Genomic DNA, 69,266 nt, shown 5'->3' with positions numbered 1-69,266 from the left:
CCCTAGAGGTTTTAAACAAAAGGGAAAAAAAAGTCAAATGACTTAAGTTTTTCCAAAGCACATTTCCTATCACAGGTAACTGTAAATGACTATACATTGGAGACTTAAAGCCTTCAAGCCGGGTCATGGTGGTGGTTGTGGTGGTGGTGGTGCAAACCTTTAATCCCAGCACTTGGGAGCAGGGGTAGATGGGTGGATCTCTGAGTTTGAGACCAGCTTGGTTTACAGAATGAGTTCTAGGGCAGCCAGGGCTACACAGAAGAATCCTATCTTGAAAAACCAACCAAACAAGTACTTCCACACATTATTTTTTTTCATTTACTGAGTACCTATAGACTACAAACATTATAGCATTATATAACATGTAATTTAGCATCTGGCCTGGTATCAAAAGCCCATAATCCCAGCTACTCTGGAAGCTGAGGCAGAAGGATCACAAGTTCAAGGCTGGTGTGGGCAATTCAGTGAGATCATGTGTCAACATGGATAAACACTGAAAGGATCCAGGTGTGATGGCTCAGTCCTGTAATCCCAGAACTTAGAAGGCTGTTGCAGGATTGATACGAATTTGAGGCCATCCTGTGCTACATAGTATGAGGATAGCCAGGACTATATAATGAAACCCTGTTCCAAAGAAACAACAGAAAAGGAAAAGCTAAACTGAAAAAAGGTAGTTTACCAGCATGCACAAGGTCTTAGGTTCATTACCTAGTACCCCAAAACAATAACAAAAGATATAAAAAGTAAAAGGCTGGAGAGATGGCTTAGCAGTTAAGAGTGAGTAGTGCTCCTGCAGAGGACCTGAGTTCAGTTCCCAGCACCCATATGCGGCATCTCAGAACTACCTATCACTCTCAGATCCTGGGGCATCCAAGGTCTCTGGACATTTCCAGCACCTGCATTCAAGTGCATGTACCCGTACAGATACACAGATACACACACATACACACACACACACACACTAAAAATAAAATGAAGAAAAATTTAAGTGTATTTTAGTAAAAAAAATAATCCAAAGGCTTAATAATAAAACTATTTTAGATGATGCCACAAAAGCCTATAAAATGGCAAAAAACAAAAAAAAAACAAAAAAAAACCCTATCACTTGTCCAGAAAAAAATAGCAAAATATTGTTTACCTATCTAAAAATACTATATCAAGTTTAAACATTTCAGAATCAAGCATTAGACGCCTCCAGTTAGGTACCAATATTTATCCCCAAAACTAGTTGGGCAAGCCTGCAGACTCCAATCTGGTCTTTTTGAATATCCAAGGATGTCTTCTTCTCTCTCACCCCAAGATGGTGCCCTTTTGATTTAGACAGCATCGGGCCTGCATTAGCTTCGATGTAGCCTCACAGTAAGCAGCTACTCTGGACAAATTTTTCACATCTCCCGGACACTGGGTGCATATCTGCAGAAGAAAAAAAGAAACATTATTAAGACACGAGAAAGAAAAAAGAGAAACGAACAAAGATCAAGAGCGCCGGTGTGCTATCCAGAATTCCTATAATACAGAGCGGAAAGGTGGCTTTTATAAATAGAACCCAGTTCTTCCCTTACAACCGGGCATCGAATCAGCGCCCTGTACAAGTCCTTGCCGAGCGAAGGGCCTCATCTTTGCGAATCATTACTTGACTACAGCATACCATCTACAGAGACTCCTCCGCCTGACAGGAGTGTTCGGAAAGTGTTAAAGGGCTGCAGGTACACCACGAACCCAAGCGTCACAAAATACATTGCCATTGCACCACACACAGCATTCGTCCAATGACGGAAGAACGAAGAGACTCAGTAGTGGAAGAACACTTAGTTATTCAAAAGCAAGGTCAAATTTCAAAGGTCTCTGAATGTGGGCAGGGCTAAGGTGCCAGTGGCCAGCGCTACGTGAGTGAGTACTCAGGAGCAGGGACAGGGCTAGGGGAAGCTCCAGGGACCAACTCTGAGCTTCGGGCTGGCCGAGGGGACAACCACCGGCGGGCGAGCTCGACACAAGGCTGACGACCAGCGACCGTGTTCATCCAGATCTCAAACTTTCTTCTGTACCTCAGGTAGAGCCACGGCCCTTTCCGTGCCCAGAGCCAGGAGCAGGGCAGCAGCCCAAACTATCGGGCGCACAGAACCGCCCGGCTCCCGGGACGCCATTTTCCACTTCGAGCAACCTTGACAGCTCGCGAGAGCAGAGCGCGAGGCTCCGCCCCCAGCGCGTCCCGCCTCCGCCTTGAGGCGTGGCCCAGCCTTTGGAAGCCCGTCACTCTGGGGCGTGGCCTAATCGGCCGCCCGCAGGCGCGCGGGGCGGGGCGTAATTTGCCAGAGCCCCGGGGCGGCTGGCGGACTGGTGGGCTCGTGTCCTCGCTCGCCTTTCCCTGTTCGCGGTGGGCAGACCCACCACCTCTCCATTCTTCATGGAGCGCAGGCCTCTCCAGGCGGCGCTTTAGTTGCCTTGAGCCTACTGCAAGTTCCCTCTTCCCGGTGCCGATGCCCGGGCCGGTCCATCCGCCCTCAGTAAACATGGCGGCGCGACGACCTGGGCGGGCTGGGGGCGGGGTCCCGCTGTCAGCAAGCCGGCCGCTGCCGGCCGGACCTGCCGGCGGGCCAGCAACCCACGTGTGGCCATCTCGCAGGTGGGCCGGGAGGGGCGGGGACTGGGCAGGGGCCGAGAGGCTGGGTTTCGGCCAGCTCGGGCGGCAGAGGCGGAGCTGGGAGGGGCGGGGCGGGGTGAGGCTCGGCGTGGGTCTCGGGGACGGTCTCAAATACTAGCGCAAAGTGGTGGGTCCGCCACGTGTGGAAAGAAGAGGAAAACTGAGGCGAAAGAGGGTAAGGGTGCTGGAGGAGCGAGGATGGAGGGCGAAGGGCGAACGCCTGCAAGGAGGACACGAGCCTGGGAACCCTTCACCTTGATGTTGCGCAGCGTTCCGGGCACCGAGGTGAAGCGGGAACGACGCTTCCCTGACTCATTTTCTCTGCCTTCCCAGGAATAGAACAATGCTGGTTTCGGAAAGAACGGAGGAACTTTGGTAGTCCTGGCCGAACCGCCGACGCAAGGCAACGTAGCTCTCCCGCAGTGTCGGGAGCCCTGACTGGAAGGGGAGACCCATCACACCTAAGGGTGAGGATCCCTCAAAAACCCTCCAAAGACAAGTTGAGCTCATCACAGGTATCCTGCCTGTTTCCTTTTCACATGCTTCAGGTGTCTGCCTGGAAATCCTGAATTTACATTTTTTAATACATTTTAGTGAGAACGGCCATTCAGATCTTGAGGAATTTTAAACCCTAGACCTCGGTGGCAGTTGGCCCTGCAGGTGTTCCCTTACATTTCAAAGGGGAAGGGGGTGAGGATTTGGCCCTTCACCTAGTGTTTTCCTAGCTCATTTGGTCCCCAGTACTACAAGAAACAAGCCCACAAACCCTCAGTACTTTTTGCCCGCAGTTAAATCCAGTACAGTGTGTGACTACAGTGAGACTTTTTAAAAAGTCTCTTTTATTCGTGAAATAACTTGGCTTTCTTTTGGCTACCACTCAGAGATAGACATGTTCGTTGGTGTGAACCAGTGGAGTTTTTAGAAAGCCACTGTTCTTTTCCTAGAATTGGATCATGTGAAATGAAGGCTGCGTTACTGGATTGGCATTTTCCTGGCTGCTTAGCTCTTCTTCCTCCATCCTAGATGATTCTTGGTGCCTCACGCAGATTACTTATCAGGAAACTCCATAAGTAGAGGGACCCAGTCAGTACAGGGACCTACTGTCCCCCACCCCTTGGTGTTTTTATTTTGAGATAGGTACTCACTGTGAAGCTCTGGCTGCCTTGGAACTCATAGCCACCTGCCTCTGCCCCTTGGGTGCTAGGATTATAGGATTAGTTTATAGAGTTGTTTTTTTTTGGGGGGGGGGGTGGTTTTTGTTGTTGTTTGGTTTGGTTTTGGGGTGATGGTGCATGCCTTTACTCCCAGCACAGAAGCAGGTGGAACTCTCTGTGTAACAGCCCTGGCTGTCCTGGAACTCACTTTATAGACCATGCTAGCCTGGAACCCAGAGATCTGGCTGCCTCTGCCTCCTAGTGCTGGGGTTAAAGGTGTGTGCTGGCACCACCACCACCACCCTTCTATTCTATAGTTTTCATCATCTCATAGCAGTGACAGATTGCCAAAGTGTTGCAATATACCAAGACCTGGGGCATCTTTAGGTTAAACCAGAGTGCTCTGTTGGGATTCTTGATCTGAAGACCAGCATTTGTGACAGTAGGACATGTGACCCAGGCTTAGACCCTGTCTTTGTCCTGTGAGGTTTATAGTTCAGGTTTATTTAGTCTGTGGGAACTGCACATTGCCGGCCAGGCAATATGTGCCCGAGTGTGTCTGAATGCAGTGCAGGAGGAGATGCTCTGGTCTGGTGGGCAGGATGTGTTAATCTGTCCCTGGGTTACTTGAAATCTACACTGTTCCATGAACGACTGACTATAGTTTGCACTCTGCTCCTTTCCTAGTCTTGGGAATAGTGAGGTTGGATCACTAGTGAATTACCTCTGAAAAATCCTTTTTTACTGTTTTGCACTGTGTGTTTGTCCATGTGGGTTCTGGGATGACCAGGAGTGACAGAGCTGGAGTTACAAGTGGTTTCAAGCTAACTGATGTGGGTGCTTGGAACCAAACCTGAGCCTTCCACAGAGCAGTTAGAACTCTTTGAACCTTTGGGTCATCTCTCCAGCCCCTATAATAGATATTTTTTCTAGGTGTGGTGGTATAAGCCTTTAATCTCAGTACCTGAGTTCAAAGCCAGCATAATCTATAGTGTGAGTTCTGGGCTAGCCAAGGCTACATGGTGAGATCCTATCTAAAAAAAACAAAACAGAAAGACTCTCCACAGATTCTGTAGAGAGATGCTCTGAGACAGACTTCAACTGGAGCATCCTGTACTCTCCATGCAGGAGGTTGGGAAGGAAGATTCTACAGCAACCAACACACAAGAAAAGGAAGTTGCTTGTGTTTATACAAATTAAAGGGAGGGTGTTTGGATTTAGAAGGGCGGGGTCTCAAAGTGTAGTGACCTTTACTAGGGTAAGAACTGTAATCTATTTTGTAAGAGTCTGTTGTGCCACCCTACCTAAACTGCTATAAGCAGGGAATTTAGCACCTAGGGAAGGTAGTAGATAGGATCTAAGATGTGGCTGATTCCTCTGAAGGCAAAAATCTGAACTAGTGACAATGAGGCACTTTAGTTACTGCTCACATAGCAGGTATTCAGAGAATTTTTGTTTGGTAGTTTTTGTTGTTGGGTTTTGGGAGGGGTTTGTTTTGGGGGGGGGGGTTGTTTTTCCAAGACAGCTTTCACTGTAGCCTTGGTTGTCCTATAGACCAGGCTGTCCTGGAACTCAAAGTGATCCGATTGCCTCTGCCTCCCTCAGTGCTGGGATTATAGGGGTGTGCCATCACGCCTGGGTGTGTTCAGAGAATGTTAACTGTCATGAGTTGGCTGTTTAAATGTGTAGCATTCTCTAGTGTCTCCAGTGAGTACCTCTAGGGGATTGCTTTTGAAGACAGCTGACACACCTGGAGATTAAGATGAGGAATCCCTAGGTGTGGGTTCTAATGCTGCCTCTGACAGTTAGTTAATTAGTTAGTTGTGCTTTTAGAAGGGTTAATTGAAAGGCCAAGGAGGTAGCTCAGTAGATCAAGGGCTTGCCACCTAAGTATGAAGACCAACATTGTAGTTGCCGTAGATCTCTGTAAGCTGGCCTGGGAAACCCTTCCTGGAAAATGACTGAAGAAGATACCTGATAGCAGCCCGTAGCTTTCTCATGTTCATCTATGAATCTGCTTACAGACATACCCATAGGGAAAACAAGTAAACTTGAATGATCTGGGCCTTTGTATGCATTTGTGTAAAATGACGAGGCTGGAAGAGTGGTTTACTTTGAATAGCGTGAGCCCATCTTTGTTCTTTAAAGGGCTGTGGCATAGTCTTAGAATTATTACTTTCGTGTACATAGAGTTAGAAAAGTAACTTTCCAGTCTTCTCTTGGCAACTCCTTTCTAACTCTGTCTAGCACACAGAGTGCCAAGAACAGTTTAGGCTAGAGTCTAATCCGTCTAAGAATGCTGTTGAATGTGAGCTCTCTGCTCTCCATTCTGGAGCTTTTAGAATTTAGTCTGGGGACATAGGGTGATAAGGGCCATTTGGACACAGTTTGGTTCCCTGAGGAGCCCAAAACAAAGAGCATCTATGCTTTTCTGTGACTTCACTTTTTGCTCTCTCCTCAGCTACTTACAGAATTGGAGCCTCTACCTCTGTCCTGCTCCAGGCAGCTCTGCCTCAGTAGAGGGATTGCTTCTCCAGGTATGTCTGTTCTCAGCAGGATAAATGGGATCACTCACTCTCTGCTTGCTGTTCAACTTGTAGTTCTGACTGTCTTTTCCAGAGGTCCTGTAATCCTAACTTTGAATCTTTTGGCTGTTTTGCAGTGTCCTGTCACCTTGTCTGTCTTGCTGTTTTTAAGAATTGTTTATATATATGGGTGTTTTGCCTGCATGTATGTACCACGTTTGTACCTGATGCCACAAATGGCCTAAGAGGGCATCAGATCCCCTGGAGCTGGAGTTACAGGTGATTGGGCAACACCATGTGGATACTGGGAACAGAACCTGGGTCCTTTATAAGAGCGAGTACTCTTAACCACTGAGCACCTCTCCAGATCCTGCCTCACTTTTCAATCCTACCTCTCTGAGCAGGTCCGCTATTGACTGGTGTGTCTAACAGGAGCTGAGATACAGTGGTAGGGTTTCTCTAGTGATATTGGGGATATTAAAAAGGAGTACACCTGGGTAGTGGTGGCACATGCCTTTAACCCCAAAAGAAGAAGAATGGTTGGCCTGCTGATGTTTTGAATGGGGCTTGAGACTGTCGGGAGATGAGCTCACTAGTCAGTGAGGGGATAACACCTAAAAGAGGTGGAACTGAGGCCAAGGAGAACAGGGAAAACCCTGCTATCATTAGTCTCCATTTCTTCTCTGCTGGGCTGTGGCGCCAGGCTGGGCTCTGCTGGCTAAGTACATTGTAGTGACTGGGTCTGTGCCTGCAAATAGAAGCAGGGGATTGTATGAAGAAAATTGGCCTAGAGTTGACTTTTTATTTTATTACTTGGGTGGAGACCCAAGAAAGGTCCTGAGTTTCATAACTGCACACCCAAAGGTCCTGGCCAAGTTACTGTCTCCTTTCTGTCTCAGCTCTGCTGCTTCCTCCCTCCCTAACATCTAACAAACCTACCCCATGCCTTCTAGGCATTCACCACTGTGTTGGCTGGCTAGTCTGGCCATGACATGTCTAAAGCCTGTGGTGGGCAGCCATGATGGCAGGGTAGGCTTGACTGAGAGATGAATTCTTACAGCTCCCCCTGAACCATGTCACTGGGTGGAAGAAGCATGCTGTGGGACTGAGTCAGGAACCAGCTTGGAACCGTTTGCCTGTACCTGCTCAGTCAAGTGACAGCTCGGAGCCCAGGAGTACCAAGTCGCTGCAAAACACAGGCACAGTGAGGATGAGTGCAGGGGAGAGCACTGCAGCTCCCTTCCACACAACCTCAGACACCAACATGAGTGTTGCTACCTTTTCTGTTGTGGACTATGTGGTATTTGGCCTGTTGCTGCTTCTCTCCCTTGTCATCGGTCTCTATCATGCTTGCCGTGGCTGGGGCCGCCATACTGTCGGTGAGCTGCTGTTGGCAGACCGCAAAATGGGCTGCCTTCCTGTGGCACTGTCCCTACTGGCCACCTTCCAGTCAGCTGTGGCTATCCTGGGGGCACCAGCTGAGATCTACAGATTTGGAACCCAGTATTGGTTCTTGGGGTGCTCCTACTTCCTGGGACTACTGATCCCTGCTCACGTCTTCATCCCTGTCTTCTACCGCCTGCATCTTACCAGCGCCTATGAGGTAAGCAGGAGAGGGTGACTTCCAGACCCAGGGATGGAGAAGGGGAGAAAGTACCCAAGAGGGCTGTGACCCTGGACACTTCCACCTAAAGAGTAACTGCTTCCCGGTTATTCTCAGTTCTTCCCAGGAGGAGTTAAGGTGGGGAAGGGACAGGGGAGTGCCATGCCTAGGAGGTCTAGAATATATGCTTTGGATATTCATCTCCTTGTGTTAGTAGGCCTCTTGAGGAAAGAGGTTATATATTATTAGGGTTGGAGTCCAGAAATACCATGCCATAAAGGATATATAAATTCTTTGTGCTTCTCTCTAGTACCTGGAGCTCCGGTTTAATAAAGCAGTGCGGATCTGTGGGACTGTGACCTTCATCTTTCAGATGGTAAGTGTAAGTGGAATGTTATGGAAACAGCCTGGGACATGGGAGGGGGAGCTGAACTCAGGCCTTCAGAAGCTGTTGGAGTTTTCCCTGCTCTCCAAGTGACAGAGTTAAAATCCCTATGAGTGACAATGTGGCCAAGTCCCTGATGGCATTCTCTCCAGTGCCACTGCAGATTTAACAGTGGTATCAAGCTAGGTTTTGGGAGAAATGAAGGGAAGCCTTGGGGATACTGTCTTTCCACCTGCATGTCTTCTCCCTCACATCCTCTCCCATATCCTACAGGTGATCTACATGGGAGTTGCTCTCTATGCACCATCCTTGGCCCTCAATGCAGGTGAGGGGTCCTAGTCCTTGACTTCTGGCCTTTGCAGACTGGGAAGATGCTTTAGGAGGGGCAGAGAGGGTAGAGTACTACAAACAATGTGACCTTGAGAGAGCTGACCCATTGACTGGGCTCTTGGCTTGGTCTTTCCAGAGGTCAAAGTAGACCTGTTTAACTTCAGTTGAAAGCTGGTCAAACATTACCATGCCACACCTCAACGGGTTAGTCAGCATTTTGGTGGAGCTCTGAAAATGTTTTAGTTCATCTTTAATGACTAATTGCTTCATTTTTATGGTGGGTTTTTGTTTGTTTTTTTGAGACGAGGTCTCTGTGTAGCCCTGGCTGTCTTGGTACTTTGCTATAAACACCAGACTAAACTCCCAGAGATCGACCTGTCTCTGCCTCCCAGAATGCTGGGATTAAAGGTGTGTGGGACCACAGCCAGCTTGTCTCCATGATTTGAGCAGCTACACTTACCCTGGATGACGTTCCAAAGAGAGGAGTGTGTGACTTTTATCTGTTTACAGTGACTGGATTTGATCTATGGCTGTCAGTGCTGGCTCTAGGAATTGTCTGCAACATCTACACTGCACTGGTAATTTCAGTAATTCCTAGGGCAATGGCAGGAAGACAGGGAAAGGAAAAGAAGGGATAGCATAAAAAGAGACAAGAAATGGGTGAACTAGGGTGGGGCAGGTTGGAACAAGATAAGTGTCTGCTATGAAAAGCAGAAAGTGGGATACTCCAACAGTTTGAGGGATTGTGCAGGGGCTTTGTTAGTGGTGTAGTGTCCACCCTCTCTGGTTGATCTGACATTTTTAACACGTTTTTCCCTATAGGGTGGACTGAAGGCTGTCATCTGGACAGATGTGTTTCAAACATTGGTCATGTTCCTAGGGCAGCTGGTGGTTATCATTGTAGGCTCGGCCAGAGTTGGTGGCTTGGGGCATGTATGGGATGTGGCTTCCAAGTATAACCTCATCTCTGGAATCGAGTAAGTATGTGCTCCCCCTGGCTGATGTCTACAGCACCTAGGGGCTAAGTCTATTTCAGAGCCTGGTCTCAGGCCTTTAGTAAGCAGAGAGAAAGCTGGCAACACCAAATGGAAGAAAGGTGATGTTGAGTACCTGGATGGTGTTTATAGAAGGCCTAGATAGTGTCTTGATGCATGCCTGAGATGAGGCTAGTTTTAGAGAAATGGAACTATATCTTGACTCTCCTCATTCTGTGCCTTCTGTCATTCTTTGGCCTAGAGGTGGTGGCTCTGCTCTGTTTTTCACTGACCTGTCTTAGGAGAAAAATAGGCATCTTGGCTGTGGTAGTGACCAAGGAGTTTTGTTTTTGTTTGTTTGTTTGGTTAGTTTTTTGTTTTGTTTTTGTCTTTGTTTTGAGACAGGGGTCTCTGTGTAGCCTTGGCTGTCCTGGACTCCCTGCCTCCTCTAGTGCTGGGATTACAGGTGTGTGCCATGGAGCCTGTCTCACCAAGTAGTATTCTTATTGCAGGCTGAATCCTGACCCCTTTGTGCGTCACACATTCTGGACTCTGGCCTTTGGGGGTGTCTTCATGATGCTCTCCTTGTATGGAGTAAATCAGGCTCAGGTGCAGCGCTACCTCAGTTCCCACTCAGAGAAGGCTGCTATGCTGTGAGTGCAGGGATGGGAAGTATTGGAACAGACACTTTGGAAAGGGGTTCCCTAAAGACAGTGGGGTGGGATAGGATTCAGGGTCCCTGCGCCCTTATTAGGGACTTCCTGAAGGTTCAAGGGGGCATGTGTAAGAGTGCCATCTCTGTCTTTTGCAGCTCCTGCTATGCAGTGTTTCCCTGCCAGCAAGTGGCCCTCTGCATGAGTAGCCTCATTGGTCTGGTCATGTTTGCCTATTATAAGAAATATAATATGAGCCCCCAGCAAGAGCAGGCAGCCCCTGACCAGGTGAGATGGCCTCTCTGGCTCCTTCCTGTGCTTGTGGGAATCTGGTCTGGGTCCCTAAGCAGAGTATTTGTGTGGCTGAATTGGAAAAAAATGCGAAAATAGTTCTTTGCTGTCCTGAAGGCCCAGCTGTCTAGCATGTCAGATCCCAGTCTCCAGCGTATCTAATCAGTGCTCATCCCATTTGATGGGTGTCAACCAACTGATACCAACTCCCCACTGCTCTGTTGGAAACTGTTACATGTCTGTTCTCATCTAAGCTTCCCAATAGCCTGATTTTACAGAAGACGGGCTTGGTGAGGTAGGCAGCATGCTGACATCACACTGCTCATCAGAGGTGGCTTGCTCTTCAGAGCCCATTTTCTCACTGCTTGAGGCAGATGCCTTCGTGTCTGCCTCTCCTCTCTGATGCACCCAGGCTCTAGATTACCAAGGGTGCGTCCAGGGGCTTCACACAGAAGCAGGAGGTGACACTTTTCTGAGTGCTCTGTTTGCTTGCAGTTAGTCCTCTACTTTGTGATGGACCTCCTGAAGGATATACCAGGGCTGCCTGGGCTATTCGTTGCCTGCCTCTTCAGTGGATCCCTCAGGTACTCCCTTCTACAGCTTGCCCTAGATGTGGTGTACCTGCCCCTGCTGGAACAGTGTACCCATCTGTTTTGGATAGCAGGACACAATTTAGCCTCTCCCAAGACACACTTTTGTTTAACAATATCAGTCGTCTACTTGATCAAACCTGTACTTTCATCAGAAAAGGCTTGCCTTCATACCTTTGATGTAGCCTGGGCTATATGGACAGGGTGGTTCCTTATGCCTCTGATCCTTCTGTAACGCCCTTAGTTCTCCCTTTCTTGGCTCTCAGACCCCACAGAGCTCGTCTTTTTTCCCTCCTTTTCAGCACCATATCCTCTGCATTCAATTCATTGGCAACCGTCACAATGGAAGACCTGATTCAACCCTGGTTCCCTGAGTTGACCGACACTCGTGCCATCATGCTTTCTCGAAGCCTTGGTAGAATTGCTCTTAAGTCTTCTAAGATAACACCCTGACCATGTCATCAGCCTTCTGAGGTTATGTTTGTCCTGGGCTCAGCACATGCCTCATGCATCACTCAGCCTTCACCCATCATGTATTGCATGCAGGGAAGAGCAGGGGTATATAGGGTCTGGGTCTCTGTCTGAGAACAGCAGCAGCCCTAATGCTGGGGCTGGGGCATGAGGTAATATGTCTTTCTGGGGCTCAGAAGTGGTAGTTTGGTTGGAAGAGTGTTACCCCTCCCATTCTTGTTTATTCCTCAGTTTATTTCCTCCTGTGTTTCTCCCCAGCCTTTGCCTATGGACTGCTTTGCCTGGGAATGGCCTATATTTCCTCTCATCTGGGATCAGTGCTCCAGGTAATGACTGTGGAGAGGAGAAAGAAACTCTTGGCAGGGAATAGGGGATAGTTTGAAACAGGAAATGAAGACAGCTGTTTTGATAGGGATTTAATTATTACATTTAATCTGGGTGTAGTGGTACATACCTTTTAATCTCAGCATTTGGGAGGCAGAGTAAGCAGATGGATCTCTAAGTTCAAGGACAGTTTGCTCTACAGAGCTAGTTCTAGGACAACCTGGGCTACACAAAGACCCCTGTTTAAGCAAAAGCATTTATTCATTTCTTGTGTGCTACTTGTGTAGCACATGCTACTGCTCAGGTGGAAGTGAGAGAATACTTGTGGGAATTAGATCTTGGCTTGTACCATGTGGGTTCTGGACATTGAACTCAGGTGTGAGCCTTGACAGCAAACACCTTCATCCCCTGAGCCATCTCACCAGCCCCGTAATTTCTTAGATAGCCTTTAACTATAAACAGACTCTCAAGTGACCGAAAGCCCCAATGTCATTTCTAGAATGTTAGCCCAGAGTGTATACTCACAGCCATTCCTGCCCTGGAAGAAACCAAGAGCTGATAACTCACTGGACATTGAGGCTAGGGTCTCAGGCCTGTTTGTTCTTTTCTCTTTCCATCAACCCCAGGCGGCACTCAGCATCTTTGGCATGGTTGGAGGGCCACTGCTGGGACTCTTCTGCCTTGGAATGTTCTTTCCATGTGCCAACCCTCTTGTGAGTGACTCTTCTGGCTCCCCAGATATGCATGTGCATGGAATTGGGCTGCTGAGGCTTTCAGCAGGAGCTCTGGGGATTGGTGTGGTTGGCCTGTGACAGGAGAGTTGACTCTGTTTCTGGGCAGGGTGCCATCATAGGCCTGTTGGCTGGACTCACCATGGCCTTCTGGATTGGCATTGGGAGCATAGTGAACAGTATGAGTTCTGCCGTGGCGTCCTCTCCCATTAATGGGTCCAGCTCCTTCCTGCCCAGCAATCTGACCGTTGCCACTGTGACTACCCTGATGCCTTCCACTACCCAGTTCAAGTGAGGCAGGGTTTCCTCTCTTTCTCCTTGGGTGGTAGCTCAGTTTTGAGCAATTTCATGGGATCCTTTCTAAGGGATGGGTTACTGTGGGTCATAAGCAGGGTTAGGTTGGTGGGTGGCTCGAAGTACCTGAAGAATGCCCTGACAAAGCACTGCTTACTGTCCTTACCCTCTCATCCCAGGCCCACAGGACTGCAGCGGTTCTACTCCCTATCCTATTTATGGTACAGTGCGCACAACTCCACCACAGTCATTGTAGTGGGCCTGATTGTCAGTCTGCTTACTGGTGAGGGCGTGGGATTGCCACCCAGAAAAATGAGGGGCTGAGAGAGACTTTTCAGTCTGGGGGAGGGAGAGGGAGGACCCTGCCCTTGGGACAGAGTATCAGTAGCAGCCAGTCTTCCCTGCTGACATCAGAGTAGGCTGGAGGAGTGGGACCTTGGTACAGGGAGAACAGAATGCTTGCTGCTCTGAGGGGCCTCTGACTGACAAGCACCTTTGCCTTCAGGGGGAATGCGGGGCCGGTCCCTGAACCCCGGAACCATTTACCCTGTGTTGCCAAAGCTCCTCGCACTCCTCCCCTTATCTTGCCAGAAGCGGCTTTGCTGGAGAAGCCACAGCCAGGTGAGACCTGCTGTCACATGTCACATTCCACTGTTCTCCTTGCGCCTGCTGTGCTCACCCTTTCATCTGCTGCTCTCCCCTGGGCCTGCCTGGCTCCCTCCTGGGAAGCTCTGAAGTGGACAGTCTCACCTTTATTCCAACTGCCCTTGCCTACCCTCACCCTTATTCTTTGTGTTCCCCAGGATATTCCCGTGATCCCCAGCCTGTTCCCAGAGAAGATGAGGAATGGAGTGCTGCAGGACAGCAAAGAGAGTATGGCTGAAGATGGCCTTGTCCACCAGCCATGCAGTCCTACCTACATTGTCCAGGAGACCTCCCTGTGACCTGTGATGGGAACACAAGCCTCCAGTCTGCCCTCAGAGCATGACAGCAGCCAGAGGCTATTTTGTAGTGCCTGGATGAGTCACTACATGTGTTCTGCAGTGCTGGGGTGGACGAATTAGCCCACAGCAAAGGACCTTGATCTTTAATGTCTTTATCTCCATGGGAGCTGTTGCGTGCAAGGGTGAGAAGGTTTTTTATTATCCCTTGCCAGTCTTTTAGGATCAGGTTTGCAAGATAGAGAATTATATTATTGTGGGGAAATAAATGAATATACCAAAAAAAGGATGGCTTTTGGTTAAGTATGGCCAGGATCCTTGGGAGTGAGTAGAAACAGCATTTCATGTAACTGTTCAGTTAGCATAATTGACCAGCTCCACCACTGTTAAGCATGAAGTCCTTGGCCACCTGTTGATTCCCTCACTGTCATGTCAACCTGGATTGTCCCAACCATTGTGGGCCCTTGTGGTCACTTTTAGGTTATCTGAAATACTTAAGTCCCTTTCACTCTTACTGCCTACCTTGATTCTTGAGAGGGAGGCTTTGCTGTCGCTGGGCTCCAGAATAGACAGAAAGCCCTCTACTTTGTGTAGAGGGCAGGTGCACGTTTTCTACATCACAGACCCCAACCCTCCTCAGGTGGTACTTAAGAGACAGGGCCCTCTCCTGGCCCCTTATGCAATGCTGTCCTCTGAACTCTTATGCCAGGGCACCCTCGTGTCATTCTGTCATCTGTGCTCCTATTTCCTTTTGGATTTTTCTCCTTATGCATTTTGTTCCTAGGGAATAAAAATATCTGTTAGACCTAATGTTTGGATTTGTGTTCCTTCAAGTAACCACCCGTTCCCTGGAGAAGATAAAAATCTCTGTGTAGGTGTTTTCCTCTACTGAGGCAGAGGCCTTGTGGCCTCTAGTCTCTGCAGGTGGCTAGGAGGGGAGGGGCCAGAGTTAGGCTCATTGCTTCTTGAAGTGTCTCATCCCATCACCTGCCAACCTCAGTTGTCAACACAAGAACTGCTTTGAGATTTGCTGTTGAGGCTAAAGAGAGAATATTAACTGGAAAAATTGCACTGGCCTGTGTTGTGAAGAATACTGAAATAGCCCATGCCTCCCAGACTCAGTCTCTTTCCCTGCTTGGCCCCATCCTACCGTTCAGAGCAGCCATTTACATGTCTCAGTAGAGACACGGGGCCAGGCAGATCTGACTATGCTGTCCCATCCCCTACACAGCTCAGGCCAGGACATTATGTGTCTCAATATCCACCGCAAGTCCTGGCTAGAGAAGTAAAAGTATAGGCTAGTGAGACAGCTGTGAAGCTGTAGTTCCATGCCTGAGACAGGCTTGATAGAGAAAACTGACTCTTGAAAGTTGTCCTCTCACCCCAAGATATCCCATGGCATGTGCACATACCCATGTAATTAAAAAAAAAAAAAAAAAAAAAAAAAAAAAAAAAACATGTAGGGGACTACATCTGTGATGTCAGAACTTGGGAGGCACTAAGATCACAGGTCAGAACTTAGCTCAACAGGAACTAGGTCTCATTGTTGCCTAAGCCGGCCACAAACTCCTAGATGACATGATCCCCTTGCCTCAGCATCCCAAGTGACTGGACTGTAGATGTGTGACTTTATGCATCACTTCACTCCCTTTCTGCTGTCTTAGCCAGCATCTGGAGAAACAACGCTTATGCCCAAACAGACTGCAGTCACTTCCTGCCTTCAAAGGGCAGGAGAGGGCTCAGTGGACAAGAACTCTGGTGTTCTTGCAGAGGACTTGGATCCAGTTCCCAACACCCACGTGATGGTTCACAGCCATCTATAACTCCTAGGGGGATCTGATCTCCTTTTCTGGTCTTTATAGGTACCAGATATGCATGTCATAAATGTGCAGAAAAACACTCATGTACATAAAAAAACAAAATGTAAAAAGAAAAAGGCATGCTTTTGAGTAAGGCTCAGCAATGGAGGTATTAAGATGTAGAAAGTGGAGAGTGGGCTTCAGAGAAAGAGTGTCCCGAACAACAGGACAAGTGTGCTTAGGATATTGGCTGATACCCAAGAAAGAATAAAAAGAGAAAAGGTAAAGTTATGTTTTTGAGTTAGAATTCAGAACAGTAGTCGGGCTTAGTGGGAATCTGTAAGAGCTTCTGAGGTCTCAAAGTGCATTATCTCATTGAGGGGATAATCCTCAAGTCTCCTTAACTTGTCTTCAGGTAAATCAGCTCTTCAGAGGAAACCTCCTGGTCAGGAGATAAGACCAGTTACATTAACTCTTAAAGAAGGGGACAGTAGTATACAGCATTGTAAACAGGGCAGATTAGAATGTTATGTCTCTATTTAAGACCAGGTTCTTTTTTTATAAGCTTTATTTTTATTTTATGTGTATGAATGTACCAAATAAATGTCAGAATAGGGCATCCAATCTGAAACTGGAGTTACATATGATCCATGAAGATGTTGGGAACTCAGCCTTGTAGGAGGAGCATGTGCTCTTAACCACTGAGCCATATCAGCCCCAATACTATTCCTTTAAGCAGGAAGTAGTTTTCCCTTAGTGGACCTCAGTGTAAACCCTGACATTTCCACCTTTCTTTCATACAGCATTTTTAATCTTAAGGGGAGGGGCAATGCCAAATCAGTGACCTCCAAGCCTTCATTAAAAGGTTTAGGGTCTCCACTCTTGCAAACTTTCAGGTCTTGGAGGATGTTCAAAGAGACTTAGATGAAGCTAGATTTCTAGGGTACCATCCAAGGGAAGATCTGTGCAATGATGATAAAACCTGGATCTCATTTTAACCTCAACTCCTAGGTCCTTATTTTATTTGTTTGGTTTGGTTTGGGTTTTTTGTTTGTTTGTTTTTGTTTTTGAGGCAGGGTCTTACTATATAGCCCTGGCTGTCCTAGAACTCTGTAGACCAGGATGGCCTCAAATTCACAGAGATCTGGCTACCTCTGCTTCCCCAGTGCTGGGATTAAAGGCGTGCACCACCACACTTGGCTGGGCCTTAGTTTCTTTTAAGTTTTGATCCCTGTGTGTTTTTGTTTAGTCTTCTAGGCAAATACAGAGTAATATGTCTGAAAAGAAATGGACCAATTGTGAACTGCAGAACCTGGCACAGGATTCTGAGACAATGCAGCAGAGTCATCAAGCCTGGCTTCTAGGACTATCCTTGACACTGCTGGACAGAGGGAAACTCAGACTAAGAGGGTCCACACAGAGGTTCTCTGAGGCTCAGCAAGGCAAGACTTGTAGCTTTTGTTTGTTTGTTTGTTTGTTTTGAGGCAGGATCGCTCTCTATAGCCCTGGCCATCCTGAAACTTGCTGTTGTAGATCTGTGTGCCTCTCTCAACTCCTGGGATTAAAAGCATGCATGACTAAATTGTGCCCTGTTTTAAAACAAAAACAGAGGGAAGGAGGGAAAGGGCTATAAGGATATAAAGTGAATAAAATAAATAAATGAGAAAACAAAACAAAAAAGCTTAAGCTGTGAGGTGGTGTTGCATGCCTTTAATCCCAGCAGTTGGGAGGCAGAGGCAGGAGGATCTCTTCGAGTTTAAGGCCTGTCTAGTCTACAAAGGGAGAGCCATGGCTACACAGAGAAACCCTATCTCAAACAGTCAGACAAACAAATGGTTTCTGTAGGAGTTTCAGTGAGGATTTTTAAGTCACTGGGAATATTGCATTTAAAAGAAACTCCAGCTTATGCCCTGTCTTTGCTTCCTGGCCTCTGTGAGGTGAGCAGTTTGTTCCCATGCAAGCCTGTGCCCTGCAGCTGCCTTGCCACAGCCAAAGCAACAGGTCTTTCCTCTTATAAGATAATTAAAGTGATTTATTGCTTGAGTACATAATACAAATGTTTGTGTAGGAGCAGCATTGCTGGTAGGAGGACCCAACCTGATTAGTCTCATGATAACAAGCCAGTCAGTGAAGTCCATCAGAATCAGATGGAATTTAGCATCCTTCTCTGTTCTGTTTCTTTTAAGAAGCTTGTGGACAGCAACTGCTTTCTTGATTAAACGGTGCTGATCTAGAGAGATCCAGGACAAGGCCTTTGGACTTAGGGACTCTCAAGGTTTTATTACCAGCCACAAAATGGATTTGTGCTAAACCATATGAGTCCCTCAGGACCACAGTGATTTTGGAGGGAGTCGGCCTTTCTTGACCAGTTTGTAAATAGCAACTTCATGTCATTAGACATCAACTTCAGCCAAGTGTGGGTGCTACGTGGGTAGGGCAGAATTGACTGGGACGGGACCTTACTGGAAGCCCATGAAGGCTGCAGTCTCCCTCCACCTCCTCCTTCTCCTTCTCTTTCTCTTTCTTCTCCTCCTCTTCTTCCTTTTTCCTCCTCTTTCTCCTCCTCTTTCTTCCTTTTCCTCCTTTTTCCTCCTCCTTCTCTTTCTCCTCCTCTTTCCTTCTCCTCTTCTTCCTTCTTTTTCCTCCTCCTCCTTCTATTCTTCTGTTTTTCAACACAGGGTTTCTTTGTGTAATAGTCCTGGCCATCCTGGACTTGCTTTGTAGACCAGGTTGGCCTCAAAATGAAAGAGATCTATCTGCCTCTGCCTTCTGAGTGCTGGGATAAAAGGTGTACACCACCATGCTGGGGTTTCTCTTTCTTTTTTAAAGTTGGTTTAGCCCTGGCTGTCCTAAAACTCTCTCTGTAGACCAGACTGACCTTGACCTCAGAGATCTGCCTGCCTCTGTCTGAGTGCTGGGATTAAAGGCATGTGCCACTACTGCCTAGCCTGTATATATGTTACTATAACCAGAATTTCACTGGATATTGTATCACATACCTGTAATCTCAACATTCAGGAGTCTGGGCTATACAGTAAGAGTCTGTCTAAAAAAATAAAAAAAATTTTTTTTGAATCAGAATTCCATGGAAAAAAGTACAGTGCAGTGAAAAAACATTCTATATAAAAGAGTATTTGGGCCACATGCATTTAATCCCAGCACTCAGGGAGGCAGAAGCAGGGAGATAGCTTTGAGTTCGAGGCCAGCCTGGTCTACAAAGCAAGTCCAGGACAGCCAAGGCTATATGGAAAAATCCTGTCTCAGAAAAAAAAAAAAAAGTGGATACAAAGTCTCTGTTTAGTCCAGGCTGGCCTCAACTTGAACTCCCCTTGCCCCAGCCTCCCTGGACCTGTACATGTGCACCACCATGCCAGGTTGTAGTTAACATTTTTGGAGCTTCCTCCATCTTTCCTAGTTTCTAGTTTCTTAATAATTTAATAATAAAACCATTCTATGGATCAGAGCAAGGACACTGTGTGCTGTGACTGTGTGGCGTGGGCTAAGGTAAGACAAGTAAGACGGAAGTGAGGTCACAGTCTGGGAAGGCACCCTCACAGACTGGAAGGGATGAAGAGAAAGTGCATGCAAAGGAGTGGCTGCGGTCAGGGTGTAGTGAGAACGACATCTCTATAGTAGGAACAGGCACAGCCCAAGTGAGTAAGGTCATTCCCTGTGGAGGTAGCCTCAAGCTCCTGTCACAGCCCGTGGTGAAGAGGCTGCTCACGCAGTGGTGGCTCAGTGCAGTTTCAAGGCCTGAACAGAGCACAGATGCAAGATCCCATGATGCAGGCTTAACTACAAAGAGAGAAGCCAATAAGAAAAGTACAAGACATTTTTTTTCTATTGGAGAAAGTTATTAGATAAATGGAAAAGGAGAAAGCAAGAGCGAAGTCCAGGGCCTGGGCATGTGGTTTAGTTGCTAGAGTGCTCACCTAGTAAGCACAAGGCCCTAACACCACCATAGTTTCAGTCCTTGAAGAGCAGAGGTAGGAGGATTAGGAAGAGGTCAACATCATCAGCTACTGGGCAGGAGACAAGCTTAATGGTTAAGAGCACTTGTTGCTGTTGGAGAACTGGATTTGATTCCCAGCACTGATGACCATCTGCAACTCCAGTCCCTTGGGATCTGATGCTCTTTCTGGCCTCTTCCAGCATCAGGCATGCACATACAGGCAAAACACTCCTTTACAATAAAATAAAATGCATAAATCTTAAAATAATCATCAGCTACATGATAAGTTTGAGGCCAGTCTGGACTATATGAGACCTTATCTCAATAAATAAATGAAGAAGGAAAAAAGGAAGAATGAAAGAGAGAGAGAGAAAGGCAAATGTGTGGAAGTGAATTGGAACAGGCGGTGTTATTAGCATCTGCTATACACATGTAGAAATGAATTCTGTTGGGAAGACCTTGAACAGTGGCACTTCAATAACAATAAGCACTTTATGCCTAGATTTTTGGTCTCTAAATACCATTGACACTAAAAAACAAAAACAAGAAGCTGGACATGTTGGTGTATGCCTTTAATCCCAGCACTTGGGAGGCAGAGACAGGTAAATCTCTAAGAGTTCAAGTTCATCCTGGTTAACATAGAGTTTGAGGACAGCCAGAGATACATAGAGAGACCTTGTCTTAAAAAAAAAAAAAATGAAGACAACAGTTGGCTGGAGAAATAGATTATTTTCGGCTGGAGGCAAAGCACTAGCTGTACCAGGAATATCTTGTGCAAGAAAGCTAAGTATTTCTCAATGATTGAGAAGATCATCTCAAAGGGACAGAAAGGCCAACTGGCAAAATCTGGGACAATCCAAGCCTTAAAATGGTCAGACTTGGGGTGTTAACTCAGGTGGTAGAGTGCTTGCCCAGCACACATGAGCTCCTCGTTTGATTCCTAGCTCCGCACAAAACCAGGTGTGGTGCCGGGCATTGGTGGCCTTTAATCCCAGCATTGAGCACCCAGGAGGCAGAGGCAGGCAGATCTCTAGTTTAAGGCTGGCCTGGTCTACAAAGTGAATTGCAGGATAGCCAAGGCTACACGGAGAAACTCTGACATGAAGAAAACAAAACAACAAAATCCAGGTGTGGTAATCCACAGGTGTAATAGCAGAAAAATAGCTAGGATTAGATTATAACCAATTAAATAAGTAAAGTGGAAATCCTGAACTCATATTGATTAAAAAAAAAAAAACAAAATCAGAAATTAGATGAAGAATGTCACATCTACATAATTTCAGCTGCCTTCATCTGTAGAGCTAGGAAGATGGCTCAGTGAGTGAGTGCTATTTCACAAACATGAGTTCTGAGGCCCAGCATCCTTGTAAAAGCAGAATAGAATAGAGCAGTGTGCATCTATCTGTAACTCCACCACAGGAGCACACATACACATACAGGGAGGCAGTGTCATTGACAGCTAGATTCCTGAGCTGAGCTTGCTGGCTACTAGCCCAGCTGAATTAATGAGCTCTAGGTTCAGAGAGAGAGAGAGACCCTGCTTCAAAAAATAAGGTAGCAGATTCATACCTTTAATCCCAGCATTCCAAAGGAAGAAACAGAGGCAGCCTGATTTCTATGAGTTCAGGTGGACATGGCAGGTGGCTACTTCCCCCAACCCCTCAAAAAGGTGGGGAGTAGTCAAGGAAGACATCTGACAGATGTAAACAAATGAGAATGCATTAAACCTAAATGAACTACACACACACACACACACAAAAAAAAAAAAAACAAAAAACAAAAGCAAACTTTTTCTTTGCAAAAGTAAACATGAGTTACTAAGAAAAACACTAACTTCTTAGTAAAGAAGCCTGATAAATTCCATTTTAGTAAATGATTAAAATTAAGGTCGTTGGTAGTGGATAAAACAAAGTTATCCACCATTTGCTAAGAAGCATCTAGAAGGACATAGAATACCCTCAGTCGTCCTTCTTGTCAAACCTTAAGAAAAACCCTAGATAAAAACAAAATTCAAGCGGAGCATGGTGGCACATGCTTTTAGTTCTAGCAATTGGAGCACAGAAGCCAGATCTCTGTGACATCAAGGCCGGCTTAGTCTACATAGTGTGTTCAAGTTGGCCAGGGCTTCATAGTGAAATCAAATGACAACAACAAAACCCCTAAGAGCTGGAGAGATAGCTCAGCAGTTAGAGTACTTGATTACTCTTCCAGAGGACAGGAGTTTGAGTACCATCACCTACATGGCAGCTCACAGTGTCTGCAACTCCAGTCTGGTAATCTGACCCCCTTTTCAGGCCTCCATGGGCACAGCACACACGTGGCACACAGACTTACATGCAGCAAAACACTCATACATATAAACCAAACAAAACCAAAATCAACAGCAAACAAAAACAAACCAACAACTAAAACAGAAGGGCCTGCAGGATAGGGCAGTACTTGCCAACCAAGACTCAGGACCTGAGTTTGATTCCAGAGACCCCTTTAGTAGAAGGAGGGTACCAGTTCATGACAGTTGTTCTCTGACCTCCACATGTATGCTGTGGCATGCTTGCCCCCAAAATTAATAAATGTAAAACATGAAAACAAACAAACAAATGAAAACCAAGCTGAGACATTCTTTATCAAGCCTGGAAAGAAGCTTTATTATTTAGAATGGAAGCAAAGCTGGGCGTGGCGGTGCACACAAGCCTTTGATCCCAGCTCACAGGATGCAAAGGCAGATGGATCTCAGTGAGTCCCAGGCCTGACAAGTCTACATAATGTGCCTCCAGCTCTAACTGAAGAAGTAAGTCAGAAGAAGTAAACACATCTTTTATTTTACTTATTGGTTTTTGAGTCAGGTTTCTCTGTGCAGCTCTTGCTGTCCTGGAATTCACTCTGTAGACCAGGCTGGCCTCGAACACAGACCCACCTGCCTCCCATGCCTCCCAAGTACTGGGTTCTAAACGAGTGTGCCACTGCCACCGGACAAGACATCTTGTGTGAAGAGTCTCAGAAAGTTTAACTATAGCTGTCCTTTGAAAGACTGAATAGAAGAGATGGTCCTGGGAGAGGGAAGGTGAATATTGGAGCTGGGTGTGGTGACTCATGCTCAGAACACCAATACTTAACAGTAAAGGTGAGATCTCAAGTTCAAAACCTTGTCTTTATGTTTGATTTTAGCCAAAAGACTAAGAAGTGCTAAGATCTTCTCTAAAGAAGGAGGCTAGAAAAGGGTGTTGGATCTGCTGGAACTGGAACCACAGATGCTTGTGGGCAACTGTATGGGTGCCAGCGATCAAACTCTGAGCCTCAACAAGAGAAGCCTGTGCTCTTAACCACTGAACCATCTTTTCAGCCCAAGACTACTTATTTTTAAAATGCATATTCATTTTTATCTTTATTTTATGTGTATAGCTGTGTACCTGCTTGTTGCTAAGCACATCACATGTGTGCAGATACCTACAGAGGCCAGAAGAGGTCATGTGATCCCCATGGCTTCAAGATGAGTTTTTTTGTAAACTCAAGCTAGGTCCTTCCTCTACAAGAAAAGCAAGCATTCGTTGTTGTTGTTGTTGTTGTTGTTTGTTTGTTTTGTGTTTTGTTTTCTTGAGGCAGGGCTTCTCTCTTTAACCTTGGATGTACTGGACTCTCTTTGTAGATCAGGCTGGCCTCAAACTCACAGAGATTCACCTGCCCCCGCTCTCTGAGCACTGGGATTAAAGGTATTCAACCCCACGCCAGGCTATACCAGCATTCTTGATTGGAGAGCCATCTCTCCAGCCCATGCTGTTCAACCAATATAATCTAGAGCTCTGGTTCAGGGTCATTGCTAACTATGACCTTGCCACTTTAAAAACTTCTTTCCAGGTGGTGGTGGCACACGCTTTTAATCCCAGCACTCAGACCAGGCAGGTGGATCTCTGAGTTTCAGGCCAGCCTGGTCTACAGAGCAAGTTCCATGATGGCCAGGGCTACATAGAAAAACCCTGTCTTGAAAAATAAATAAATAAATAAACAAACAAACAAACAAACAGACAAATAGATAAAACAAAATAAGAAATTATTTTCATTCCCTTGAAAGGGTGACAATCCCACATAATTAGCATTCTAGAACTAAAGCCTAGATTCCTGCCATACTCCACCCATAAACACCCCTGGTAATGACTGGCCATAGGAGATATTTGTCACCTGACATTCTTTTGCTCATTACTTATCTTCATTTACTCTTAGCAAAGGCCAATCTCAGGCCAGTAATAACAACAACAACAAAGGGATTTGGGGGTGGGAGGACTTTTCAGCCTCTTCTCTGAATCCTTTCTCACACTGTGTAACTGGGCCTCAGATCTTAGCACAACTGACACCATGATGGAAGTACCATTCAGGCTATAAAACTTAACACATAAAGTTTTATGTGTTAAAACTGCCAAAACAAAACAAAGACCTAATCTATCAAAGTCCACACGGTTCAGGGAAAGTCTCAAAATGAACTAACCTGGCTTTTTAGCTTCTGTCTTTCTGCTTCTGGCTAACTGTTCTTGTTAACTAAAGTATGTCAACCCAGAATATGATTTTTGTGCTTAAACATTCACCCTGAGAAAGGCTCAGTGCTACACTGGGATCCCAGACACCCAGTGTAATCGCCAGCCTGCTAATAATATTTCTGGAGGTCCCCAAAGACCTCAAGACAGTGAAGGTCTCAGAGCCCCTTGGATTGAAGAAGAAGGTGGTTGGTCAGAGGACTGTTCCAGGTCCCCAGGGCTTCCTTTGCTTAGTCTCTGCCTAAAGCTTCAGAAGGGGCTGACACCTTCCCCAAATGAAAACAAATTAAAAAGTTGCATGGTCTGCCACCTCCAGAGGTAAGTCTGGTTAAGGCGCCTTCTGTTCGGACACGTGGAAGAGGTAGGATGTAGCTGCTGATCCAGTGTCTGGGACCCACGTGACTGTCACAGGATCCTTCTGTCCAGGTGTGCGGATGTGTGGTGGCCCTGGATGTCTCGGTGCGTGTCTGTGTGGCCTTTTATGTTTCTCTCAGTTTTGTTTCTCTGTATTGACCAGTGACTCTATCTGGTGTGAGAACCCCCTGGCTTTAGACCTCTGCCCCATCCCACTGGGGACCCATCCTCTTGGCTCTACCAGGTCACCCAGAGAAACCCAAATCCCTCTGCCTGTTGCCTTGCTCCCTGCTCATGGTCAGGGTTGGTTCCTGTGTGGAGGCGGGGACAGGCCTCTCACACAGGTCCCCTTGCAGGCAAAGCAGGATGCACACAGACTGAAATGGTTCCCACAGGTGAGCACTCCCTCTGCCCTACTTCTTGCTTGCTCCAAGCAGCCCCAGGGAAGGGGCAAAGTTCCTCTCGGCTGGGCTTGAAGAAAAGAGAAATTTCTACTCCTTTCTTTTTTATGACTTATGTCTCCTTTTAAATCAATGACCTGTAAAACACCGCCATTCTCTGAAAAACAAAAGAAAAAAAAACAAACACCTGCCCCTGAGCTGGGCAGGGGGATCACTGCCAGACAGCACAGCCTGGACGAAACGGGTTTCCCCTTCTGTCCAACACTGAGGACTTTAAACAGCTCTCACTTGATCCTTTTTGAAGAGATAAACACAGCTGCTAAAAATAATTTCTTTGTCACCCAGTCAGCCCCAGATATTAGCAAAAAGTTATAAAAGTAAAAAATCTTAAGGCTGTAAGTAGGTCCCAGGTTCCGGTGGCAATTTAAAGGGTGTTTAACAGAAGAGAACCGATTGGAGGGAGACCTTTTGCATAAACTGATAGCCACTGTCACATTCTCTAATGATGAGATGCAGTTAGACTTACAGACACCCAGCAAAAGGCTGTCTCACCCTGTGTCAGGAGAAACCAACCCTCCACAACTGGCCCAACACCAAGCTCTACAATTGTTCAACTAACCAGTTCAGCCACCTCTGTCCAGATTAAACAATACCCAATGACTCTGGAAACAAAAGGGGAAGGTGCGGTCTGTATTGCCTGGCTTGAAGAGACAGGCATCCTGGTCCTCTCACAGTCACCCTGGTATACACCTCTCCTATCTGTGAAGAAACCCAGGACCTCTGATTCTCATGAGCCTGATTCTTCCAGGGAAACAGGGGCACATTTCTTGGACCTGAAAGACATGTTCTTCAGTCTCCCATTGGCTGAGGTGAGTCGACCCATCTTTGCTTTTATGTAGACAGACCCAGGGGAGGTTAGAGTGGGTAACATACCTGGACCAGGATTTAAAGACACTGAATGCAGACATCCTGAAAATAGATTATAAAAGGGTCACTGAGGGACTGCTATTAGAGTTGCAGATCTTGGCTACAAAATGTGAGCTAAGAGAGTCCATGTTTGTACATCTACGGCTATGTATCTTGGCTGAGAGGAGGCAAAAGGAACCTGCAGGGTTGCTGCCCTCCCAACTCCAAAGACTAAGAGATAGGGTTGAGAGCTTAAGGTGTGAGAGACAGATGCAACCAGACAGTACTGCCTCTGAAACCAGAGGTTGTAGAAATAGCAAGGTGGGTGGGCACTGAGCCCCTAACCCGGACTGAGACTAAACAAAAGACAAAAGGGGTTTTAACCCAACTTTTGGGGTCATGGAAACACCCTGTGACATACCTGTCAAAAGGACTGGACCCTGTAGCCACAGGATGGCCCAATCTATCTAAGAGCTGTGGTAGCTAATGCTCGTTTAATGAAAGAAAGCAAACAAGTTAACTCTGGAGCAAGACCTTATACTCACAGCACCACATGGCACAGTTGAGGCCCTCCTCTGAGGAACACTGGAACACTGTCTCTCTAATGACTGTGTGATCCAGTACCAGACCCTACTCCTGGCCCACCCTTCAGTCCAGTTTGAGAAACCCACTGCCATCAGTCCTGCTACCCTTTTGCCTGATGATGACGCACAGGTGCTCATCCATGACTGTCATGTGATGAAAGATGAAACCAGGTGTGTGGAAGCTGCAGTAGTTGCTTTTTTTTTTTTAATGTATACAGTGTTCTGCCTACCTGTACACCTGCGCACCACAAGAGGGCACCAAATCCCATTACAGATGGTTATGAGCCACCATGTGGTTGCTGGGAATTGAACTCAGACCTTTGGAAGAACAGCCAGTGCTCTTAACCTCTGAGCTACCTCTTCAGCCCTTGCAATAGTTACTTTAGCTGAAAAAAATGTGGGCTCAAGCCAGGTACCTCAGCCCAGAGAGCAGAACTGATTGATCTGACCCAGGCTCTCAGTTGGGGAAAAGAAAAGTCCACTACTATATACACCAACTATTGGTTGTTATGTCTTTAGTACCAGACATGTCCACAGTACAATCTATAGAGAAAGAGGGCTTCTCATCACTGGGAAAAAGATTATTTAAAACATTATGTCTTGAGCCAGGTGTGGTGGTGCATGCCTTTTTAAAATCCCAACACTTGAAAAACAGAGGCAGGTAGATCTCTGTAAGATTAATTAAGTCCAGGACAACCAAGGCTACAAGAGAAACCCTGTCTTGGAAAAACAAAACAAAATAAAACAAGAAAGAAAGAAAGAAAGAAAGAAAGAAAGAAAGAAAGAAAGAAAGAAAGAAAGAGAGAAAAGAAAAGAAAAGAAAAGAAAAGAAAAGAAAAGAAAAGAAAAGAAAGAAAATCAGCTCCTTCAAGAACTGGTTCCCTGACTTGGTCTCCCCCTAGCAATGGGGTCTGACATTGGCCTGGCTTTAAATTAATAGCTAAAGCTTTAGACATAGATTAAAAACTCTATGATGCATATAGACCTCAGAGTTCCACCAAAGGACAATAGACCTCCTTCCTTTGCCTTGCTTCAGCCCTCTGCACCCCACACGGGGGTGGTTACCCTCCCCAAATGCTTGCCAGGCCCAGACACCAGTACTTGACAAAACTCTCTAAACATTCTTTTCTCAAGTCACTATAGGTCCTCCAGTTCCCCATACAGGCTATTCCAGTGGACTAAGAGATCAGCTGACTTCTGAGTTCACCACAGTTTCTTCGTGTTCAAGTCTAGGGTCTGATACTGTCTGGGTCAAGCAAATAGCCAAAGAGGTGCTAAAACTAACCTAAATAGGACCCTACAAGGTGATAATCTAAGGTAGCCGACTTACACCATGGATCCAACACACCTAGGTCAAGAAAGCAGAAGCCACAGATGTTGCTGCCAAATGGACTGCCTCTGGGCTATGGACCCTTTGAAATCAAGGCTTCATTGGGCCCTGGGCCCATTCACTCCCTGCTCCTCTACCTCCTTCTGATACTTATGGTTGGTATGAACACAGGATCATGGTCCAACCCTTATGGGCTGCAGGCCTAGACCTGGAAACTGAGGAAGACAGATACAGGGAAGATATTAACTGCTATGACTACAAAACAGCAACCCATATTCACCTTGACCTTTGCTCACTGATGCCCACTTTAAATGTCTAGTTGTATTGAAGAAAGAAAAGATACACGGCTGGGTGGTGGTGGCGCACATCTTTAATCCCGGCACTCAGGAGGCAGAGGCAGGTAGATCTCTGTGAGTTCAAGGCCAGCCTGGTCTCAGAGTGAGTTTCAGGACAGAGAAACCCTGTCTTGAAAAAGAAAGAGAGAGACAGGAAGGAAAAGATATGGGGGTTTATCTTATCTTTTAATAGGAATACAAAGTCTGCAATTCTACCTTCGTCCTCTGGCTGGGCTCCCTAATTGCCAGAAACAAGGGAGTATTCACTGCAAAAGTTGGGCTTATGAAACTAGGGCTTCATTAAAAAAAAAAAAATCCTTAAAAAAATATTCTGGCTGTTGGGAAAGAGGGAAAACCTGGGGAATGAATCTGACTCTGCTACAGGAAAGGACCCTGGGGTTACAGCTAACCATTCGCGGCCAGGGATCAGCCAGGATAGCTGATTACACTTAAACACCGTCCATAGGGCTAGGAACATGCCCTGTCAGCCTGTTGACTGACAAACTCCCTGTGACTGGGACAGCCCAAATTAACATTTTAGATGACTTACAAAATGTTTGGACTTATGTCCAAAACCTTTGATCTAGGCACTTCCTCTTACTCTGATGCTTGCTGTGCTGCCCTGTAGGTTAATTCAGATGGGTAATCGCAATATTATGGAGCCCCTGAGCCTATTTGGTGGGCACATACTAATGGCTTGATCAAATTTGCCACTTCTGATGTTTTCTAAACTAAGTAGCTAGGTTGGTGAGGACCTAGAATTATTAAAAATTTCAGTTTCTGAATTAAAACAACGGTTTTAATTTTCCTTGCAAAAATGGTCCTACAAAGTTGGAGAGGCTTAGACTTAGATAAAGGAAACTATGTATGGCTTTGGAAGGAACCTGTTGTCTCTATGTTAATTGATCAGGAGTAATTAGAGAAAATTTTGGCATGGTTGGGGGAAAATTGATAACAGTCTGTTTTCTTGGTTCCCTGGCACTGGATGGGCACGTTTCATTTGGATTAATAATGAGGCCCTACATCTTGAACTAAGACAGGTTGAGTCTATGATTTGACTCATTCAATTAGACCAGTAGAGAATGTAACAGGACCCCCAGACCTTAGCACAACTGACTCCATGGCGGAAGTGCCATTCAGGCTATAAAACTCAGCACGTGGACAACACCACTTGCCAAAACTAAAACAAAGGCCTAATCCATCAAAGTCCACACAATTCTAGGAAAGTCTCACAGTGTACTAACCTTGCTTTCTAGCTTCTGTATTTCTGCTTCTGGCTGTCCTTGCTAACTGAAGTATGTCAACCCAGAATATGTTTTTTTTTTGTTTGTTTGTTTGTTTTGTTTTGTTTTGTTTTTGTGCTTAGCAGTTCACCCTGAAAAAGGCTTAATGCTGCAGTGGGATCCCGAGCACCCAGTGCAGTTACCCCCAGGTAATAAGACTTTCTATCACCTTAGCCCGTGTTTGAGCAGTCTTCTCTGGTGGACACCCACAACATCTGTAACTATACCAGCTGTAAGCAGACAGTGGATATGGGCTCTAAGTATTACAGAGCGATCCCTCCTTATAGGTGTTTTCCCCCAGTAAAGGCCTGTACTGTCTCAAGTCACTCAGTCCTTCTCAGTGAGCTTCCATTTCACCGCCTCTCTAACTGTGGTCCAGTCCTCCTTTCACCTGATTCCCCTCCAACTCCTGTTGCTTCATTTTCCCCTTGAACAAGGACTGTCTTCTCATTGTGCTCCATGAATCTGTCACCCACTGACCTTAACCTTGGGTAAATTTTGAGATTAATTTCTCTGGAACTCTTTCTTTCTGATCCTCTGCCAGGCTGACTTCTTAGAAACCCCAGTGCTGGCTGAAGAGTCTCTGATGACCAAAAAGTTGGGGGATACTCTCTTCTTTTATAACAGGCCCCCAGACCTTAGCACAGTTGACTCCATGATGGAAGTGCCATTCAGGCCATAAAACTCAGCACGTAACCAGCACTTCCCGCCAAAACAAAAACAAAATTCTAATCCATCAAAGTCCATAGTTCAGGGAAAGTCTCAAAATGTACCAACCTTGCTCTTTGGCTTCTGTAGTTCTGGCTTCTGGCTAGCTGTCATTCTGGGTCCTGGGGTTTTCTTCCCTTCAGAGCGTCCAGACACCAGTGCGTATAGTACAGGTGCTGCACTGGAAGGAATGAAGCCTAGCCAGGCAGGTGAGTCAGCAGGATCCTGCTTCAGCAGTAAGTGTAGGGGTGGAGCTGGGAGGACTATTCATCTTTCAGTGATACAGCCCTCTTTGTTGGGGGAAATAAGAACTATAAACCCTGGGGAAGTGGATGGGCATTTTGGTGAGTGTACACCATTGGCTGAGGAAGAGGTGCTTGGAATGCTTCATTTGCATGAAGAAGGAATTCCAGGTTCTAGCTGGGCATGTCCAGGCTATGGGACTACCTGGGGAGTGAGAAGACTACCGAGTAGAGTGCTGGGGCATGCGGGCACAGAAGGGGGAGGGAGCAATCTTTGCTCCTGCTCATCTCAAGATTGAAATTTTCATGGTTTGGATACATCTCGACCTCACTCTAACTCCGGCTGGTTCCCCTGGTGTCACAGTTCACATGCTCCACATCTCTCCCTTTTTGTCTTATAAAGAAGAGGTGTCATTGTAGTCATCAGCCTCTATGTTGGGAATGGTCCGGTATTGAACTAGAACCCAATTGGCAGTGATTTTTGCAATGCTACTTATCTGCTGGATTAGAAATTGCATGAGTCAGGGTGCCAGGAGGAGTAGGGCTCCAATGGCCAGTACGGGTCCAAGAAGAAGAAGCCAAGCTACCAAAGGGTTTGAGTACCATGGGATAGTATTGTTGGGAGCACAGCATGCCTGGAGATGTCTGAGCATTTGTATGTCTTGTTCCACTAGCCCTATTTGGAGGCGGGGACAAGCTGGCACAAGACCTGTTGGTCAGCTATGATGTATTTGCACAGCCATTAGGGTAGAGCGAGCCCATGACTCCCGTTCGCCGTCGTTCATCTCAAGGATGGCTGACGGAAAGCTGACCATTAGATTTAAGGTGGGCAAACATTGCCACCATAACTGGTGGATTCATTTTGGCACCCCCAAAGTCTGCAACCTCCATCTATGGAAGCCTGCTGGAGGCAGTCACCTGTGCTCTGGTGAGGAAAGCAGAGGAAAGGGCTGAGGACAGTGGAGATGGAATTGGGGTGCAGAGGAAGATCCGGCATCCTTGAGGTGGGCAGTCCTGGGTTCCTGTGACATTGTTGTGTCCATTATAGGTCAGGCTCAGAATGAAGAATTATGAAAAGAGCCATAAGAAAACAGGAGGGCACCTGACTTAGCCATGAGGTCATGGGTTTCCTTCCAGAAGATCTTGTTGGTTTCGTGGTGGTGCCTCCTCTGCCTCCTCAGTCCTTTTGCTCTGAAAGCAAACAAACTTTTAAGGGTAACATTAGATGCACTAACATATATATGGGATGTGAGATGTGTATAAGTCAGATAGTGATGATTCTCTGCTCTAAGTTTGAGCAGGTAAAAGGCATTAAACTTTGTAAGTCTGTTTGACTGCATAACCAAACTGTACATCACTTTTTTTTTTAAAACCAGTTTCTTTCTTCATGCCTTCAGCCAAGATTTTCAAGAGATCTTTCCTAGTCAAATGTAATTTTTATTAACTTTGAGGGAATCTACAGCCCTTTGCTTTCTTTTGAAATAAGAGAAAAAGCAACATACTTAGAGTATATCAGCTGATTTAATATGTAGTCCTTTCTAAAATCTAGTGTTTTTTGTTTTGTTTTGTAGCAGCTGTGTTACCTGTCTTGTTGACATTTAAAAATGTGCTGTAGCCCAGCACAGTGGGACATGCCTTTACTCCTAACACTTGAGAGGCAGAGGCAGGCCTCCTAAGTGCTGTGAGTTTGAGGCCAGCCTGGTCTATAAAGCAAGTCTAGGTAAACCAAGGCTACATAAAGAAACCCTGTCTCGGAAAAACAAAACAAAACAAAACAAAACAAAACAAAACAAAAAATGCTGTGGGGAACAGCAAAGTATTCCCTTGGTTGTCAAGTCATGCTGGGGGTGTTGAGGTATGTCCTGATAAGTGCAAGAAACCTCCATAAAAGAGAGCTGAGAACAAGATAAACAAGGATGGGAAAATAACCTATGTAAAAAGAGCTGGAAAGAAAAGGAAAAAGAAAAATCAAAGAAAGAAAACATTCCCACCCCTTCCACCCAACAAGGGGGAACCAACTCCTCTTATTGGGCCAGAAGCTCCCACACTTTATTTATTTATTTATTTATTTATTTATTTATTTATTTATTTATTTATTTATTTTTTCTAAAGAGGGCTTCTCTGTGTAGTCACGGCTGTCCTGGAACTCCCTCTGTAGACCAGGTTGGCCTTGAACTCAGAAATGCACCTGCCTCTGCCTCCCAAGCGCTGGGATTAAAGGTGTGTGCCATCACTGCCTGGCTAAGTTTAACTTTCTGTCATCTCCCTCTCTGGGCATGGGATTCTCCTTTCTTTCCCCTTTCACCCACTTCCCTTAGATAAGCTGAGAGACCTTGGACCTTACCTGGGGGAAGGGACAAAGGTAGCACTTAAGTCTCATGCTGACTTAGATGATGCTATCTGGCCGATGATTTTCTAACCAGGTAAAAGTGCCACACAAGGCCACTAAGGCTTTCAACTAGTGTTAACTATTTTAACAAGCTGGTGTCCAAAGGTCTTAAATCCCAGCCCACATAGACAGTCACAGACCCATCTGCCCCCAGTGAGATAAAGTGGATAGAACCAAGTCACAGTCTTCTTAATTTCATGTGTTCGGAGGCCTGAGCCCCATTTATGGGCCCTGGGCACAGCTCTTCATTCCTTCTGCTTCCTTCATCAAATTGTTGTTTAGAGACAGGGTTAGTCTGTGTATCCTTGGCTGTCCTGGACTCACTTTGTAGACCAGACTGGCCTCCGATTCACAGAGATTTGCCTGCCTCTGCCTCCCTGAGTGCTGGGATTACAGGTGTGTGCCACTGCGTGCCAGGGTCCTTCGTCAATTTCTTTCAGCAACATCTTATGCCTGTTTGGGACCTACGTTCCTAGGCCACAGGTACCATCTCCTCTATCAATACTAACCTAACTAAGGTGTCTTGTGTAGAGAAATTGGTGAAACTGTTCATATGTACTTCCTGTGGTGTGTAGGTCCCACAGAGACTTCTTCCCTGAGGGAAGATGGGATCACTGTACTAGGAAGCTGAGCTCATCAACAGAAGGGAACCACGGACCTTGCCTCCCCCTCAGATCACGACCCCGTTAAGATATGTTGTGGGTTCAGGAATAGCCACACATTGACCACTTGAACACCAGACTCAGGCTGATGGAAGTTTATTGAATGCTGAACAGAAACTGACCAATCGGGGCCATAATCTGGAACCGGGAGCTAAACAATGCATTGGTCTGTTTCTAAGGCAGGTTGTTTTTATATCAAAAACTGTAACCAGGTAACCAGGTGTAGGAGGTGGGAGGAGGGGCAGCATTACATCATTTTGACTAGCTAAGCATAATCGATTTTGTTCCAAGTGTATTGTGTTGTAGCTAGGTAGCTAGACAAAACACTTTGAGCTGATTGGCTGGGATTTAGGACACCACAGGACTTGGCCCATCTTGCCTAATGAAATAAAAATAATGAATGTCATTTCACCATCTTAGTTAATATAACCACGTGGCATAAGTACCCATAAACTTCTTGGTGCCACTAAGCCCTGAGGGGTAAGCCCTTTTATATTATACTGAGGAGATGACTCGAAACTTTAATGATGTTTTGTTTTGTTGAGATGAGGTTTGTCTGTGTAGCCCTGGCTGTCCTAGAACTTAGTCTATAGTCCAGGCTGACTTTGAATTCACAGATTTGTCTACCTCTGCCTCCTGAGTGCTGGGATTATAGGCGTGTGCCACCATTTCCAGTCTTCAAGGTGTTTGTTTATATTTAGTTTTAATTTTGACACATTGATTTATGATCTATTTACTGGTTTCTTTTAAGATGTATTTGTTTGTTTTACATATATGAAAGCTCTATCTGCATGTACAGCTGCATGCCAGAAGAGGGCATCAGAGCCCAGTATAGATGGTTGGGAGCCACCATGTGGTTGCTGGGAATCAAACTCAGGACCCCTGGAAGAGCAGACAGTGCTCTTAACTGTTGACCTATCTCTCCAGCCCTACTTACAGGTTCCTAAAAAGGACTTAATAGTTTCTTTTGTTCTTTTGTTTTGTTTCTATGTGATAGCTTTGGCTCTCTTGGACTTGCTTTGTAGGCTAGACTGGCCTCAAACTCACAGTAACCTGCCTGCCTCTGGGATTATAGATGTGGGCCACTGTACCCAGCTAGGACTCAATAGTTTTTTTCAGACACGTGCCTCCAATGCTAGCCAGGTATCAAAGAACCTGGTTAAAATGGTTAAAGTTGGAGGCTCACGTGAATTCTCACCTGTCCAGAACTGAGTTTTGGAAAAGCATAGATCCCAAGTAGAACCCAAAGAATAGATTTCCAGCTATGTGGGGGCCAGGGCGAACAGAGTAATGATCTGTAAGAGGCAAGAAGGAAGGGAGCTGGTACTGGTTCACTTTTCTAGAGTCTGACCCGGGCAGTTTATTTCAGACATATTTAAGTACAGTACAATTTGAGGGGGGGAAAAGTTTCCCGGTAACAGTTACCGAAATGCCATGCGCACAAAAGCTTAAGGGGTGACTACGTCGAAACTCTTTTGTGAAGTTCATGTGACCACTTTTAGCTTAAAGGCCTGTGATGTGGTGTGGTCTCAGTCATACAGACGGTGGAGAGGTCACCAGGATATAAAACACATGTATCGTCTTTCCTAGCAATGGGTTCTATTGACTGAGAAACAGTGTTTAAGACAAAGTTCTGGAGAGGGAGGGTCATGATGAACACGGGGTAAATATTATGGTCTGGGGGTCTGGGTGAGGCCTGGCCCTACAGAGAACACAGATCACTCATAACTACATCCACCCCCAGCTCCCTGAGTGGGAAATGGGTAGACATCCCTTCCCTTGAAGACACCAGCCTAAATGGCTGATGCTCCTGGTTTTCCTAGTGCTTGTCTGTGAGCACAAGGACCTCGTAGCCCTCTACAGCTTGCCAGATGCCAAAGATGCCCAAAGTGTCTGGGGAGCTCTGATCTTAGACTTAGTTTCTAAATGGGTCCAGGAGCTACCCCTTCAGGGAGGCAGAATAGTGAAGTGGCAGTGAAGCCCTGTGTGAAGAAAAGAATGTTTAAAATGAGGAGAGGTTCATATGAACCATTAAGTCTGAGCCTTTTCTAATCAAACACTATAAAAACCTGTGTTTAGAGCAAGGAATCAAAATCACTTTACCTTCCCCACCTCAAAAGACTTTTATGCAAAATTTTTTAATCCTCACCACCTAGTAAAACCTTTGTCTACACAAAGCCCTTCTGTTGCACTCCAGGAATTTGATGGCCTGAGCTCCGTTTCTCCATTCCTCCATTTCTTGTGCCCCAGTTACTTTAGGACTAGCCAATCGAATAAGATTGTGAAGTCAGCCAATGGGAAAAAGACAGTCACCACTTTGTTGGGGCTCTATCTCCCCCACCCCCCACACACATAGTATCAAATGGCTATGTAGGGATGTACTCTCTTCTAACCCTGGACCTGATCCCCCTTCTAATTTGCTTCCCTGCTGACTTTAAAGACTGCTCCAGAAAAGCCTCTTTCCCCTGCAGATGGAGGGCAATTGCATCTTGAACAGGTTTCGCTCCTGGTAAAACTGCTTCCCAGCAAACTCAGACAATGAGGGTCAGCTCTTCCTTTCTCTGACTCCTCCAGCTCTGAGATGGGCTTACAGCTGCTACCCACCTCCGCTCTGAAGGCCTCAAGGCCGTGACTTCCCACCTGATGTTGGAGCAACCCGTTGCCATCCATGTGGGCCTGGACCTTCTTCCAGAGAAGCCCACCAGGCCTCCACCTGGGTTCCTCCAGCCAGACTTCCACTTTTCTGCTCCTAATCTCTAGTAGGCCTATCTTCATCTACCCAGCGGCCATGGTGAGTACCCTGAGGACCATCCCTGTACTGCTCCATTTATATCTGTTGTCATCTTTGGAGACAAGGTTTCTCTATGTAGCACTGGCTGTCCCTGAACTTACGTAGACCAGGCTGGCCCTGAACTCACTGAGACCTATATGATTTTGCCTCATGGGTGCGTCACCACACCTCCCAGTCTGTGTTCTTTGAAGACTTCCAAAGTGTGCAGAAAAGCCTCCAGGCATATCTCCTTCTGTGTCTGACCCCACTCTGGCTCCTTCCTCCGAGATCTTGTAATACTGCTGTCAGCCAAAAAGCAATTATCAAACAGCAATTCTCGGGGACAGGGTTTAAAAATCACCCAGGTAAATGCCAGCCTCCCCTTCCTTATACAGTGAAGAGGCCCACTGTCAGCTCAGAGCTGAAGTTTCATATGCCCTTTGCCCCACGATAGTTAAATGTGATATTTACATTAATGTGTTGTCACTTTTATGTGCTTTTGGCTACGTGTTACATGTAAGTAAATCGTCTGATTATAGAATGTTTTATACCTGACTTTTAAGATTTGTGCATGTGAGCTGGGCCTGGTGTTGCACACCTTTAATTTCAGTGCTCAAGGTGGCAGAGGCAGGGGATCTCTGTGAGTTCAAGGTTAGCCTGGTCTGCCGAGTGAGTTCCAGGACAGCTAGAGCTACACAGAGAAACCCTGTTTTGAAAACAAAACAAAACAAAAACCAACCAAACAAACAAAAAACCGAAACCAACCAAACCAAACCAAACCAAAAAAAGATCAATATACATTTCCTGTATGAGACTAAGGAGGTGATAAATGCCAGACTCCATGACTGATTACAATAACCTCATGGTTGATTCTTTGGTATTTGAGACAGTTATTTCACATACAGTATCTACTGGGTTCTAAAAAAAACTGTTTCCCCAGTCACATGGGAGGAAGGAGGTGGGAATCCACTGCGTCTTAATGCCTGCCCTTTCTGACTGACCATCGCAAGCCTGCCTTTTCTCTGGCCAGAATAAAATGTGTCTCCGATTTTGAGACTCCTTTGTCCCGGATTTTTTGTCTGCATTTGCTAAATGTCCTGGGTCCATCACTGGACTCAAATCCCCTGTTCAGTTTACACCACCAGAGTCCTCTTTCTTCTCTGGTCCATTAGAGAAAGCTGCCATTTACTATTTCGAGCTATGGTGGGAATAAAATGCCTCTTGTGCATCAGTACATTGTCATGTGCTGTTTAAGCTCACCGAGACCTCTCACTTCACACCCAAGTATCTCAAAGTGTCCTCTAAACTGCCCAGTCCTGAGTTAGGCCACCTGTCTTTATAACAAGAATAAAAGAGAAACATTGTACCTTTAAAAACAGCTACATTTTTTTTTTTTTTAAATCAACACCGTCTCTTTAAGTAACTCTAGTTGTCCTGGAACGCACTGTGTAGACCAGGCTAATCTCAAAGCCCCTGCCTTTGCTTCCCAGGTGCTGGCATTAAAGGTGTGTATGGTCAGGCTGGCTGAAATGCCTTTAGTGGGAATGGCTAACAGGAGGCTTATCCATTGAGTGTACTGTGCCTAAGAACGCATAATCATTAACTCTTGTGCACTGTTTGAAAAGGTCATCCTTAACTTATATCTGTTGTAAATTGAGGTTGTAAACCTCAAGGCGATAATGTTTTGCTACAGGCACTCACAGAGCATGGCCATGGTGAAACACTTTTGAACCTTGCAGAACACACACAAAAAGTTGTTTTTGATGTGTAGAAGATGAGAATTGGATATGTTAATCAGGATGTACTTAAACGTTTCTCTAAGCTTTATGGAAATACTACACAGCAGCTAAAAGTACTAGACTACTATACTAATCTGGGTGTTCAGTAACCACGTTTAGAGGACCCTCCCAGTGTAGAAGGGACACTATTGCCCTTTGTCCTCCATGCTCAACTAGGTCCTAGAGGACTGTGGACATCTCTCAGAGTTCTATAGTCCTGGTGAATCACTTGTCCTGAACCTGTCCTGGTCAGGAAAGTAATGGACACCCCACTGTGTGGACTCTAACCAGTGGCAATTCTACAAAGGGAGCTTAACACGGAGGAGAATTCTCCACTGTGCTTCTGAGTAAAGCTACAGCCAAGCAGGGCCTTTGACTTAGCCTCACGTAGATGAAAGTGGTAAAGGAAAGTGAGAGGGACTCCTCCCAATCCCAAAGGACACCTGTGGGCCAGACCCTAAACTAGCCCTGAGAACAAAAAACACAAAGGTTCCATCTTCTCCTCCAGGGTCTAGCTGGGTAAGTGCAGTTCTCACTCCTCATCAAGGAAACTTCTCTCTGCAGCAGATGGAGACCAACACAGAAACCCACAACCAAGCAAAGGCAGAGTTGTGGAGCCAGTCCCAAAGGATGCATCCACAAAACACGGCACCTAGGGCTCAGGGAACAGCACGGAAGAGGGTGGAAAGACTGTAAGAGCCGGAGGATCGGGGAGTTTGCTGTGAGATGGCGTCTCCTAGTAATAATGTCAGAAGCTACACCATAAAGTCTCGCCAACAGAACAGCCTATACACGAGCTGCACAACATGCCAAAGTGGATGGGAATGGGGGCGGGACACAGACGAGACTCCCATGAGGCCTCAACTCTACATAAAGAACTATAGGCAACTAAAGAATGCTGAGTGTGAACTGTGATTTTTTATGTGGGTGCCAGAGATTTGAACTCTGGTCCTCATGCTTTCCCACAGAGCACTGTGCCCAGCCTTAGCAGCTTCAGTTTTAATGGAAATGTAGGCCAGGGGATGATCAGCGTGGATAGACAAGTAGGAGACTTTTGTCTTCAAAGCTGGGACCCAAAAGGCCTTAAAAACTGCATGAAGACTTGCTTTAGAGCCAAGGGTGTAGCGGGAAGACAAAAAGTTTTTGGAAAATCATGAATTAGAGATATAGAGATTCATAATCCAGATTCACCCTTAGTCACAAGTGAAAACATGGTGCCTTGAAAAGAATAGTGAAATTCATCTACTCTGGGAAAGAAAAGAGAGAGACACAGTCACAGATATGATTGACATCAAAGCACTGATAAAACATGACCAGCTTTGGCCAATTCTGAAGCTTTAGATAAAAATAGACAAACTACTAGAAAAATGTTACTTACTGAAATAAATGTAAGAAACAATAAAGTATCTGAACTCACAGTTCAGAAGATAAGACAGGCAAGGGGGCCTGAATTAGGGTAGAGCAGGCATTTATTCTGGAGAAAAACATCCAGAGCCTTCCATCACTTACCAGCTGGGGTAGCAATAGGGCAGAGGCGAGAGGGGGGGAGGGAGGCTTAGAGCTTCCCCTCCCTCTTTTGGCATGAGACTGCCTATTACAGGACAATAGTGAGTGAAAGAATGCCAGGTGACAAATATCCCTGGTGGCCAGCCATTCTTAGGAGTTTGCAGGGAGGTGGTGTAGGAATCTAGGCTTTTACTATGGAATGCTAATTACTCTGATTTCCAGAATTGTCAGCACTCAACCAAGATGAAAGAATTTTTCAAAACGGCACATTCGTGGCCAGTGTGAACAGTTCTAGTTCCACTAAAGAAATAGAAATCATAGAAGGAAATCTTACCCTGAAGAAAACCCCAGGCTGCAGGGTGTCACTGTTGAGACATTCTTCAAGGAAAAGTTAGTTCTAGATTTACATGAATGATAACAGAGTGAGCACAGAAGACCCTTCCTAAGTGCATTTCATACGTACCAGCAACGGTAGCTGGGCATGGTGGTACACACCTGTGATCCCATCGCTTGGGGGTCAAGAGCAAGAGATCAGGAGTTCAAGGTTATCCTCAGCTACAAAGTGAATCTGAGGTCAGCCAGGGCTGTGTGAGACCCATATCAAAAAACCAACTGACCAAAAAAAAATTAAACAATTGAACAAAACTAGCAACAAACATTTAAATTATGAAATTTAAAAACATGTCTTTATGGGCTGGAGAGATGGCTCAGAGGTTAAGAGCACCGGCCCCTCTTCCAAGGGTGGCTCACAACCATCTATAATGAGATCTGGTGCCCTCTTCTGGCCTGCAGGTGTGCATGCAGGCAGAATTCCGAAGGTTTCAGAGCCCTGAGCAATCCCTGCCTTGAAAGGAGGCCCCTTGTCACTTTGGAGACTTTCAGTCAGCCCAATCGGGGAACTATTTTAGAGTGACACCCTTGTTGCTTCTCTGGCTTTTTCCATTTCTCATGGGGTAGCGTGTATCCATCCTGGAAAGCTGTCTGTGCAGAGACCAGGAATTGTTTGGCACTGAGTCCACGGGGCATAGGAGGAAAATCCATGGAGAGTCTTCTCCGGGCTAGGTGCTGGAGACGTCTGAACTGACACACCTCACTGAATGAGAATGGCCCCCTCCGGGCTCATAGATTTGAATACCTGGGAGTGGCCCCATTTGAAAGAATTAGGAGAGGGGTCCCTGTGGGAGGAAGGGTGTCACTGGAAGTGGGCTCTGAGGTTTCAAAAAGCTCACGCCAAACCTAGAGGCTCTCTCTTCCAGCTGCCCGTGGGTCCATTGTAGAACTCTCAGCTCCTTCTCCAGCACCACATCTGCCTGCAGGCTGCCATGCTTCTGCCATGAGGATAACGGACTAAGCCTCTGAAACCGTAAAGCAGTGCCAGTTAAATGTTTTTCTTTTTAAGAGTCGCAGCCGGGCGGGGGGGGGGGGGGGGCTGGAGAGATGGCTCAGTGGTTAAGAGCACTGTTTGTTCTTCCAAAGGAACGAGGTTCAATTCCCAGTACCCACATGGCAGCTCACAACTGTCTGTAACTCCAGTTCAAGGGGTCTGACACCTTCTCACTAATGCACATAAAACAAAATTAAATAAATTATTTTTAAAAAATTAAAAAAAAAAAGAGTTGCAGCAGGCATGGTGTCTCTTCGCAGCAATGGAACACTGGCTTAGACACGTCTTCCAACCCTGTGCCACTTGGGCCGGTTCTTCTAATCCCTGCACTGTAAACACCCTTTTTAAAAAAACAAAACCAGGATCCATGTGTTCTCTTTCCTAAGAGATACACATGATGGAGGGGTTTTAGGGCTTTCTGCTATTGGGCCTTTGGAAGTGGCAGGCGGTCATTAGGTGTCAGCCACCATCCTTGGGGGCCAGGTGACACGAGGCTTAGAGGTGAAGAGCATTCCCTCTAAAGAGTTTTGGGTCTCTTGGGAGCCAGCAAAGGCTCCTGCCCCAGGGCAGCCCTCATAGCCTCAGAGACAGCTATTCTGTTTTCTTTTGCCACATTCCCTTTCTGCTGCCCAGGGACAGTGTGCTGCAGCCATTTGGGTGGGCAAAAAAAGGCTGCCAGGAGCCTAATGGATTTCTCGGGATGCTTCGTGGGATCTCGGCTGCAGCTCGAGTCTCTTTCTTCCTAGTCTGACCGGATGGGCATGGAGGCGGGGGAAGGCATGTGTGGATCTGTGTGGAGGTTCTGACTCTTCCTTTGGGGCAGTCACAGCACCCCGGGGAGAGCGATCAGCTCTGCCAGCCAAACAGTGGAGGTTTTAGGTATTGGTCCTGATTCGAGTACATCAGAGTCAGCGACTGTTGCAGACCCTGCATGTCAGATCCCTTCCTTTTCAAAGGAGCCGCCACCGGTGTAAGAGACCGGATCAGGGTTTCCTGAGGACTGATGTGAGAATCAGGACAGACTATGTAGCCTTCCACAGGACCTCTTCGTGGGAGTGAGGTGGAGAAGATCCTCCTTCCTTCTCTGTCAGACAGGTAGCTGGATTCAGGTTTTGTCAGGTCTTGAGAGTAATCTCAGGTCCCTCCAGCACGAGGGGGCTAAAATTTAAGTAACCAGCTGTCAGTCATCCTTAGACTTTAGACTAGCCTCTGTGTCATGAGGCATGTGAACCATGAGGGGGCACCCAAGGGCAAACTTTTGGAGTTCCCGGGCAACCGCTGCTCTAGCTTAATTCCGTTCCTACTTAGTCTAGTTCCTCATTGACCTACCCTGTAGGTTGTGCAGCAGGATCCATGAACTGGATAATTACTTCCAAAGCAATGCCCTGTCTCTCAGTCAGGTGCAGCGAGAGCTAACGTGAGAGTCTCAGTTAACGGCTTTTTACTCCTTGGGACTGCTGTTGGGGACTCAGGTCCTTTCAGCCTTAATGGCTCCCTAAACCTGAGCTTCCGCTTCCTTACCCGTTTCATGTAGAGCTGGGCAGGCAGGCCTATAATCCCAGCGCTCAGGGAGGCAGAGACAAGCAGTTTTCTGAGTTTGAGGCCAGCCTGGTCTACAAAGTGAGTCCAGGATAGCCAAGGCTACACAGAGAAACCCTATTTGGGTTAAAGTGCTGGGATTAAAGGGTTGCACCACCACCACCTGGCAAATCCCTCCCACCTTTTTTTTTTTTTTTTTTTTTTCCTAAAGAGCCTGATGCAGATATTTAGCCAGATCCAAATTCTATAATATCCTGTGGCTCCCAGAGATTCCCTTGTTTGCCTGACTGAGGGTTTGGGGGAGCAGAAAACCCAGAATAAATTAGAACTGTGTCAGTCCTAAAAGTCTGGTTCCTTTTGACATTCAAGCCGGCCTCTTCCTCCAGGTCCTTGGAGCCGAGTCAGTCAGGATGTTGAGGAAGAATTCTGTCTCCTGGGAAATTATTTCTTTTGTTGGACCACAGAGAAGGAGCTCCCCTTCATACTGAATTATACTGAGTTAGGGTAGTCTCTGGATGAGTTCAATGCGCCAAATCTTAAGCAAGAGCTAAGGCAAAGGCCAGGCCGTGGTGGCCCAGGCCTTTAATAGCAGCGCTTGGGAGTTACAGGCAGGCAGACCTCTGTGAGTTTGAGGCCAGCCTGGTCTACATGAGTTCTACTCCAGCCAGGGCTACACTGTCTCAACAAAACAAAACAAGTGGATCCATGGGGAAAGGCCTCCAAGTGACCTGTCCTGCTCTGCAAGTGGGATCTTCAAGGTGAGTAGGAGCAGACAAGATGAAGCAGGATGCAAAGGAAAGCATCTGTCTAGCCCTGAACACTGGCTCACATCAGAGGGGATCTGAGTGGTGAGAGCACTAGGATTAAGAACCAGGCGAGGGTGTCTGAGTGTACAAGAATCAGGCACCGGGCTGGTGGTGCATCTGTGAGAAAGCAGGCTGAGCAAGCCAATAAGCAGCACCCGTCCACGGCCTCTGCATCAGCTCCTACCTTCAGCTTCCTGCCCTGCTTGGATTCCTGGCCAAGCTTCCCCTGACTTCCTCCAATGATGAGCAGTGATATGGAAGTGTAAGCTGAATAAACCCTTTCCTCCCCAACTTGCTTTAATTTATGTTGTTTCAATACAGCTATAGTAACTCTAAGACATTTCTCTCCGTCCTGATTATTTGAAAAAATGATGAAATCCTTTGGGGTTTTATTTGTGTGGGTAGTCAGATTTTGAAGCTTTAATCTTTTTTGTTTACTCATTTTTTGTTTTTGTTTGTTTGTTTTTCAAGTCAGAGTCTCTCTGTGTGTCCCTGGCTGTCCTGTCACTCTGTAGACCAGGTTAACCTTGAACCTGGAGATCTGCCTGCCTCCTTCCGAGTTCTGGGATTAAAGGTGTGTACCATCACCTTTATAAATTATAAATTATTATAATTCATTTTTCTTTTGTGTTCATTGGTGTTTTGTCTGCATGTATATCTGTGTAAAGGTGTCAGAAGCCCTGAAACTGGAATTACAGACAGGTGTGAGGGGCCACGTAGGAGCTGGGATTTGAACTTGGGTCCTCTGGAAGAACAGCCAGTATTTTTAACCGATAAGCTATCTCTCCAGTGCCCAGATTTTGGAGTTTTAAGTTTTTGTTGTTGTTATTATTATTATAGTGTCTGGATGGGAGTGGGTTAGAGGCTGTCTCAGGGGAGCCTCTTCCTCCTGTGAATCTGATGCCATGTCAGTGTATCTTCTCATGACCTTCTATAAGCTTTAACTGGGGTGATAAAGCTGGCCTCTTGTCTTTCCAGGAGAATTCCTATTGTGAAGAGCCTCAGAGAGTCCTTCTTAGGAAGGCAAGTTCTCCAGATCAGCCCCCTTAGGTCCCAGGAAGAGTTTCCTGTTTTGTCTTTTTGTTTGCTTGTTTTCTCCTCCAGTCACACCAAGCTCAGGCCAGTGGCGGGAGTATGTTAGTCTCTAGTCACAAATCGGGGAGGTGGATGATGGATAGACTACCAAATGATTTAATTTGTTCAAAGAACTCTTGTATATTTTAAGTGATTTGCTAATGGCCCCTTTTGTTTTGGGTTTAGAGAAGTGAGACAGGCACAGAGAAGCAATCCCCCTGCTGGTTAGAGTCCCCCAAGAGCCACAGGATGAAAGGAAATTCAGTCTCATCGGGAGTAAAGTTCATGAAGTCGCCCTGGAGCCAGCTGTCAGTAATTAACTCAAGTGAGACCCTCTAGGGAGTGGGAGGGTGAGGGGAAGGGGGAGCCAGCATAGAATGTAGGACAGCACTCCCTGAAAAACAAAAACAAACAAACAACAACAAGAACAACAACAAAGGGGCTGGAGAAATGGCTCAGTGGTCCTTTGCTCTTCCAAAGGACCCGGGTACAATGCCCAGCACCCACGTGGCAGCTCACAACTGTCTGTAATGCCAATTCCAAGGGATCTGACACACTAATGCACATAAAATAAAATAATTAAAACAACAACAACAACAACAAAAATCCCAAGTTCAAATCCTAGCTCCTACATGGCCACTCATACTTGGTCTTTGAAACAAGCACTGGAGCTAAAATCCTCCAAAAGGGACCCTCCTTCTCAGAGAAGAGAAAGAACAAACTCGCCAGCCTTGATACCACAGTGCTAAACTAGGTTAGGGGGTGACCCCATCCCAGGATGGAGGAGAAGCCTGGTAAATTCAACAGCCGCGTTCTCCCCTCCGTTCAGGGTTTGGCTTGATTGCACTGGTCTTAATGAGTCAGTGATCCTCAGAAATCCCAAATGAGCACCCCAAAATGTCACCACCCACAGGTCTTGAGTCAGGGTAGTTTGCTCTGCTGATTAAAGAATTAAAAGCCCGGCTTGGTGGCTCAGGCCTTTAGTGTGTATGCACTAGAGAGACAGAGGCAGGTGGATCTGGGAGTTGGAAGCCAGCCAGGGCTACAGATTGAGACTCTCTCTAAAAATTAAAACCAAAAATAAATCAAGCTCTATGATTTATGCTGCTGTATGAAGGTGTTAAGACATTTTGTTGTTGTTGTTAAGCAGAGAATCGATTAACCATAAAGTCAGGAAGAAGATACTGTTTATCAGAGAGAGTAAATGATGGGATGAAGGAGTTTTAAGATACCTTCTAGCTCTTAAAATCTAGAGGTCCCCTTACGCATGACAACTACAGTTGTTTTATTTTGTAATGCTAGGAATGAGCACACACCCTGCGAGGGACTCTACCTCTGAAGTAGAGCCTAAGTTCTTTTTTGGTTTTGTTTTGTTTTGCTTTTTGAGACAGGGTTTCTCTGCATAGCCTTGGCTGCCCTGGACTCTCTTTGTAGACCAGGCTGGCCTCACAGAGATCTGCCTGACTCCCTGAGTGCTGAGATTATAGTGCCCCGTGCCCAGCTTTAAGTTCTTTTAAATTATTTTTTACCCTGAGATAGGGCCTTGATAACTCTCCCAGGCTGCTATCCCTCAATTTCCTTCTTTATTTCTTTAATAATTTTTAAGATCTTAAATTTTATTTTTATTCTTTACATATGGGTGTTTTGCCTGTATGTATATTTGTATACCATGTGTGTGAAGTACATATGTAGACCAGAAGAAGGTGTTGGTTTCCCTAGGATTGGCGGTAGAGCCAATTGTGAGCAGCCTTGTAGGTGTTGGGAATTGAACCAGAGTCTGGTGGAAGAGGAGCCAGAGCTCTTGACCAATGAGGCTAACCAGCCTCTCAGTTTCTTGAATCGCTGGATCACAGGCCTTTGCTACCAGGCACAATTAAAGTCCATTTTTTATGTCCTCCACACAGCTCACCATACAATATTGTAAATCTACTAATATGATGACCATTTATATAGGTCTCATTTCAGTATTTTATTAAGAAAAGCAAGCTGGGTCTAGAAATTCAGATTTGTAAATTCTATCCATTTGGGAGGCTGAACCATCTCTCCAGCCTCATAAATAATTTTTTTGTGTTTTGATTTGGAGGGTTTGTTTGTTTGGGACAGGGTTTCTCTGTATAGCCCTGGCTGTCCTGAAATTTACTCGGTAGACCAGGCTGACATCGAACCCAGAGATCTGCCTGCCTCTGCCTTCCAAATACTGGGATTACAGGTGCACACCACCTGCCTGGCTCCATCTCCCGGTTCTCTATAGCCGACCCCAGACCTCCACTGCTGATCCTAACTCAAGGCTCAGCTTTCTCTCTTCCTCTTCTCCATCTTCCTCTTCCCAGCAGCTGTTGTAGGCCTCTAGACATGGGTGCTGGGACTGGAACTCAGATCCTCTGCAAGAGCAAGAAGTGATCCACTGTCTCCAAGCCATCTCCCTGGGGTCCTAGCATTTTATGACATAGGTTTACACATGAAGGCACAGAGGCATATACACAAGGAGAATCTTTTCCCCCTACAAGAATAAATTGGAAAAATAAAAGTGCCTGTCTCAGACAGGGCACTTGTTTGCCAGCAGCAGACATAACTGGTTGAAGAGTTAAAAACTGTTTATTATAAAGATAACTATTGGAGGGACAGGAGAGCAGGCTCGGTGATGACCCTCATAGATAAAGCTGTGAACCGCAAAGCCTGGTGAGTAAAACATCCAGAACGTTGTCCTGGGACCAAGAACTGCTCAGATGCTGGGAACTTGGCAGTAGCTCTTAGGGGTGCCAGCACTCACCTGTAGTGGGGGTGGGGTGGGCTGGGACAGAGACTGAGCCCTTCATTAGGAAGGAATGGTCGCCATGAAGCCAGATAAGCTGAGTTCAGTTCCTGGAACCTACTTGAAGTTGTCCTCTGTCCTCCACAAGTGCTGGGTGGCATGTGTCACACACACACACACACACACACACACACACACACACAAATAAATAAAGTTTTAAAGTTGGATACTCTGCCTCACTTTCATACACCCTTCTCCCCTCACTCTCCTCCGGAAAAGAAAAAAATAGAATTACAGAGCTAGTAAATAAATGTGTTTTTTTTTTTTTTAAATTAAAAGAATTCTATGCATCACTTTCACTATCCATCTAGCCTTACTCACCCCCTGGGGAAAAAAATGGAATTATAGGGCTAGGACTATAATTCACTTATCTAGTATGTACCAGGCCCTGGGTCACCTCTCCAGCACTTAAACAACACCGAAGATGTTTCAAAGGAGCTGTGCATACGTGCATGCTTTTCCAATGCTTCCAAAACTCCGGAGGCATACACAAGAAACTGACAACCCGAGCAGGAAGGTGGGAGGGAGGGACTGGGAGGAGTTCCAAGAAGGGAAACCGGGGTTGGGGTTGGGGTGTAATATATGATAAAAGAATTTTAAAAAATATTTAAAAAAAAAAAAGAGAAACTGATAACCTGTGGTTTCTTCAAAGAAGGGAAGGAGGAGACAAAAAAAAAGGATCACCGACATGGATTCTACGAGTGACCATGTAACCGTGGCAGACACATTAAAGGCTCAACAAGCCTCGGAACCGTCTTATTCAACACCGCATCGCGTCACTTGTGTTTGGAATGCTCAGGGGAAACACCATCAGGCAGTGAGTAAAAGTCCACGCTGTGACCAAAACTGACGGCACAGATGTCACAAACGCTAGCGCTATCTCAGGGTCACCGTCTCCGGCTTCCAGGCTCAAGGTCCCCTCTCACACCCCCCCACAAGTTGTTAAATAGCATCCGCTTGTCCCATAACGTTGGCCTGCCTGGCTCCCACTTCCTGGTACACACAGTTCAGCCCTCTGAAGCTGCCAGTGACCTTGAGGACACAGAGAACTGTTAGCAGAAATAGCTAACCATCTGAGGAAGCAAAACCTCTCTCCCTCACACACACACCCTCACAGTCTGCGGAGGGTTCGTCATTCCTAAAGTCTGAGGAGTTGAGAAAGGCCCACACACAGCCAGGGGCCAGTAGCTCTCCCAAGGGAACAGGGCTGTGCCTGTGACTACAGGAAGGTTCTTTGGCTGAGCTCAGAGCCTGCTGACCACGGCCATTTAACACCTGCGGGCCGAGCTTCCATTTCCCGTCAGCTGGATCACTTAGGATGTTGCCAGCGTGGTGAACAGAACAGAAAGTGGTTCCCACAGTGCGGAAGTTCATTATGAAACAGAGCACTGTGTTTGGGGGAAGAGAGTTGCAGAACTGAATCCGGTCCTACGACATACAGATGATTTGGCTTGCTCTCTCTGGCCTATCTGGACTTTCCCTTCCTAGCAACAAGATGACCCCGCTAAACCGAAGACCACAAGAGGTCACTGAAGACAGGAAGCTCCAGTGCTTCCCACGGCGAACTTGTCCTCTTTCATTCTGACTTTAATCCAAATAAAAACTCTTTCCCAGAAGCCTCCAGTGGGTTTCTCCTCAGCTCCAGCCAGCTAGATTTGTGTTGCACGCCCACACTCAGATCCGTTCCTGACAAGGGCTGAGTACTCTCCCTTTGACTGGCCCATAGCTCCTCCTTAGTGCCCAACGAGGAGGCAGGCTCCCTCTTCTCCCTTCCCCTTCTTTCCCTTTCCTCCCCTCCCTTCTTCCTTCCTCTTCTCTTCTCCCTTCCCCTTCCCTCCCTCTGTCTGACAGGGTTTTGTTATATATCCAAAGCTGGTGTTGAACTCTTGATCCTCCTGCCTTTGCCTCCTGAGTGCCAGGATTATAGTAGAGAAGCATCGTGCCTAGCTTGTCCATTTCTTGTTTTATCTGAAATTGAGTTCTTACTGGATACTCTGTAATTGTTTTTCCTCCTTGCTGTGTTGGGGATCGAACTCCAGGCCTTGTTCATGCTAGGCAAGCCCTCCACGACTGAACTACACCCCACCCTCGTATCCTATGTTTTAATTGCTAAATGTGGCATCCTCCCTGGGAGACTTGCCTTGGCTTTTTGAGCCCATTGTCAGCCCACACTCGACAATCAGAGTTCTGCTAGCAAGAAGGCTGTAGACCCCAATAGCGTTCAATATGATGTCTCATCGCTTTGCAAGACTTTCTAAACTGTCAGTCAAGACAGCTCTGGTTGGGGTGGCTGGATGGCACAGAGGGTCAAAGCACTGTCTGCCAGAACTGACAGCCTGAATTCCATCCCCAGGACCCACAGATGGAAGGAGAGTACGGATTCCTGCAAGTTGCCCTCTGACCTCCGCATATGTTCCATGGCATATACACACACGCACTCAACTACAGGCATGCACACACACAGAGTGACTAACAGTTTTTATGAGCATAGAGGTGACACACACACACAGAGAGAGACAGAGAGAGAGAGAGAGAGAGAGAAATGACAGACTGAAACAGGAGTTACAGGCAGGAGCTCACTCTATAGCCCAGGCTAGCCTGGAATTCCCCATGGAGATAAGGTTGGCCTCAAACTCTCCGCAGTCCCCTCCTAACTTGGTCTCTCAAGTGCTGGGATCCCACGCATGAGCTGTGACATTTAGCGGAGATCACAGTTTTCCATCACAGGAATAAACCCAAATTCTCAGGGCAAGCTGGTGACAGCGTACGGTGACGGAGCTGTTAAAAAATAAGCTGTGTGCAGGGCACCATCACATTGCAGCTTTCGCTTGTGTGATCTGCAGCTTTGACGAACCGTCACTCAGCGTCCTTTGGCTTTGCCACAGCTGCAGAGAGCGGGGGCCACAGCGGCTCTGGAGACCCTGTGGACCTCTCTTTGTAGAAGACTTATCTGAGTGTTCCGCCCGCTTCTGAGACCACTGGGCATAGAAGCTCGAGATGCCGAAGAACTGATGAGGAGATGGGAATGTTTTCTGTGGGATCTGATGCTGTCTCAACACTACGTTAATGCAAGGAGATAATTAGCGAGCGGGGTCTGATCACAGACAGCGAGTTCCGAAGAGTGGGGAGCCACTTGTGGCGAGACGCACACCCTCAGCTCCTTCGCCAAGCCCCCTACATTTCCACTATTAGTGAGCAGCCACACGGCCGCAGGCCTGGGAGGGGCAACGCTTGTTTGTTTGTCGGACCCCGTGAACTCTGGCCCACAGCCCAAGCAGTCCTGGGACTTCTGGGACCACGTGACAGCTCCACTTAAACCGTGCCACCCTAGGAAGAGAAAAAACAAATGGTAAACACCTTTATTTTCCGAGACAGCCCCGAGAACCTGGGTCCACGGATAATTCTTTTTTTTTCTTTATGAGAAAATAGCGTCTGCCTCCTAAACTGGATTTATGATATAGACCAAGGAAGAGCCTGAGTGAGAAAAGTGAGGCGGTACGCCCCTGCTGAGCCAGGGTTCAGAAGCCAGAGGCAGGAAGACAGGGAGCTCAGGGCCGTCGACGGCTGCGTGAGACAGCCAACCAGAGTTGTGTTTGGGCAGCACAAGCTGGACTCAGTGGGTTCGTTTGAAACAAAACAAAGTTGAGAGGGGGTGAGGTAAGGGACGGCTCTGGGAGGAGTGAGGGGGAGGTGGTACATCTGATCAAAATACGTGTAAGGAATTATCAAAGAACTAATAACAACATTATGGGTTTTTTAAAACAACCAGAAATGACCTGTGTTCTGGTAGCATAGTATACACATGTCGTGGGGGTATCCACCAGAAAAACAAAACAAACCCGCCTCTGCCTCCTGGAATGAGCCCTGCACGTGGCATGAATTGGCTTTTTTTGAGATGGGGTCTCATGTCAAGGCTGGCCTCAGAGCCTAGAGTTGAGGCTGGTCTTGAACTCTTGGTCCTCTTGTTTCTATCTGCAGAGCGCTAGGACTAGAGGCATGTGTCACTATCCCTGGGCCATCCTCTGATGTACACGTGTGTGGTTTATGTATTTCCTTTTCTGGGTATGTACATCATGCCCTGACCATGTTCGTGTGTGTGTGTGTGTGTGTGTGTGTGTGTGTGTGTGTGTGTGTCTGTATGGGCTTGTGAATTCGTGTACATGCTGGTTCTTGTGTCTGTATGTACGTGTGCAAGTAGAGGTCAGAGGTCACCTTGGGGTGCTTTCCTCCTCCTTGTGTGTTTGAATGTAGGGGAAAAAATCAGATAACTGCAAAAGGTGATGAGCCTTACTTGAGATTTTTAGGTTGAGAACTCCAAGAAAGTCAATGAACACAGTTGTGTATTCGGGTAAGGTGTGGAGAGAAAGGGTGTGAAAGGTAAGGAGTCTGTGGGACAACAGTGCCAGAGATGTAAGAGGTAAAGATACTTTCTTCTTTTTTCCCTCCGTTCCTCCCTCCCTCCCTGTTTCCCTCCCCCTCTCGTCCTTCCTTCCTTCCTTCCTTTTTCCTGTCTTTATTTCTGACAGGGTTTCTCTGTGTAACAGCTCTGGCTGTCCTAGAACTCATTCTGTAGACCAGACTAGCCTTGAACTCACAGAGACCCGCCTGCTTCAGCTTCCCATGTGCTGGGATGGAAGGCGTGTGCTACCATGCCTGGTGGAAAAAGGTATTTTCAAAGGAACAACCACAATATTGAACACATCTGAGATGGATGCACCGCAGGAAATACTGGACAGCCAAGTGCTGGCCTGCGGAGATGGGAGGAGAGGTAGGGATCAACAGGGCAAGCCACAGTACTTGAAGTAGATTTTGAAAACAGTGCGGATATTGGACATTGAAAGTAAAGGGTGTGAGCTGGACACAGAGGCACCTGTAATACCAGCACTCAGGGAGGCAGAGGCAGGTCTCTGAGTTTGAAACCTGGTCTACAAAATGAGTCTAGGACAGCCAAGGCTACATAGACAAACCGTGTCTTGAAAAAAAACAAACAAACAAAAGATGAGACCAGGAGAAGTACCTAAAAGGAGGACACAGGAAATTTCATTCCAGGAGTCAGGAGCTGAGAACTCATGGTGTTGGGTAAATCAACATTTGGATGTTGGAACTATAGAATGGTGGCAAAAATAAGGAGAAAGGGAGACAGGAGAAAAGGGCTCAGTGGGTAAAGGTGATTGTTGCCAAGCCTGACAGTCTGAGTCCAATCCCCAGGATCCACATGGTGAAAGGAAACGGACTCCTGCAGGTTATCCTCTGCCTAGTACATGTTCGCTGTGGTATACACACACACACACACACACACACACACACACACGTACACATACACACACTCGAGAGCACATGTCCACACATTCTCACCCCTGCATGCACACACAGACACCAAATAAAATGTGTATCTAACAAAAGGATATAGGGGCAGGGGGCAGCTGAAGAGAAAGCCTTCCATAAGACATGGGAGTGGCTGCCAGACTGCCAACATCACGGTCTCATGCCCACTCCCAGGCAAGGCCTATGCCAGTCAGCACCGCCCTGCTCTCATCCCCACCTAGCTGAAGGTTCTTGGTCTTGTTTTGAGACAGGGTCTCTCTAGTGCAATCCTGGCCGTCCTGAAACTCACTATGTAGACCAGGTTTGTCTCGAACTCAGAAATCTGTACATCTTCAGCCTCTCAAGTGCTGGGATTAAAGGCTTGTGCCACCATGCCTGATCTTGAGTCATCCAAAACAGGCTTTTGGGGGTCTCTTAGAGGCCAAGGAAAATACACCAAAAATAAGATGCAGCATTCATCCAGTGTGGCTGGTCATAAGATTATACTTCCAAGAAGAGACTTACTTCATATATATACAGAAGAGGGCACCAGATCTCCTTATAGATGCTTGGGAGACACCATGTGGTGGCTGCTGGGAATTGAACTCAGGACCTTTAAGGAGAAGCAGCCAGTGCTCTTAACCTCTGAGCCATCTCTCCACCCCAGAAGACTTAGCTCTACCACAACCCTTGTGTTCACACCCAGGACCATAAAAAAAACAGTCCCATACAGTCTTCTGCAGATCAGTTTTCAGTGTGAATGGGGTTCCTTGGGGCCTTTAAGAAGCTAGGTAGGTAGCACATTTTACATGTTTTTAATTAAAAATTGGTTTTTTTTGTTTGTTTTTCGAGACAGGGTTTCTGGTTTCGCTGTAACTCTCTCTGTAGACCAGGCTGGCCTCAAACTCACAGAGATCTGCCTGCCTCTGCCTCCCAAGTGCTAGGATTAAAGGCGTGTGCCACCACTGCCCAGCTAATTAAAAAGACATATACTATTTTTATTTAATTCGGATGGGTGTTTGCCTGCCTATATGTCTGTGCAGCATGGGCGTGTCTGGTGCCCGTGGAGGCCCAAAGAGGGCATCACATCCCCTGGAACTAGAGTTACAGACAGTTGTGGGCTGCCATGGGGTGCTGCAAATCCAACCTGGCTCCTCTGGAAAAGCAGTCAGTGCTCTCACCCACTGAGCCATCTTTCCAGCGCCCTGCATTTTTTTTTTTTTTTAATCAAGACTGGTTCATGGAATACAACTGGGGCAATAAAGAGCATGCTATCCGAAGGGAGATGAAAACACGTGTATCCATTTTTTGCCCTGCTAGTGTCTCTAACAAAACCGAAGACTGGCACAACCAAGGCTTTATTTATATCTTCAGCAAATCTTAAGGAAACAGCTCGACTCTGAGTGTAGATAAAAATAGATTCAAAAACAAGCAGTTTGTGTTCTGCTTTATTTGGACCCAGATTATAGTGTTTGGAGAGGTGTACTTGACTGGGTGAGGAGAATGACATGCCACCCATTATGGAGCCAAGTCTACCCTCTCTCCCGCTGTCTGAAAGAGTCTTTCACGGTAACATGACTCTCCTTACAAACTGCATAACTTTCTGGTAAGTTGGCTGGGACAGTCTCCACACACATGCTCACGTCCTGGCTAAAGAATCAGCCTTTACAAAAATGTTATCAGACAACAGTCGTGGCCATAGCAACGGCAGAGTGCCTCCTGTGGTGGGTATTCTCAGCTACAGCACGAACCTAGAAGAGTCAGGAAGACTTTTGGGGGATAGTGGAGCGCATCCTTAATCCCAGCACCTGGGAAGCAGAGGCAGGTGGATTGCTGTGAGTTTTTAAGGCCATCCTGGTTTAGAGTGAGGTCCAGGACAGCCAGAACTACATAGTGAGACCCTGTCTTGAAAAAAACAAAAACAAAAAAAGAAAAGAAAGATGCCATTTTCTTCATGTATCTTCAGAGGCGAGAGAGGGAACTGTTCAGCCAGATAGTGTACATACAGGCTGAGGCTCTTATGATGATCTTCATGCCAGAAACCATACCCACAATGCTCTGCTCTCGGAGGCCTGGGTTTTCCGTAACCACGCCAACAAAGTGTGGACAATCCATTCGCCGGAGCTGTGTGGATCTGCATTTTCATTGCACCCCTCAAAGAAAACCCTCAGTTTTCCTTTGTTTTGTTTTTATTTGAAACAGGTTCTCAGTATGTAGCCGTGGCTGTCCTGGAACTCACAAAGGTGTCTTTGAAGTCACAGAGATTCTCCTGCCTCTACTTCCTGAGTGCTGGTGTTAAAGGCGTGCGTCTCCACACTCCGCCAGTTTTCCTATTTAAAAGGAGGGTACTCAACCTCATTAGCCATTAGGGAAATGCAAATCAAAACAACCCTGAGATTTCACCTTACACCCATCAGAATGGCCAAGATGAAAATCTCAAGGGACAACACATGCTGGAGAGGTTGTGGAGAAAGGGGAACCCTTCTCCACTGCTGGTGGGAATGTAAACTGGTACAACCACTCTGGAAATCAATCTGGCGCTTTCTCAGACAACTAGGAATAGCGCTTCCTCAAGATCCAGCCATACCACTCCTAGGCATATACCCAAAAGAGGCGCAAGTACACAAAAAGGACATTTGTTCAACCATGTTTGTAGCAGCTTTATTTGTAATAACCAGAAGCTGGAAACAACCCAGATGCCCCTCAACTGAAGAATGGATGCAGAAACTGTGGTACATCTATACAATGGAGTATTACTCAGCAATGAAAAATAAGGAAATCATGAAATTTGCAGGTAAATGGTGGGACCTGGAAAGGATCATCCTGAGTGAGTTGACCCAGAAGCAAAAAGACACTCACGGTATATACTCACTCATATAAACATACAATATAGAATAAACCCACTAAAAGCTGTACATCTAAACAAACTAAGCAAAAGAGAGGACCCTAACTAAAATGTTCAATCCCCATCCTGAAAGGCAAAGAGGATGGACATCAGAAGAAAACGAAAATAGGAAACAACCTCGGAATCCGCTACAGAGGGCCTCTGAAAGCCAGAAGAAAACAGGAAACAACCTTGAAACCTGCTACAGAGGGCCTCTGAAAGCCAGAAGAAAACAGGAAACAACCTTGAAACCTGCCACAGAGGGCCTCTGAAAGCTTCTGCAGTATAGACTGTCAAAGCAGATGCTGAGCCTGATGGCCAACTGATGGGCAGAGTGAATGGAATTTTATGTAAGAAGTGGGAAATAGTAAGAGCTGGAGGGAACGGGAACTCCACAAGGAGAGCAACAGAACAAGATAATTTGAACACAGGGAACTTCCCAGAGACTCATACTCCAACCAAGGACTATTCGTGGAGATGACCTGGAACCCCTGCACAGGTGTAGCCCATGGCAGTTCAGTGTCCAAGTGGGTTACCTAGTAATGGGAAGAGGGACTGCCTCTGACATAATCTGATTGGCCTGCTCGTTGATCACTTCCCCCTGAGTGGGGAGCAGCCTTACCAGGCCACAGTAGAGGACAATGCAGCCACTTTTGATGAGAACTGATAGACTAAGATCAGAAAGAAGAGGAGAACCTCCCCTATCAGTGGACTTGGGGAGTGGCAGGCATGCAGAAAGGGGAGGGAAGGTGGGATCGGCAGGGGAGGAGGGAGGGGCTTATGGGGGGGATACAAAATGAATAAAGTGTAATTAATAAAAAAAAATAATAAAAGATTTAAAAAAAAAAAAGGAGAGTACTAACAAAGAAAGAAGAAAAGATACTATTTATATATTTATCGTTGGTCAGGAGGCAGGCCAGGTACCCATAGAACGTCACCTTGGCTGTTGTAGCACTCAGTCTAACCGGGAATGGAAAAACATGACTAATTTTTAATCAGTACTTAGTTGTAATTTATTTGCTGTTCTCGCGTGTGCATGCACGATGTGTGTGTGATGGCGGTGTGCTCAAACCATAACATGAGTGTGGAGCTCAGAGGACATCAGGAAGACAGTTCTCTCCTTCCGTCTTTACGTGGAAGGAGAGGCCCCAGGCTTTCCTGGCGAGTGCCTTTGTCTGCTGAGCCATCTCATTGACCCTAGTTATTTATCTTCAAGACACGGTTTCAGGTACCCTACCTGGCCTTGAACTCACTGTAGAGCCAAGACGACCTTTTGATCTTCCCGTCTCTACCTCCTGAGTGCTGGCATTACAGGTGTGCGCTGCTGAACCTGGCTTCTGTGGTGCTGGGAGAATCAAAGCCAGGATTTCACATACAGTAGGCGAGCAGTTTACCAACTGAGCTGCATCCCAAACCCTGTTTGTCTGTTTATTTTGAGATGGTGTCTCACTACATAGCAAAGGCAAGCCTGGAGCCCACCATCCTTCTGTCGCAGAGAGCCCCGGTGCTGTAATTACAGGGTGTGCATTCACACCAAGGGTGCTGGAATCTTGAAGGAGTGCAATAAAAGTCGATTCTGGGAAAATCTAGAAACCTGAGCCACATGAGCCTGTTGGAACAGACACCGGTCTCCACCACAGCAGCTTGGCCTGCGGGCCAGTCTTGCGGCTCCCTGTAGCTCCCTCTACTGGTGAAGCCTAGAAAGTGCTCAGTGTTAAATCGGAAACCTTCAGGGCCTGGGCTGGAGAGCTAGAATCAATCAATCAATACCTCTATCCAAGCGACAACCAAGTCATTTGCAGAATCCCGCAGCCTCAGGAACCTAGAAAGCCAACAGTTTCTAGACTGAGGCTTTTCCCAGTCTCATCTCTGTTGTTGAGATAAGACACCCGGACGAAAAGCAATTTTAGGGGAGAAAAGGGATGACTTCACCTTAAAATTTAAGACTGCAGGAGCTGGAGAGATGGCTCAGTGGTTAAGAGCACTGTCTGCTCTTCCTAACATGATCCGGGTTCAATTCCCAGCACCCACATGGCAGCTCACAACTGTCTGTGACTCCAGTTCCAAGGGATTTGACACTTGCATGCTAATGCACATAAAACTAAATTAAAAAAAAAATCCAGGTTGTAGTCTTTTTTTTTTTAAAGACTTATTTATTTTTATGTATACAGTGTCCTGCCTGCATGTGTGCTTGCAGGCTAGGTTTCATTAGAGATGGTTATGAGCCACTATATGGTTGCTGGGAATTGAACTCAGGACCATTAGGAAGAACAGTCAGTGCTCTTAACCTCTGCACCATCTCTCCAGCCCTTTTTTTTTTTTTAAGTATTTATTTATGTATTTTTTTAATGTAGGAGTACTCTGTCTGCATGTACCTGCAGTCTTCTTAAGTCTTACAGAAGTCAAGGCAGAAACATCCGGTCACATCCACACACACTCAAGAACATATGAATATATAATGCTCATTTGCCAGCATGCTTGTGCTCAGCTGGTTTCTCCATTCATCTCAGCTCTTCATGCCTAGGATTCGAATACTTCTGAGTGTACTTACTAGATTTAGTAGACACAGGTGTCTGGATAGTTTGTCAGCTTGACACAAGCTGTAGTCATCCGAGGGGAGGGAGCCTTGACTGAGAAATGCCTCTGTAAGATCACGGTGTGGGTAAGCCTGTAGAGCAATTTTTAAATTAGTGATTGAAGGGGTGGGGCCATCCCAGGGCTGCTGGTTCTGGGCATGGCAGGCTGAGCGAGCCACAGAGAACAAGCCAGTAAGCAGCACCCCTCCTCAGACTCTGTACCAGCCCCTGGCCAGGTCCCTGCCCTGCGTGAGTTCCTGCCCTCATTACCATTCTGATGATAACCTGCTAAATGGGACTGCGGATAAGGTCACCCCTTTCCCTCCCAAGCTGCTGTTGGTTATGGTGCTTTACCACGGTAGTGGTACTCCAACCGAGGCACAGATCTTAGCAATTCTGGGGGGTCTGTTACCTGGTGATTTTCATCTGCGTTTTCCTAGATGCTAATAAAATTAAGATTTTCTATATTTAACTTATTTTATTTTAATTTTTGATAGTGAGTCTCTCTTTGTAGCCTGCCTGTTCTGGGACTCAAAGAGAGATCTGCCTGCTTCTGCCTCCTCAGCACTGGGAGCACATGCGCCACCATGCCTGGCTTTTATTTTTCTTATAAAGTACTTGATTGATTAAGTTTCCAGTTCATGTACTCTGGGTTTTTTTTTTTCTTTTTTGAAAATAATCTATTTTTAAAATAAATTATTAAAATCTATTTTTATTTAAAATTATTTAAAAATCTACTTTATGTGTATGAGTGTTTAATTTTCTTCTTTTCTTTCTTTGTTTTTGCTTTGGATTTTTGTTGGGATTTTTTTGTTTTTTATTTTGTTGTTGTTTGACACAGGGTTTCTCTGTGTAGCCTTGGCTGTCCTGGAACTCACTCTATAGACCAAGCTGGCTTTGAACTCACAAAGATCCACTTGCCTCTGCCTCCCTAGTGTTGAGATTAAGGTCGTGTGCCACCACAGCCTGACGAGTGTTTTAAATGTACTTATTTTACGGACCTGAGTGTTTCAAGCACGTTTGTGTGTGTGCCCTGTGTGCATGCTCCGTGCCTGTGAAGGCCAGGAGAGGGCGCCAGATCCTCTGAAATTGGAGTTCCGGTTGTGAGCCATCCGGTGGGTTCCAGGGACTGAAGCCAGACCCTCAAGGGAGCAGCAAGTCTCTCAGCAGCCGAGCCATCCCCCCAGTGCCTCTGAGTGAATTATAAGTTCAGTCTTCAGGAAGTTCTTTGTTTTCCCGGTGCAGGGTGAGAAGTGAGGTCCCGGGGAGCCGCACTTGCGCTTAGAGCTTACAGACAACTTTATCAGTTGGAACGTTGAAGTTATAAAGAGATGGACTGGTGCCGCCGAGGAAGCCATGGCTGTCTCTGGCTCTCTTTTGCTCCACCCCCCTCATGTGTACAGTGTTTGGCCTTGGAGTCTTGGGGATTTGACCCAGGGCATCACCTGAGCTACACCCGAGGCCCTTGGTCCTTTCACATGTACACACACGTGGGTGAGCGCCCTTTCATGCACTACCCCGAGACACCCTCACACAAACACAAAGAATTAACCTGAGCACGATGACAAAGGAGGAGGTATAAGGAGGAAGGCCCAGAGTTTAAGGCCATCCTTGGCCACGCGGCATTTTGAAGGCCAGCCTGGGCTACATGAGACCCCATCTTAGAAAAACAAAAAGAACGAAAGAAAGAGGGCTGAGGAGTTAGCACACCCTGTAAGGTGCTTGCATTACAAGCATAAAGACCTGAGTTCAACCTCCCAGAACCCACGGAAAAAGGCAACTGCGTGGTGGTACAGGCTTGTCATGCCGGTGCTGGGGACAGTGGATACAGGTGCCTGGGGCCAGCCAGTCTCGCCTGTTTGGTGAGCTTCAGGCCAATGAGAGATACTATGGTGAATGACATTCCTGAGGACGAAGTCCAAGAGTGTCCTCTGGCAAGTGCAGCACACACACACACACACACACACACACACACACCCCACAAATTTTAAGAATAATTGTAGCTAGATGTGGTACTAGACTGAGGTAATAAACTGAGGCCAGAGAACCCCTGCTGACTTTAAGGCTAACCTGTGCTATTTAGGGAATCCCTGTCTCAACAACAACAACAACAAAAAAGAGAGCTGGTGAGACAGCACAGTGAGTACAGGCTCTTGCCACCAAGCTTACCTGAGCTCAATCCCTGCAGCCCACTTGGTGGGAGGAGAGCCAGCTCCCACAGCCTCCATGTGTGTGCTTTGGCATGCACACATACAAATGTAATATATATATATATATATATATATATATATATATATATATATATATAGTTGTTTTGTTTTGTTTTTTTTAAAGAGAGAGAAGAAGGATGTGAGGGAAGACGGGAATAAGGGCTATAGCATTTTGTATTCTTATATTATGATGATAGTTTTGGCTGTTTAGGTTACCCAGGATTCCCAGAAACACTTGGAATACCCACGGTGTTTTAGAATTATGGGCAGGACAGGGGGTCAGAAATGTACTATATCGTCTAGATAACCACTTTTCTACGGTTTTTCAGCATCTTCTACCCTGGTATGAGAAACCATACTTATTAACCATAATAATGTTAGCAAGTGTCTAGGGCTGTTCCCAATAAAACTTTATTTACACAAACAGGTAAAGGCTGGATTTGACCTACTGTCCCTGATTTGCCTTGGTCTAGAATAGAATAAACTTCCAGGGCTTGTACTCAGAAAGGGAGAGGCTGACATTATCTAAGTCACCCTAGCCAGGCTCTCTCCAGAAAGGGAAGGACGGATTATTTCTTTAAAACATCTTGATCTTCTTACTATCTGCTAGAGGTCACATTGCTGTGACCAAAGTCTGGATAGAGGCGATGTGAAGTAGGAAAGATTTATTTTGGTCAAAAGTCTCAGAGGGAGCAGTCCGTGGCTTCTAGGTCTCATGGGTTTGGCTAGAACATCATGATATCACGAGAACGTGGAGGGAAGGCTCTTTTTCTCATGGCAGACAGAGGCAGGAGCGCAGCAGTAACAGGGAGAGTGTTGGAGACAATCATAGCCTCAAACCCCCAGCCCCAGCCCCCTTCCTCCAGCCTGTCCACAATTTCATTGCCACCCAATAGTCTAATGTTGTTTTTGAGATAGTGTCTCCCTGGCTGGCCTGGCTGGTCTCCAACTCAGAGATTCTCCTGCCTCTGCCTCCTGAGCACTAGGATCAAAGAAGTGTGTCACAACGTCCAGCCTATCAATAGTCTATTTTGAACCCATCCGTGGGCTAAGCCATTCAGTAGGCAGAAGTCCTCACACACAAACCCAGAGGTACTCTTTACAAACCCCCGGTTGTCTCTCAACCCAGTGAAGTTGACAGTCAAGATCTGTCGTCCTTCATTCCCTGCTGGTGAACTCCAAAGTCTGCAAAGGTGAACCCCTTCGCCGTGTGGGACCAGCGAGCTCTGCCCTCCCCTTGCTCTGTCTAAACTGTGATCCCCATCTCCTGCAGCACATCCAGCCGGGGGCAGGGAGTCATCGGGAAGTCTTCTGTGCTGCTCAGCCTGCACCTCACCCTGAGAGGGACTGGACTGGGTACACCGGGTGCAGCCTTCCCTCTGACCCGAGACCACGGCACCCTCACCACGCTTGCCATCTGCGCTCCTCGACTTGTGCATAGTCTGCACACACTTGTTCCGGGGCGGACATCAGCTATTGCTGGAGGCAGATTTCAGCTCCTTCTGCTGCCTCCAAGTGCTTTTAGCTGCTTACAGTGGGCATTTCAAGCTCCAGATCAGACTCCTTTCAATCACTGAAAGATGTTTTAGGCTGCGAGGGGACTCCCAGCCCAAAGCCAATGCCCTGGTTGCCCAGAGACAGATCAAACGGCACCGACTGGGAGGAAATCATGCACACGTCTTTCTTTACCACCTTCCAACTCAACCAGGGAGGTGCTGCTATTTTAAAAATAGAACACCCAGGCTGGACTTTTATGGTCTTGTGAAGAATACTGCTCCTGCCCTCCCACACCTGGTCGCTGCCCCTGCCTGGCCCCGTCCAGCTGCCTGGATCAGCTCTATACAAGTTCTCAGGGTCCCTTAGCAGAAATGAGGGACTGGGCAGATTTATGAGTTTGGCCTTGGCTGAGGCCTTCTGCTATGGCTCCCAGCCACAGCCCAGCTGCTCTCCCACAGCCCATGCAGCTCAGGCTGGGACGTTCTGTGTCTTCAATCTCCACCCCAACTTGCTGAGTCACCCCCTCAACCCCCTTTCTCTGGATGCCTTAGGGGGTCAGCCCTATGGAGGAACAGACCCATCTGTCCCAGCCTGACCAAGCCTCTGCTCAACTCATGACCACCCTGACAGGACTCTAACTGGCCTCAGTTGCTAAAACGTGACAGGAAGGTGGTTCCTTCCATGTTTAGACCTCAGGGGCCAATCTGAAACCATACCTGACATGGAAAGCTCATCTTATTGCGTGCTCTGTCCTCTAGTTCTTTCTTCAAGGTCAAGAACAAGCACCACAAAAGCTCTAGAAAAATGTCAATGCCTGTGGGGAGAGTTAGCCTTGGGAGCTGATATTTAGAAATGTATGGCTTATAACAAAACCAATGAAGCCCTGATTGCTGGTGGCACAGGAAACAGGCCAAAGCCTGCCTTGTCTTGTATTTCCTTGAGGTGAGGTCTCTAAAATAACAGGAAGAGAGCACTGCCATGAGAGAGATACCCATGCTGCATTTTGGGCCCTTTAAGGAGATGAAGCTGAGTGCATGGATATCCTTTGTAGGCGTGGCTGTGAGTGGCTGCCTCACTGGGAAAGGTAGAACTACCTTCAGGATAAGATCTGGCCCTAGACAGCTGGGATTAGCTAAATTTCCCTGGATGGTAAGCCATTGAGTCTGGGAGCTTCATCTGCTGAGAAAGTGTAAAAGGGTGCCTGGTCCTGTGTGGGAATGTGGTAACGAGGGGCTCCCTCGAGAGACCATAATCCAGGGAGAAGCACCCTAAACTCTTCTATGCCTCTTGGATAAGCATCTAGTAGAGAAGTTTTAAAAAAAAAAAATCACACTCTGTTCTTCAGTTTCCTCTCTGGCTTTATGACCTGACCCCAGATGTGTTCACACTTACTGCTACCAAAAGCCCTTCAGGCCCCCTGGTGTACCCATGAGCACCTGGGGCTACTGCTGTCCTAGCCTCACTCGGTACTGGCAGAGCAATTTCTGTCTTCTTGCTATGTGAAGAGCCCTAGGGGAGAAAGGGGTGGGGTGATTCCCTAACTTGACTTTGAACTATGTCAAACACTTTTTCCTCTTTCACTCCTGACACTACTGTGGAAGAACGGTTGACGTCATCACTGCTGCTTCTGCCTGCCGGAAGCTGAGCCCGAACTTGAAAGCTGAGCTTGAGTCAAATCCAAAGGCTGAGAATCAGGGGGGAAGACAGGGAGAGGGGTAGAAAATCCAGGTCCTTCAGCAGGAGTCACAGTCTAAGAGAGTAGGATGAGCGTGTCAGTCATTTGTTACCAAGAGCTGGAGAGACTGGAGCGGCAAGGAAAATATCTGCTGCAGAGACCTGGGACCCCGCCTCCATGTTCCTGGATTTGGGGCCGGTAGCGCTGGCTGTGGGGGAATCCAGGCCAGAGCACGCCAAGCCTCCCGCGTAAAGACGAGATCGCATGGGCCACTTCTGAAAAGACGTAAGATGGGAAATGATTAGCACAGCTACTGTGGTCCTACCTTACGTCTGGCCTTCTCTGGCATCCCCTGCTTGACATGTCCCCCAAAATATCACAGCCTTAAATGATCTCCCAACTGTCTGGCAGAGACACAGAAGGAGCCCACTGGGGGCAGTGAGGGTTTTTGTTCGCTTGTCTGTTTTTCTGATACAGGGTTTCTCAGTGTAGCCTTAGATTTCCTGGACTCCGCTTTATAAACCAGGCTGACCTTAAACCCAGAGAGCCTCCTGCCTCTGACTGCCTCTGAGTGCAGTGAGGGTTTTAGGGAGAGCAGGACTCGGTTGAGGGAGAGGTGGGCAGAGCAGTGTGACAGGAAGGAGAGGGTGAGGAGGAGGCCCTTCACCTCACATCCTGCAAGGATTTCAAGGTTTTCCCATAAGTGTGGTTTTAGAAAATGCAGTGCTGGCTGGGAGTGGGGGGGCAGACGGACATGTGCCTTTAATCCCAACATTCAGGAGGCAGAGGCAGCTGGGTCTTTGTGAGTTTGAGACCAGCAGCCTGGTCTATAGAGCAAGTTCCAGGTCAGCCAGGGCTACACATAGAGAAACCCTGTCTCAAACAAACAAATGGATGGATGAAAAAAATGCAAGGATTGCTCTGCTCAGAGTTCAACCTCCTCTCTGTCGTTCCCCCCCCCCCCCCTTGGGGACTCTGTGCCTCTTTCCACTAATCTGTCAGATTTCTAGACCTAGGCTCTTCCCCCTCCCCTCCTCTCCCCTCCCTTTTCTTCCCCTCCCCTCTCCTCTCCTCCCTTCTCTTCTCCCCTCCCCTCCCTTCCTCTCTTCTCTCCTCTCCTCTGTTCTTTCACCAACATATTTACTGTTCATCTATTATTCACACAGGCTTTGTTTTAAACTGATTGCCATTTTACAGACAAGGACCCTGCTATCTTACCTCACAGCCCTGTGCCCCGTGATACCTATCCCATTTAATCTCAGAAGTTTGCATTTCAGCTACATTCTCAAGTGAAAAAAAAAAAAAAACAACAACAACAACACTTAAGTTTCAAGACATTTCAGAAGGACAAGATATAGGAAAAGGAGATGATAAAAAGTATTTATCAGCCGGGTCTGGTGGCACATGCCTGTAATCCCAGCACTTAGGGAGGCAGAGGCAGGAAGATCTCTGTGAGTTTGAGGCCAGCCTGGTCTACAAAGAGTAGAGTCTAGGCCAGTCACATTGCTACTATGCTACCAGGCTACATTGCTACAATGTAGCAAGCTACAGTCTTGCTACTTTGGCAGACTGGCCCGGAACTGGCAATCCTCCTGCCTCGGTTTTCTAAGTACCTAGACACTATACCTGGCTCACAGCACACTCTACACACCTGTGAGGCGCCCCGGGCCTTTCATGGTGGCTGAGGGTGAGAAGTCCACAGTGAGTTGCCTGGGTTCAAGCTGCACCCAGCGATTGCCCTCCCTGCCCTCGTCTCCTCATCTGTAATCTTCCTTTAGCTCTTGCAGGAGTCAAGAGATAAGACTGAGCTCAGCTCAGCCTCCAGCTTTTGCATCCAATCATAGTGGCTGTTACTGCTGTGTGATTATTGTTAATTATCTTTTCCATTCATTACTGTTAATTATCCTTTCCATTTATTTTGCACTCTAAAAGGGACAGCTGGCTCCTTCCTTGTCTCCGTCTTTCACAAGCTCAAGCTGAGGTTCAGGAAATCTAGGTAATGGTTTGGCATGGTACACACTGGAAGCCTTCCAACCCTTGTTATTATTTGACTACCACTCCGGCTGCTTCAGCACTGTGGGTTCAGGCTGCTGTTCTCCCACAGAGCAGAGGTCTGCCTCAGCAGTAGTTCAGAGAGAAGTAAGACAGGTGCTAAGCAAGGATGTAAAGCTGCTCGGAGACGGATGACTCTCCCGGGTTCCGGGCCTGAGACCAGGAACCTGCTCCTCTCTTCCCCTGACACTGAGAATCTGTCTTCCCCTCCTGGAGCAAGCATGCTCCCATGCAGGTGCCCCCAGTCACCACTCCACCCCAAAAGCTGGCCTCTGTCCTTCCTCTGAGGGAACAGGAAGAAAATGACCCCCGTTCCTGTTCCTCTTCCCCGAGCTCCCGATCAAGTCCCTAGGCCAGTGCCCTACCTTGAGAGGGTGCAAGTAGCTGAGTCCACGTAGGAAGGGCGGCCAGGCAGGGCCAGGCAGCTCGTGGCCGAGGGTTTGGGTGAGGTGGGCTATGTAGCTTGTGGCTAGCACTAGCACATCCAGCTTGGAAAGCTTGGTGTCTGGCGGTACCGCAGGCAGAGCAGCCTGCAGGGCCAAAAAGGCCTGGCGCAGTGTCTTCACCCGGGTCCGCTCCCGTGCGGCATTCTCGGGGCTGGCCTCGCTCTGCAGGAAGGGCCCCCGTGAGTGCATCTAACCCAGATTCCCATTCAACCCTGACTGCTTGTCATTGTTGCTATTGTTGGGACAGAGCTTCATGCCGGACTTGAATTCCCTGGGTTGCCCAGGATGACCTTGAACTCGGGATCTGCCTGCTTCCACCTCCCAAGTGCTGGGATTGTAGGGACATACCACCATGCCTGGTTGACCCTGACTTCTAAGGACCCATTAGTGCCATGTCTTCTGCTGGAACTAACCGGCCTCACTGGTTTTAAACCCTATCTCCTAATACAAATGGAGGACAGCCTGGGCTGGGATCAGAGGACTGCCAGGTGGCAACGCTTGGCTCGGAACCCAGGAATCCCATTTTCCTTCTATTAGTCCATTAACATCTGTTCTCAGTCTATAGCCTGCTGCTCAGGCTCCTGGGGCCACAGGAAGCATAGAGACATGCCGCTGCTTAGTAGGGCTGACCCTTGACCTGCCTAGGTCCTGAGCTTGCCATGGTTAAAGAGGGGAGGACTCTGCACCAACAATCAAAACCCACAGTCCTGGGCTGGGGATGTAGCTCAGTTGGTAGAATGTTTGCCTAGCATGAGTGAGGTCCAGGGTTCACTCTCCACTGCTGTGTAAACCAGGGGTGGTTGCACAGCCTCCTAGCTCTTGGACTGTGGAGGCAGAAGGATAAAAGTCCAAGTTCTAGGCTACAGGGGAAGTTGGGAAGACCAGCCTGGGCTATGTCAGACTCTGACTCGAAGGAAGATAGATAAATAGATAGGTAGATAAATAGATAGATAGATAGATAGATAGATAGATAAATAGATAGATATAGATGTAGATACATGTAGATAGAGATAGATAGAAAGAAAGAAAGGAAGGAAGGAAGGAAGGAAGAAAGAAAGAAAGAAAGAAAGAAAGAAAGAAAGAAAGAAAGAAAACAAAAAACTCAGCCTAGGTCCCCTGCCACTGGCACAGGGACATTAGGCAATTCACATCTCTCCTCTGGGCCTGAGTTTCCTCAGTAGAAATTAGTCACGTCAACTCTCTGAGCTGTGCTCTGATGAGGCTCTGACCTGTCCTGCCCACCCCAGCATGGTAACATGGACCTAAGGACCCGGCATCCTCCTCTTGGACAGAACCATCAACACTGAGCTAGTCTCTGCCTTCAGAGGTAGCATCTCAATGTTTTCCAAACCCTTCCTTCCCCACCTCCCTCCCAGGGTCCAGAGTATCCTTACCCTGCCATGAGCTGTTCCCCTAGCTTTGGTCCCTCGAGGGGCAGAGGTGGCTCTGCTCAGTCTGTGATGACTCCAGCTTGTGTCGTCCCATAGGTCCTGCCTTGTCCTGTTGAGGCGGCTCCTCTTCCTGTCAGTGCCTAGAAGTAACCTCGCTTTGGCTTTAGTCTGGCCATACCCTGCTCCTGGTGTTGCTGGTGTCTCTGTGGTCTCCTGTGACATGCTGCTGTCTTGGGTTATGGGGCTTGTAGGCCCTAGAGCAGGAACACAGTGCCTGAGGAGTGTTGAGCTCAAGCTAGCCCGGACAGGCTAGCCATCCAGCCAGTATCTGAAGAAGCTGGCGCCAACTCAGTCCTGCTTCACTCCTTGCTCTGGGAAAACTGCCCACCCAGCACAGCCCCCGCAAAAAGCCTCCGCCTGCCTCCTAACCCGGCTGAGGGGTGGGGGTGCTGCATGCTGGGAGTGGCCAAGCCCTAGGACAAGGCCCATGCTAAGAAGGCAGGACGATGGGTAGGAAGAAAGTGCCCTTCCTCGTCATGACTGACCCTAACAGAGAAATCTTCTGAAGGACCTACTGCCCACTTCAGGTTTGGGCTCATAGTCTGGGGCTCTGGATCTCCAGGCCTTGTACCAGAGACTGTCGACATATATCTCACAACCACTTTCTTTCTCCCACCAAAGAACATGCACCAAGGAGCTACTTCCAACTCCTCAAACATTCTTCTGCCTTCCCAAGCCCCGTGCCTTCCTCCCCCACTTCCAAGATGCCACCTTTAGGATTCTGCCCTTCGCTTATTTGGACTTTAATCCCATCCCACCACCAGCCTGTATCCTTGTTTGATTGGCAGGACCACGGCCTGGTTAGCATCCTAATAACACGTTTCTAGCTTGCTAGATGTATAAAGTGCTCTGCGCTTTATGCAAACATCTTACAACTGTAAAGAGCTTACAGTTGTAAAGAGCAACTGTAAAGAGCTCGTGTGTGGTGTGTGGTGTGTGTGTGTGTGTGTGTGTGTGTGTGTGTATGTGTGTTCATGGGTGTGGGTGCACATGTGTACATGTGGAATTGAGGTCAGCTTCAAGTGTTTTTCCTCATTTCTAGAAACATTAACTGAACTTCCCCACGTGCTCTTTTAGATAGTCTCTCCCTGGGACCTGGGCTTGTGCATTAGGCTAAGCCTGTTGGCCAGGAAAGCTCCAGGAAACCTTTAAAAAGTACTTGTTTCAGATAGGGAACTGTAATATGGGAGACGAAGACTGTTGTGTTGTGTTTTGTTTGTGATAAATACTATGCTGTGTAGTCTTGGAAGGCCAGAGACTTGTTAGGTAGCCCAGGCTGGCCTTGAACACATGGCAGCCTTCTAAGTGCTGTGATTACAGTACAATGTCAAACTCAGTAAGAGATGCCTGTGGGATGAGGGGCAAGTTCTCTTCGCTTTCAGTGCGATGTTCTCAGAAAGGCCTTCTTCCAGAAGCATCATTCAGGGCTCTTGAGAAGGTGAATCTGGCCAGTGCTGAGGTAAGATTGACAGGAACACCGAAGAAGCCCTGAGCAGATCGGAACTGGTCCTTTCTCCATGCAGGAACTCGCCATCAGGGAGGAAGAAAGGTCTTGCTCTGACTCTGGCAAGCCTGCTAGGATCTGCTGACTTTAGGGGCACAGTGCAGGGAGAAAGAAGGCCGTGAAGCCACATTGTCACTGCATGAAACAAGATTCTGTGCCTAAAGGTGTTCTGAGAGTCAGGTGGCCTGAATACCTCCAAAGGCTGGCCCACTGTTGAGTGCCCAGCCCTTGGGAGGCTGCAAAGTCATGGGAGCTGCAGCCTCTCAGCCTTTCACTTCAGGGACTCGTCCTTAGTTAGGTGCTGCCCAGATGGTGCAATGCGACAGTTTGCTCAGAGTGCATGAGGCCATGAGCGTGATTCCCAGTACACACACACACACACACACACACAGAGAGAGAGAGAGACAAAGAGAGGGAGACACATGGGAGGCTAAGACAGAATCATCCCAAGTTAGGGCCAGCCTGGGATACAGGGTAAGGCTCTGTTTAAAGAAGAAAGGAAGGAAGGGAAGAAGGGGGTGGGGAGGAAGGAGGGAAGGAAGGAAAAAAAATGAGGAGGAAAGAAAAAGTGAGTGAGCAGAAGATGACCTTAACTTGGGGACCAGTCTGGGCCACATAGCGAG

The 69,266-nt window shown here is 47.0% G+C and overlaps 3 protein-coding genes and 1 long non-coding RNA gene across 11 annotated transcripts in view; 2 read left to right on the top strand and 2 right to left on the bottom strand.

Moving 5' to 3' along the window:
• Atraid (all-trans retinoic acid induced differentiation factor) overlaps positions 1 to 2,201 on the bottom strand; it is a 5,776-nt gene extending 3,575 nt beyond the window's left edge. Inside the window, exons 1-2 of one of the 3 annotated variants that reach the window (XM_055626784.1) lie at positions 2,046 to 2,201; positions 1,295 to 1,413 (exon numbers count right to left, since the gene is read on the bottom strand). In XM_055626784.1, coding sequence (XP_055482759.1) covers positions 1,295 to 1,413; positions 2,046 to 2,144 — 218 coding nt within the window. In that variant the 5' untranslated portion in view covers positions 2,145 to 2,201. Of the gene's footprint in view, positions 1 to 1,294; positions 1,414 to 1,648; positions 1,809 to 2,045 lie in introns of those variants that run through there. The other 2 variants (XM_055626790.1, XM_055626791.1) reach the window with 2 other exon arrangements.
• On the top strand, positions 1,869 to 14,717 carry Slc5a6 (solute carrier family 5 member 6). Of its 4 annotated transcripts, none has more exons than XM_055626764.1 (19): positions 1,869 to 2,050; positions 2,975 to 3,108; positions 6,257 to 6,332; positions 6,458 to 6,599; positions 7,381 to 7,923; positions 8,234 to 8,299; positions 8,582 to 8,633; positions 9,149 to 9,216; positions 9,461 to 9,615; positions 10,125 to 10,265; positions 10,424 to 10,553; positions 11,052 to 11,140; positions 11,449 to 11,561; positions 11,876 to 11,943; positions 12,568 to 12,654; positions 12,782 to 12,963; positions 13,146 to 13,249; positions 13,472 to 13,587; positions 13,770 to 14,717. In XM_055626764.1, the coding sequence occupies exons 5-19, from the start codon at positions 7,531 to 7,533 to the stop codon at positions 13,908 to 13,910; spliced, it is 1,905 nt and encodes a 634-aa protein (XP_055482739.1). In that variant the 5' UTR covers positions 1,869 to 2,050; positions 2,975 to 3,108; positions 6,257 to 6,332; positions 6,458 to 6,599; positions 7,381 to 7,530; the 3' UTR covers positions 13,911 to 14,717. The 4 variants fall into 4 exon arrangements, with proteins under 4 accessions (XP_055482739.1, XP_055482748.1, XP_055482723.1 ...); XM_055626773.1 differs by lacking the exon at positions 1,869 to 2,050 and adding an exon at positions 2,535 to 2,623; XM_055626748.1 differs by lacking the exon at positions 1,869 to 2,050 and adding an exon at positions 2,728 to 2,816.
• A 15,467-nt stretch (positions 14,718 to 30,184) lies between these two features.
• LOC129688123 (uncharacterized) lies at positions 30,185 to 48,626 on the top strand. 3 transcript variants are annotated; one of them, XR_008721864.1, is made up of 3 exons: positions 30,185 to 30,291; positions 35,950 to 36,166; positions 47,697 to 48,626. It is a non-coding gene; the product is annotated as an uncharacterized LOC129688123 (long non-coding RNA). The 3 variants fall into 3 exon arrangements; XR_008721865.1 differs by lacking the exon at positions 47,697 to 48,626 and adding an exon at positions 44,419 to 44,494; XR_008721866.1 differs by lacking the exon at positions 47,697 to 48,626 and adding an exon at positions 38,488 to 38,546.
• A 12,042-nt stretch (positions 48,627 to 60,668) lies between these two features.
• Tcf23 (transcription factor 23) lies at positions 60,669 to 67,301 on the bottom strand. Its single transcript, XM_055621312.1, has 3 exons — positions 67,083 to 67,301; positions 65,608 to 65,850; positions 60,669 to 63,465 (listed from the first exon to the last, which is right to left on the bottom strand). Exons 1-3 carry the CDS (start codon positions 67,299 to 67,301, stop codon positions 63,292 to 63,294), a joined length of 636 nt encoding a protein of 211 aa, XP_055477287.1. The 3' UTR covers positions 60,669 to 63,291.
• Between the last annotated feature and the right edge of the window lie 1,965 nt (positions 67,302 to 69,266).

This window comes from Psammomys obesus, unplaced genomic scaffold, assembly GCF_907164565.1.
Source record: "Psammomys obesus unplaced genomic scaffold, mPsaObe1.curated_primary_1811, whole genome shotgun sequence".
Taxonomy (NCBI): Eukaryota; Metazoa; Chordata; class Mammalia; order Rodentia; family Muridae; genus Psammomys; species Psammomys obesus.
The sequence above is the reverse complement of the archived record's forward strand: the minus strand, read 5'-3'. Positions and strand labels throughout refer to the sequence as shown.

What these genes read in the sequence shown, in the direction of transcription:
- Slc5a6 (XM_055626764.1), top strand. Translation starts at nt 7,531, where the DNA reads ATGAGTGCAGGGGAGAGCACTGCAGCTCCCTTCCACACAACCTCAGAC. An exon ending in TCAGAGAAGGCTGCTATGCT is followed by an intron (nt 10,266 to 10,423) that starts GTGAGTGCAGGG and finishes TGTCTTTTGCAG; the next exon opens with CTCCTGCTATGCAGTGTTTC. An exon ending in GCTGGAGAAGCCACAGCCAG is followed by an intron (nt 13,588 to 13,769) that starts GTGAGACCTGCT and finishes TGTGTTCCCCAG; the next exon opens with GATATTCCCGTGATCCCCAG.
- Tcf23 (XM_055621312.1), bottom strand. Translation starts at nt 67,301, where the DNA reads ATGTCACAGGAGACCACAGAGACACCAGCAACACCAGGAGCAGGGTAT. An exon ending in GGGGAACAGCTCATGGCAGG is followed by an intron (nt 65,851 to 67,082) that starts GTAAGGATACTC and finishes CCCTTCCTGCAG; the next exon opens with AGCGAGGCCAGCCCCGAGAA. An exon ending in GCTACTTGCACCCTCTCAAG is followed by an intron (nt 63,466 to 65,607) that starts GTAGGGCACTGG and finishes ACGTCTTTTCAG; the next exon opens with AAGTGGCCCATGCGATCTCG.